Source organism: Schistocerca piceifrons, chromosome 2 (genome assembly GCF_021461385.2).
Source record: "Schistocerca piceifrons isolate TAMUIC-IGC-003096 chromosome 2, iqSchPice1.1, whole genome shotgun sequence".
Lineage (NCBI taxonomy): Eukaryota > Metazoa > Arthropoda > Insecta > Orthoptera > Acrididae > Schistocerca > Schistocerca piceifrons.
Genome location: NC_060139.1, coordinates 117,959,729 through 118,024,216, shown reverse-complemented (window position 1 = coordinate 118,024,216; position 64,488 = coordinate 117,959,729). Strand labels below are relative to the sequence as shown.

The 64,488-nt window shown below is 43.8% G+C and overlaps 1 non-coding gene across 1 annotated transcript; it reads right to left on the bottom strand.

Annotated features, from left to right (window-relative positions):
- Positions 1–39,791: 39,791 nt before the first annotated feature.
- On the bottom strand, positions 39,792–39,866 carry Trnat-ugu. The gene has a single exon. It is a non-coding gene; the product is annotated as a tRNA-Thr (tRNA).
- Positions 39,867–64,488: the final 24,622 nt, after the last annotated feature.

Genomic DNA, 64,488 nt, shown 5'->3' with positions numbered 1-64,488 from the left:
AATGATGGAACAATGCCTGCCAAGAAGCCACGGATTCTTGATGGGCATAAAAAAAAGAGATACTTTGGAAGTGTGCGATGCCATCCTTTCTGAAATAAAATTACGTTTTCAGTTCACTGGACACCTTATTGCGGTCAACTTATTTCATGTAAATCAGTTTGACAAATACATCACAGATTTTCCAGACATATATCTTGAAATTAAAGACACACATATATTTCTGGAAAAAAGAAAGTTGAAGGATGAGCTTCAAGTCATTTTGGAGCATTACATGCCTAGAGGGACCACAGTCACCAGTGCATCATACACAGATCTCCTAAAAAATCATCTGCGGCATGCAATCAAATCAAAGCGACATGGATTGCTGTCAGCAGGTGTCCTTTTGCAACATGACAATGCAAGGCCCCGCACTGCCCGTACAGCTGTTGCAACAATCACACACCTGCATTTTGAGCGTCTTCTTCATCCACCATGCTCACCAGACCTTGCCCCAAGTGATTTCCGTATGTTAGGACCACTCAGAGACGCAATGGGAGGAAAGAAGTTCCGTTCTGATGAAGAGGTACGCCACACGGTGTACGAATGGTTGCGCGGACTACCAAAATAATTTTTTTCTAAAGGAATTTATGCACTTTGTAAGCGCTGGAGGGCTTGCTTTGAGCGTGGGGGAGATTATGCTGAAAAGTGGTACAGCTTTGTACCACTTCTGCACAATAAATAATATTTAAAAAAATATTTAAGATTTTCATTTTAGTCACCCTCGTATTACACTGTACGAATAACGATGAAATTTGCCCCACAATATGCTTAGGTGACAAAAATCGAGGGATACCTCCTATCATCGTGTTGGACCTCTTTTTGCTCGGCGTAGTGCAGCAGCCCGATGTGGCATGGACTCAAGAAATCGCTGGAAGTCCCCTCTAAAAGTCCTGAGCTATGCTGCCTCTACAGTCGTCCATAACTGCGTAATTGTTGCCGCTGCAGAATTTTGTGCACGAACTGACCTATAGATTATGTCCCATAAATATTAGATGGAATTCATGTCGGGCGGTCTGAGTCGCCAAATCATTCGCTCGAGTTGTCCAGAATGTTCTACAAGCCAACTGCGAACAATGGTGGCCCAGTGACACGGCCAATCATCATCCATAAAAATGAATTAAATAAATGGCTGCAAATGGTCTCCAAATAGCGAATATAACCATTTCCAGTCAATAATCAGTTCAGTTGGACCAGAGGACCCAGTATATTCCACGTAAACACAGACCACACCATTAAGGAGCCACCACCATCTTGCACAGTGCTTTGTTGATTACTTGGGTCGATGACCTCGTCGGGTGTTTGCTACACTCAAACCCTACTATCAGCTCTTACCAACTGAAATCGGGACTCATCAGACCAGGCCACGGTTTTCCAGTCGTCTAGGGTCCAACCGATATGGTTACGAGCCCAGGAGAGGCGCTGCAGGCGATGTCGTGCTGTTAACAAAGGCACTCGCATCGGTCGTCTGCTGCCATAGCCCATTAACGCCAAATTTCGCTGGGCTATCCTAACAGATACGTCCGTCGTACGTCCCACATTGATTTCTGAGGTTATTTCACGCAGTGCTGCTTGTTTTTTAGCACTCACTGCTGAACGCAAATGCCGCTGCTCTCGGTCGCGAAGTGAAGGCCACTGCGTTGTCCATGATGACAGGTAATGCCTGAAATTTGATATTCTCGTCACTCTTGACAATGCGAATCACGGAATATTGAATTCTCTAACGATTTCCGAAATGTAGAATACCACACCGCATTCAAAGCCTATCAACTCCCGTCGTATGGCCATAATCTTGTGGAACACCTGTTCACTTGAATTACCTGAGTACAAATGACAACTCCGCTAAAATACCGCCGTTTTATACCGTGTTAAAGCGATACTACCGCCCTCCCAATATGTGCTTATCGCTATTCCATGACATTTGCCACCAATTAAAATATCACATTTCTGTTTGAATTGCTTTCCATTGATGGTGATATTTCTAATTCGCATATTTGCTACAGATAATAATATTTTGTTGTTGATATATACTGATCGTTACAGTAGCATTCTGAAACATATTTTAAGTTCTGTACTAATTAGTGAATATTAGGATGTTTATCCCCCCCCCCCCATGAACCATGGACCTTGCCATTGGTGGGGAGGCCTGCGTGCCTCAGCGATACAGATAGCCGTACCATAGGTGCAACCACAACGGAGGGGTATCTGCTGAGAGGTCAGACAAACGTGTGGTTCCTGAAGAGGGGCAGCAGCCTTTTCAGTAGTTGCAGGGGCAACAGTCTGGGTGATTGACTGATCTGGCTCTGTAACACTAACCAAAACGGCCTTGCTATTGTGGTACTGCGAACGGCTGGAAGCAAGGGGAAACTACAGCCGTAATTTTTCCCGAGGGCATGCAGCTTTACTGTATGATTAAATGATGATGGCGTCCTCTTGGGTAAAATATTCCGGAGGTAAAATAGTCCCCCATTCGAATCTCCGGGCGGGGACTACTCAGGAGGACGTCGTTATCAGGAGAAAGAAAACTGGCGTTCTACGGATCGGACCGTGGAATGTCAGATCCCTTATTCGGGCAGGTAGGTTAGAAAATTTAAAAAGGGAAATGGATAGGTTAAAGTTACATATAGTGGGTATAAGTGAAGTTCGGTGGCAGGAGGAACAAGACTTCTGGTCAGGTGAATACAGGGTTATAATACAAAATCAAATAGGGGTACTGCAGGAGTAGGTTTAATAATGAATAAAAAAATAGGAGTGCGGGTAAGCTACTACAAACAGTATAGTGAACGCATTATTGTGGCCAAGATAGACAAGAAGCCCACGCCTACTACAGTAGTACAAGTTTATATGCCAACTAGCTCTGCAGATGACGAAGAAATTGAAGAAATGTATGATGAAATAAAAGAAATTATTCAGATTGTGAAGGGAGACGAAAATTTAATAGTCATGGGTGACTGGAATTCGACAGTAGGAAAAAGAAGAGAGGGAAACATAGTAGGTGAATACGAATTGGGACTAAGAAATGAAAGAGGAAGCCGCCTGGTAGAATTTTCACAGAGCACAACTTAATCATAGGTAACACTTGGTTCAAGAATCATGAAAGAAGGTTGTATACATGGAAGAACCCTGGAGATACTAGAAGATTTCAGATAGATTATATAATGGTAAGACAGAGATTTAGGAACCAGGTTTTAAACTGTAAGACATTTCCAGGGGCAGATGTGGACTCTGACCACAATCTATTGGTTATGAACTGTAGATTAAAACTGAAGAAACTGCAAAAATGTGGGAATTTAAGGAGATGGGACCTGGATAAACTGACTAAACCAGAGGTTGTACAGAGTTTGAGGGAGAGCATAAGGGAACGATTGACAAGAATGGGGGAAAGGAATACAGTATTTAAAAAATGGGTAGCTTTGAGAGACGAAATAACGAAGGCAGCAGAGGATCAAGTAGGTAAAAAGACGAGGGCTAGTCGAAATCCTCGGGTAACAGAAGAGATACTGAATTTAATTGATGGAAGGAGAAAATAGAAAAATGCAGTAAGTGAAGCAGGCAAAAAGGAATACAAACGTCTCAAAAATGAGACCAACAGGAAGTGCAAAATGGCTAAGCACGGATGGCTAGAGGACAAATGTAAAGATATAGAGGCTTATCTCACTAGGGGTAAGATAGATACTGCCTACAGGAATATTAAAGAGACCTATGGAGAAAAGAGAACCACTTGTATGAATATCAAGAGCTGAGATGGAAACCCAGTTCTAACCAAAGAAGGGAAAGCAGAAAGGTGGAAGGAGTATATAAAGGGCCTATACAAGGGCGATGTACTTGAGGACAATATTACGGAAATGGAAGAGAATGTAGATGAAGATGAAATGGGAGATACGATACTGCGTGAAGAGTTTGACAGAGCACTGAAAGACCTAAGTCGAAACAAGGCCCCGGGAGCAGACAACATTCCATTAGAACTACTGACGGCCTTGGGAGAGCCAGTCCTGACAAAACTCTACCATCTGGTGAGCAAGATGTATGAGACAGGCGAAATACCCTCAGACTTCAAGAAGAATATAATAATTCCAATCCCAAAGAAAGCAGGTGTTGACAGATGTGAAAATTACCGAACTATCAGTTTAATAAGTCACAGCTGCAAAATACTAACGAGAATTCTTTACAGACGAATGGAAAAACTGGTAGAAGCCGACATCTGGGAAGATCAGTTTGGATTCCTTAGAAATGTTGGAACACCTGAGGCGATACTGACCCTACGACTTATCTCAGAAGAAAGATTAAGGAAAGGCAAACCTACGTTTCTAGCATTTGTAGACGTAGAGAAAGCTTTTGACAATACTGACTGGAATACTCTCTTTCAAATTCTGAAGGTGGCAGGGGTAAAATACTGGGAGCAAAAGGCTATTTACAATTTGTACAGAAATCAGATGGCAGTTATAAGAGTCGAGGGATATGAAAGGGAAGCAGTGGTTGGGAAGGGAATGAGACAGGGTTGTAGCCTCTCCTCGATGCTATTCAATCTGTATATTAAGCAAGCAGTAAAGGAAACAAAAGAAAAATTTGGAGTAGGTATTAAAATCCATGGAGAAGAAATAAAAACTTTAAGGTTCACCGATGACATTGTAATTCTCTCAGAGACTGCAAAGGACTTGGAAGAGCAGTTGAACGGAATGGACAGTGTCTTGAAAGGAGGATATAAGATGAACATCAAAAAAAGCAAAACGAGGATAATGGAATGTAGTCGACTTGAGTCGGGTGATGCTGAGGGAATTAGATTAGGAAATGAGACACTTGAAGTAGTAAAGGAGTTTAGCTATTTGGGGAGCAAAATAACTGATGATGGTCGAAGTAGAGAGGATATAAAATGTAGACGGGCAATGGCAAGGAAAGCGTTTCTGAAGAAGAGAAATTTGTTAACATCGAGTATTGATTTAAGTGTCAGGAAGTCGTTTCCGAAAGCATTTGTATGGAGTGTAGCCATGTATGGAAGTGAAACATCGACGATAAATAGTTTGGACAAGAAGAGAAAAGAAGCTTTCGAAATGAGGTGCTACAGAAGAATGCTGAAGATTAGATAGGTAGATCACATAACTAATGAGGAAGTATTGAATAGAATTGGGGAGAAGAGAAGTTTGTGGCACAACTTGACTAGAAGAAGGGATCGGTTGGTAGGACATGTTCTGAGGCATCAAGGGATCAACAATTAATACTGGAGGGCAGCACGGAGGGTAAAAATCGTAGAGGGAGACCAAGAGATGAATACAATAAACAGATTCAGAAGGATGTAGGGTGCAGTAGGTATTAGGAGATGAAGAAGCTTGCGCAGGATAGAGTAGCATGGAGAGCTGCATCAAACCAGTCTCTGGACTGAATACCACAACAACACAACAACAACAGGATGTTTATGTATTTAGCACAATGTATCAAAAAATGGTTCAAATGGCTCTGAGCACTATGGGGCTCAACTGCTGAGGTCATTAGTCCCCTAGAACTTAGAACTAGTTAAACCTTATTAACCTAAGGACATCACACACATCCATGCCCGAGGTAGGATTCGAACCTGCGACCGTAGCGGTCTCGCGGTTCCAGACTACAGCGCCTAGAACCGCACGGCCACTTCGGTCGGCCACAATGTATCCCTGACAGTGATATCTATAACGCAGTGATCGAGTATAGAGATCACTGATCCTTGGAGAAATTGCCACCTTTGTTTTATGACTAACGTATCTACGACAGTAACAACTTTTATGTAACATCCGGTTTGGCAGGGCTTGCGGCAGGTAAGAAGAAGGACTTACTGCGCCCTCACACAGGACGAGTTTTCTGACACTGACGTGGAGCTATGTGAGTTGTGACATCATTTCCTGTTATTTAACGTTGAGGAGTCATTGTCTCGTGTGAAACAAAAAATAAGTTCTGCAGTATATCGGCAACTTCCTGCGACAAGTCGAGCCGATAAAAGGGAAGAATGCTCTCTACGTCACAAGCAGAACTTGCGAGCTGCCATATTGTATTCGTCGTTTTCAGCTGAAGCCCACACTTGTTGAGATTCCAAACTGCATCAGGATCCACTCCAGGTACTATGACAGTTAGGCGGGAGGTGAGAAAACTTCCGTTTCATGGTCGAGTGCTGCTCACAAGCCACACATCACGCCAGTAAATGCCAAACGACGCCTCGCTTGGTGTAAGGAGCGTAAACATTAGACGATTGGACAGTGGGAAACGTTGTGTGGAGTGACGAATCACGATACACAATGTGGCGATCCTATGGCAGGGTGTAGGTATGGCAAATACCCGGTTCACGTCATCTGCCAGCGTGTGTAATACCAACAGTATAGATTCGGAAATGGTAGTGTTATGGTGTGCTCATGTTTTTCATGGAGAGGGCTTGTACCCCTTGTTTTGCGTGGCTCTATCACAGCACAGGCATACATTGATGTTTTAAGCACCTTCTTGCTTTCCAGTGCTCAAGAGCAATTTGGGGATGGCGATTGCATCTTTCAACACGATCCAGCACGTGTTCATAACGCACGGCCTGTGGCGGAGTGGTTACACAACAATAACATCCCTGTAATGGACTGACCTGCACACAGTCCTGACCTAAATCCTCTAGGACACGCCAGTGCGAGGCGTCACCAAACGACATCGATACCACTCCTCAGTGCAGCACTCCGTGAAGAATGTGCTGCCACTCCCCAAGAAACCTTTCAGCACCTGACTGAACGTATGCGTGCGAGAGTGGAAGCTGTCATCCAGGCTAAGGGTAGGCCAACACCATATTGAATTCCAGCATTACCGATGGAGGGCGCCACGGACTTGTAAGTCATTTTGATCCTGGTGTCCGTATACTTTTGATCACATAGTGTAAGTACTTAAAAATTTTTCTTATTTAGTTAGTTTGGCAACGGCCTTCCCACAGTGGATACGCCGATTTCCTTCAGATCACTGAAGCGCTGTTGGGTGTGGCTGGCACTTGGATGGGTGACTATCCAGGCCGCCACGTGCTGTTACCATTTTTCGGGGTGCACTCAGCCTCGTGATGCCAGTTGAAGAGCTACTCGACCGCTTAGTATCGGTTCTGTTTTTTAAAAAAAAAAAAAAAATCACAACGACCGGCAGAGCAGTGTGCTGGCTTACCACATGCCCCTCCTATCCGCATCCCCAGTTGAGGATGACACGGCGGTCGGATGGTCCCGATGGGTCACTTGTGGCCTGAAGACGGAGTGCTTAGTTAGTTTCATGTTGTCACTTACTTAATTTCATGTTATAACTCGCTTGTTATGAAAGTAAGACGTTTTAAAGTAATGGCAGATCGAAGATTCATTAAATACGCGTCGTAGGATCTATGATAATTAAATGTCAATTAATAACTGATTAGAGACTAAAGCCTTCAGATTATCGAAAGTAAAGTACTAGATCGTGTGATGGAGAAGTTCAGAGAAGCATAGTTGATAAGGGTGCTGAGTTATGGACCACTGTGTATCGGGTTCGCATTTTGCTGTATCCATGTTTTTTTAACCTTCTCGTTTTATAAAAAGTTGTGAGGCTTTCTTATTAAATTAATAGAAATATTTTCTGTAATATTCGTTGTTACGTAAATGAAACTGAAACAGATGGAAAAACTTATATAACATTTCTCCCACTGCGAGACGAGATGGTCAGTGCCTTCATGGAAAAATGTTTGCGGATGTCTCTCCAGACAGTTCAAGATTCGACTGTGCAAAACCCTGATCCAGCCTGTTGTTCTATATGGCTGTGACACATGGAGTATCCGGAAACAGGACTTCCATAAGCTCCTTGTTTTTGGAGAAAAGTGCTTCGGAAGATATTCGGTCCGGTCCTGGATGCAGATACAGAGGAATGGAGGATCAGATACAACCAAGAGCTTGAGGAACATACCAGCAGCCCAACATAGCAGGAACTGTTAAAGTCAAACGAATGCAGTGGGCCGGCCAAGTGGCCCGGATGGAGGATCACAGATGGCCTCGGAAGCTCCTGGATTTCACACCTACAGGAAAGAGACCGCCAGGGAGACCCAAGAAGCGTTGGAGGGATGGACTCCATGAGGATTTTAACCAAGTGTCAATAGATGTGGACGAATGGCGGATAGCAGCAATGGACAGAGTACAGCGGAGGAGGAAACTTGTAGATGCGTGCGGTCCACTGGGCCTGATCACGTAATAGTAGTAGTAGTAGTAGTAGTAGTAGGATGTCTACGGAACCATGATTGTACGAAGGCGTGCACCTCTTTGTGCGAAGAAAACCGACGGTCACGAATGCCTTTCTTCAGGGCTCCAAAATTATGGAAATTGCGTGGGCAGCGATCGGGATAGTATGGGGGATGTGTAAGGATTTCCTAGCGAAACTTCTGCACCGTAGTCGAAACAACCTCCGCAACATGTGAGCGGGCATTATCCTGCAACAGAATGATGCTGTCTGTCAACATTCCTCGGTGGTTGGATTTGACTGTGCGTTTGAAGTCCACCTCTACACATGCAAAAAGTGAAATGCGCTATCAAGTCCAAACGCCGAGAAATACTGAACGGCATCATTCTGTTACAGGATAAGGCTCATCCACATGTGAGCCACGGTTGTTTCGGCTGTGATACAGATGTTTCGCTCGGTAGCCCTGAAACATCCCCCATACAATCTCTATCTCTCCCCATGCGGTTTCCATGTTTTAGGAGCCCTGAAAAAGACATCTGTGGCCGTGGATCTGTTTCAGACGAAGAAGTCCATGCCAGTGTACAATCATCGTTCCGTAGGCAACCACAAATATTTATCCACGAAGGTATTGACCATCTTGTCTCACAGTGAGACTGGTGTATTAATAGTGATGATGGTTATTTTTGAAACAATAAACTATTATTTCCATTTTCTTATCTCATTTTCATTTGCGTTATCATTATATAAGTGTGCTTTCTCTCAGAGTGAATTTGTCGTATTTTGTTAAGTTCTATAAGCTGATGTCCTAGCTGACTGGACGATGAACTTTCCGCTTTCTCTTACATCATCTTCATATACATTAAAGCTTTTATTTATCTACACTACGGCAAAACAACACGACCAGCACATAGACAAGGGATCAAATATGTATTTTAATAGAACTAACGAGAGGATTTTACGCGTGTCCATTTTCCTAAACAGATTCTGTGGTTCTGGAGCCAGATACTGCCGACAGCTGATGTAGGAGAGCGTTAATGTCGCAAATCAAGTTGACTAGCACACTCCGTTTGGCGCGGACGCAGTGTCTCGTGAAACTGGGTTTCACATCCATGTCAACGTTAGCTGCCTCGTCCCGTGCGAGGATGTCTTTAGCTTAAGTGGGAATGTAATGGATTTTGGTCTAAGAAATCGATTTTTCAAAAATATTATTTTCTTGATATACACAGTTTAATCTATGTTGTGTGTGAATTTTATCGTGTTAGCAGCTTCAGAAATGCCTTCAAATTGTTAAACTGATTGACTCTGCGCTGGCAGCCACTCTCACCTTTTCCGACATTTGGGAAACTGCTTGCTTCAGCGGAATTTTCTTTCGATATCTTTGGCTGACATCTATATCTCTGGCTGAGATCTATATCTTTGCTTAAAACTTTCTTGCATGTAACTCGCAAACCTTTATGTGGAAGTCAAGATTTATACATAATGGGTGGTGGAAAAACTGTGTTTAGGAAACGGAGGTTTCATGGAAATCGGTTTACCAACAAAACAGAGGAAGCAGCTCGAAATGAAGAACATAAGCTCTCAGCTTCAGCATCGAAACTTGGGACGGGAGAATTGTACAGGTGCGTGAATGATGTTGATATGGATTCCACTGGATTCAGACTTATTGATTTAGAGCTTCTCTGCCAGGCTATAAAGTTTTCATGTTCATGTGTTAGCTGTAAAAATACAGAATGCATGATTGTTGTTGAAGAAATAAGTGTGGGAATAACTTGTGATTTTAAATTAATTTGTAATTCGTTTGGATATGAATTTTCATTTTCGTCCTCGAAAAAAACTGGCCCTGGTACCTGTGAAAGCAATTTTCGGTTAGCAGATGCTCTGAGATGCCTTGAACAGGGCAGGGAAGGAGATATTTTATTGTGTGGTTTTCTGAACATGCCTCCACCTTGTGCATGATTTGGAAAAATAAATAAAGAAATGTCTGATACTGCCAAAGTTCCTATGAAGAAAGCAGTGGAGGAATTGGTGAAAATAAACAAAAAAAAAAAAAATAGATCCTGGGGCAGATATTCATGACAGTGAATCTTCTACAAATGTTACTGACCTGTGTGTCTGTAGATGGGACCTGAATGAAAAGGGGACACATCTCTGTATGGAATTGCATCTGTTATTGGTACTGACTCAGGTGAAGGTTTCGATGTAGAAATTATGTCTAAATACTGCCAACAGTGTGCGACAAGAAAAATGTCCAACAATGAAGACAGTGAGAAACTGTGGCAAGAAAAACATGCAGTAGCATGCTGTAAAAATTATAGAGGCTCAACCGGGAGCATGTAATCTGGTGCAGTTGTGAGGATGTTCTTCGGATCTGACCAGTATGGTGTTAGATATACTAAATACCTTGATGATGGGGACTCCTTTTCGTTCAAAGCAGTAATAGATAAAAATCCGTACAATACAACAATAGAAAAGTTGGAATGTATTGGCTACATCCTAAAGAGACTTAGTGGTAGGCTTCGCACTCTCTGAAGGAGAATAAAGGTGAAGTACTTTATGATGGAAAACCACTAGGAGGAAAAGGCAGGCATACTATGAAAGAAATTGATTCTCTTCAGTTACTTTATGGGAGAACTATCAGGAAAAACACACATAATTTAGTGGCAATGAGGCGTGCTGTCTGGGCAATTTTTTCCACGAACTATCAACTGACCAAACCCCAATGCGCAATCTGTGTCCGAAAGACGATTGGTGTTAAGTTCAACAACAGAAATGAGACATATTCACATAAACACTCATTACTAGAACCTGTTATAAATGCAGTTAAGCTCACATTCAGATCTCTTGCAAACCCTGATTTATTGAGGAAGTGTCTTCACGGAAAGACACAAAATGCAAATGAAAGCCTCAATAAGTTTGTATTAGATGCTCAAAAAGGACATTCTGTGGCCTTGAAGTACTCAAAATAGGTGTCTATGATACAGTTCTATGTTACAGTAATGGAAATAATGGCAGAAATGAAGTGCCGAAGAGAATTATCCTAGTGTGTTTACAACAAGAGCATTTTACACCATCGACGAGAGCAGTATCTTATCTGCAAACACAGGCCAGGCAGATTCGAAGAGCAGAGAAGAGAAACCTGGAGGATGAGGAGTATCAGTTTGGAGGATTTTAAAATTAAGGTAAGCTTATTGTATGTAGAAGTATGAGAAGAAAAACTTTGAACCTCATTTTCTCTCTTTTACATTTTTTACTTTGTTAGAAGCCTTTTCTCAAAAAATAAATGCGCTAATGCTACGGAATTTTCAGGAACTGTTCGAAAGGTGATGCTGTCTCCCTGGAACTAAAAAATACGAGATCCTGCAATTACATTCTGATTTTTAGACGATTGTATTTAGAAAAAGAAACTGTAGTTCAGTGGTCTTACAAACTTCTCAGGACACTACAATAAAATTTTCAGATTAATCGCATGAGTAAAATTTGAGTTATGGCTTTTTATTAAAAAAAGACAATAAAAAATTAACCATTCAAATTTCTGGAAAAATAGTAATCCTGCATATTTCATTACCGTTTTCCGTTAAAACACAGCTCTTTTGCCTTACACATGCAAAATTTTATATTTGTACATTAATAAACATGGCTGTAATGATTACGGTATACTGATAATCTTTACTTATGGACCGTCTAACAGCAGCAGAAACCAAAACATTGCATTGAAACAAGCTTTCAGTTCATAGTGCTGTGGAATGTGGGAAAAAACCGCAAATTGGCATTCATAAGAAGAATAACAACACCAACAATGCAACAGGAGCGCAATATGTAAGAAATTGACCACGCAACCTGTCACTGATGATGCCTTGCAGAAAATAAAGGCGAAATGCGTATGGCACTAAAACTGTGTTTTATTCAATTGCTGTCAGACGGTCCATAAGTAAAAATTATCAATATACCGTAATATTACACGCAACTGAGGAAGACAGGACTAAAAAAGTTGAAGATGGCTGTAATGATTTTTTAAATATATGTTTACACTTTCCGTCACATCCCCCCTTATGGGTGGTGGGACTCATGCCAAGATCAGCTCTGGCGCTACGTCGATGTGAGCCCCTGCGCCAGGACATGGTCTGTTTACTGCAGCTACGGCCGCGATCGAAGCTGTCGGCGAGAAAGGCGGCGCCGTCGCTGTCGTAAAACGATATGTTCTCCCGGACCGAGCAGCAAGGCCACCAGCAGCGCCGTCCTTTCTATCTGCAGCTTAGACGCAAGCGACACAGAAATTTAAAATTACGAATTGCCTTATGAGGGCGTGCTGAAAAGCTTTAACAATGGATAATAAATGTTCTTTCCTCTAGTGTTGTCGATATGGACCTCTCTCTCCTCAAATCATGGTGGATTATTTCATTAGCAAAAATGCGAGGGAGTGCAGAAAAGTAGTGCCTCCGATTCTTTTATATGAAAACTGTTAAGCTTTTCACATAAAACAAACTTTGTTAACACTTTACATCTTTATTCTTCATGTTTAAATATTTACAACTGAGGTGACGAAAGTCATGGGATAGCGATACGCACATATACAGAGGGCGGTAGTATCGCGTACACAAGGTATAAAAAGTCAGTGCATTGGCGGAGCCGTCCCTTGTACTCAGTGATTCATGTGAAAAGGTTTCCGTCGTGATGATGGTCACACGACGGATATTAACAGCCTTGAGCGCGGAATCGTAGTTCCAGCTAGACACATGGGACATTCCATTTCGGAAATCGTTAGGGAACCCAACATTCCGAGATCCATAATGTCAAAAGTGTGACGATAATACCACATTTCACCATTACCACGGACAACGCAATAACTGACAGCCTCCACTTAACGACCGAGGACAGAGGCGTATGTGTAGATGTGTCAGTGCTAACATGCATGCGACACTGCGTGAAATAACAGGAATCGATGTGGGACGTACGAGGAATGTATCCGTTAGATCAGTGCGGCGAAATTTCGCGTTAATAGACTATGGTAGCAGACACGAGTGGCTTTGCTAACGGTACGACATCGTGTACAGCTACTCTCTTGGGTTCGTGATCGTATCGGTTGGATCCTAGACGACTAGAAAACCGTGGGCTGGTCAGGAGAGTCCCGATTTCAGTTGTTAAGAGCTGACGGTAGGGTTAGAACAGTGGTCGTCAAACTGTGGCCACGGGTCGCATGCGGTCCGAATCAAGTATTCGTGTGGCCCGCGATTCTCAGCTGTATTTTATAGCCGGCCGGGGTGGTCGAGCTGTTCTAGGCGCTACAGTCTGGAACCGCGCGACCGCTACGGTCGCAGGTTCGAAACCTGCCTCGGGCATGGCTGTGTGTGATGTGCTTAGGTTGGTTAGATTTAAGTAATTCTTAGTTCTAGGGGACTGATGACCACAGAAGTCAAGTCCCATAGTGCTCAGAGCCATTTGAACCATTTTTGTATTTTATAACAACATGCATCTGGCAACTAACAGCCGAATTCAAAACGTCAACTAACGTTAATAGCTGAAGTTTTCCTGCTTAATAACAAAAAAATACTTACACAGCCAGTACGATTTTACTCACTCACTCCGTCTTCAGGCCACGAGAGGCCCACCGGGACCGTCCGACCGCCGTGTCATCCTCGGTGGAGGATGCGGATAGGAGGGGCGTGGGGTTAGCACTCCGCTCTCCCGGTCGTAAGATGGTATTCTTGACCGAAGCCGCTACTATTCGGTCGAGTAGCTCCTCAATTGGCATCACGAGGCTGAGTGCACCCCGAAAAATGGCAACAACGCATGGTGGCCTCGATGGCCACCCATCCAAGTGCCGACCACGCCCGACAGCGCTTAACTTCGGTGGTCTCACGGGAACCGGTGTATCCACTGCGGCAAGGCCGTTGCAAAATGATTTTAAGATGTGCTTAATTTTAATCGATGTTGATGAATTCGTCCATGAGTTAAGTAAAGCTAGCCGCTTACCTCAGGACTATAGGGGTCAAGTAACGCGGCCACTGCTGTGTTACAGCGGTAAACTTATTGTTTTGTCTTCCAGTACCGACAACTCACGTGTGCGAGAGTCTCGTAGCGATCAGAGTCTACAGAGACGGTCATGTTCAAATGTGATATTTGCTTGCAGCAAGGAGCATTACATTAAAGATCTTATCATACGGTGCAATGAGTAGAGGAAAACTGACATTCAAATAATACGTCATAGTGTCTCGTATTGAATAATGCTTTAAAACATAAGTACAGTCATTTTTATTAACCAATTAACCATCCGTTCACACAGACAACACAAGACTTAGTTAAGCAAAGCTGTTCTACGAGTTTGGGGTCACTGAGGGTGCAACATTCTGAAATAGAGATCAGTTGACACGAAGTGGTCTGAATGGTGCCGATTTTTAACGATCACTACATGGGGGCCAGCTGCTAACTTATCGCGTCCTTATCACAACTAGTCTACTGGACGCTTGCAACTTACCGATTTGTACAGCTTACCAATTAATAATAAGATTGGTACATATGCGGCCCGAGGTGTCGTACCTCAGTGTTAATACTGGCTCTTGAGCAAAAAGCTTTGACGACCACTGGCACAGACCCCACAAAGCCATGAACCCTAATTTGTCAACAAGGCGCTGTGTAAGCTGGTGGTGCTCCATAATGGTGTGGGCTGTATTTACATGGAATGAACTGGGTCCTCTGGCTGTTCGGCTACTTGGAGACGATTAGCAACCAGTCACGGACGTCATGTTTCTACACAACGATGGAATTTTTATGGGTGACAATTAGCCATGTCACCAGGCCACAATTGTTCGCGATTGGTTTGAAGAACAATTCTAGCCAATGATTTGGTCACCCACATCACGCAACATGAATCCCATCAAACATTTATGGGACATATCGAGAGGTCAGTTGGTGCACAAAATCCTGCACCGGCAGCACTTTCGCAGTTATGGACGTCTGCAGAGGCAGCATGGCTCAGTATTACTGCAGAGGACTTCCAACAACTTCTTGAGCCCGCGGCACGTCGAGTTGCTGCAGTACACTGGGCAAACGGAGGTCCGATACGATATTAGGAGGTATGGTTCAAATGGCTCTGAGCACTATGGGACTTAACATCTGAGGTCATCAGTCCCCTAGAACTTAGAACTACTTAAGCCTAACTAACCTAAGCACATCACACACATCCAAGCCCGAGGCAGGATTCGAACCTGCGACCGTAGCAGTCACGCGGTTCCGGGCTGAAATAATTAGAACCACACGGCCACCGCGGCCGGCATTACGAGGTATTCCACACCTTTTGTCACATCAGTATATTTCTGGTGACGAACACATTCCTCCTACTGAGAGACCAGTTTGTTCATACAGTCACTGTGGAATGTTTGACTTTGTTGACGGGGTCACAGCCTCACCTCTGCTTGTACCGTTTCATCACTGTCAAGGCAAAGTCCTCGAAGGTGTTCTTTAAGTTTTGTAAACAGATGAAAATCGGACACGGCCCATTCGCGACTATATGGAGGATGATAGCGAACCCAAGGCGTCTGATTGTTCCAGAAGTCGCAGCGCTCGTGTGCGGTTTGGCATTATCATGTTGAAGGACGAACTTCTATGTCGAATTCTTCTGCGGCTAGAAATTGGAGTACAGCACGCTGTTTCTCACGCACCGACGCAGTTACATTACACACCGCCATCTTACACGCTACAATTCGGAGCTCTCTAGCGGCAGAGCGAGGCCGGAATGTCGACCGAGTAATATGCACGACTTGTAATACCTCAATCGATATTGAAAAGAGAATAAAAAATTCGCAAACGTTACTCTTCCTCTGCATGCCCTCGTACAATCATAAAACTATAGACTGATTATTTTTTATCGGCTTATTCGGATAGATTCATCAGTGGACAGCTGATATGAACTATAGTCAGCATTCACCTCCTAAACCCGACGTTCTCTCACATCAGACTGCCAGTGACACCTCATTTGACAAAATCGCCGAGACTTTTAAAATAATAGTTACAGAATTTCGTTAGTTTGAAGAAAATTCGACTTCACGAAAAGCCGATTTATTCCTTACCTCATCTCATCCAGACATACAAATTTTTTATTTCTTCCTGTCCCAAATGCGGATGCTTGGTATGTTGGAGCTTGGTAAAACCACTTTTAGACACTCGTTAATGAAGTATTGCAGGAAACGCATCCTAAAAAGAGGTCCAGAAAAATGTAGACACTCTTTGATAGTCTTATCTTTGGAACAAAACGACATACAGTTGCAATTTTGCGCGGTAGCGTAGTTTTCTCAACAGATGTTGCCGCGCGTTTTCCAGCAGATGACAGTGCAGCAATGAATGATGTAAGATTGTCGTTTGATCAACGCAGAGCCGTAATGAAGTGGTACTGGAAGTACGAAAACAAGATGGAGGTACAACGGCAATGGCGTAATGCATACGGAACTCAGCCACAACACGTACAATAATTTGTCGCATTCGGGATACATTTGAAGCCGGCGGTACTGTTCAGGATGTGCATAAGGAAAGGTCTGGCCGACTAAAAACATCAACAAGTCCATGTTTCAACGCTGCATTTTACTAGGTCACTAGGTCAGCTCAAAAATCTGTAAAGCAGGGGCACGATCAAAGGTAAGGTTTGAAGGCACGCTTCGCGAGGATGAACGGTAGTAGGACGAGGCGCTGTTCAAACTGAACGGTACGGTAAACCGCCAGAACTGGACGAAACGCGCCATTTTTTTCACAGGATATCTTGCGAACCATGGATGAAGGGAATCAGACGGATGCCATATTCCTTGACTTCCGGAAAGCGTTTGACTCGGTGCCCCACTGCAGACTCCTAACTAAGTTACGAGCATATGGGATTGGTTCCCAAATATGTGAGTGGCTCGAAGACTTCTTAAGTAATAGAATCCAGTACGTTGTCCTCGATGGTGAGTGTTCATCGGAGGTGAGGGTATCATCAGGAGTGCCCCAGGGAAGTGTGGTAGATCCGCTGTTTTTTTCTACCTACATAAATGATGTTTTGGATAGGGTGGATAGCAATGTGCGGTTGTTTGCTGATGATGCTGTGGTGTACGGGAAGGTGTCGTCGTTGAGTGACTATAGGAGGATACAAGATGTCTTGGACAGGATTTGTGATTGGTGTAAAGAATGGCAGCTAACTCTAGATATAGATAAATGTAAATTAATGCAGATTAATAGCAAAAAGAATCCCGTAATGTTTGAATACTCCATTAGTAGTGTAGCGCTTGACACAGTCACGTCTATTAAATATTTGGGCGTAACATTGCAGAGCGATATGAAGTGGGACAAGCACGTAATGGCAGTTGTGGGGATGGCGGATAGTCGTCTTCGGTTCATTGGTAGAATTCTGGGAAGATGTGGTTCATCTGTAAAGGAGACCGCTTATAAAACACTAATACGACCTATTCTTGAGTACTGCTCGAGCGTTTGGGATCCCTATCAGGTCAGATTGAGGGAGGACATAGAAGAAATTCAGAGGCGGGCTGCTAGATTTGTTACTGGTAGGTTTGATCATCACGCGAGTGTTACGAAAATGCTTCAGGAACTCGGATGGGAGTCTCCGGAGGAAAGGAGGCGTTCTTTTCGTGAATCGCTACTGAGGAAATTTAGAGAACCAGCATTTGAGGCTGACTGCAGTACAATTTTATTGCCGCCAACTTATATTTCGCGGAAAGACCACAAAGATAAGATAAGAGAGATTAGGGCTCGTACAGAGGCATATAGGCAATCATTTTTCCCTCGTTCTGTTTGGGAGTGGAACAGGGAGAGAAGATGCTAGTTGTGATACGAGATACCCTCCACCACGCACCGTATGGTGGATTGCGTAGTATGGATGTAGATGTAGAACTGTGTGTACTGGACTCCTAAAAATCGTCATGTTCACGTGCCGTACGAGAGGTGTTTAGAAAAAAAGATGTTACCTTCAACAAAATGGCGCTCTGCCTCAGTACCACGGAGATGTCCGAGCCTATTTGGATGAAAATCTACCTGGACGATGGACAGGTTGAAGAAGCTGTACCCACGACAATTTACAGAGATTACACCTCTTGACTTCTACCTATGGAGGACCTTTAGAAATGAAGTCTGTCAACACCCGCCAGCTACGCCTAACGAGCTACGAGAAACCAATGAGGCGTCCTGTGCGGCTATCGCACCCGCAGCACTGACGGTTGTCGTTCGGTCAAGAGTTCAGCGGCATCGACTTTGTTTGGCTGCCAATTGGGGTCACTTTGAACAGATAGAATAACCTTCCCCCCCCCCCTCCAACCTCCCCCCTCACCCCCCCGGCCCTCCGTACAAGAATTGTAACGGTATGTCATTTTGTTCCATTAACATGGACTATCAAAGAGTGTCTACATTTTTCTGGACCTCTCTGTATGTCTTAACATATGTAGAGTGTGACAGCTTACTGATTTATAGCAGCGTAGCAAGGCCACAGACCATTGTGCTTTAGCGAGAAATGTAAAAGTCGAATAAACAAATGCAGTTTTTAATTCGAATCCATTTTTATAACAATATTTTTGATTTAATAACTATACTACCACAAATTTAAAATAACTTGAAAAATTTGTCGACAGGCCGTTTATACCGATCACCGTAGCGCAATGCACAAAACTTTCGATACAGTTTGACAAGGGTAATGGAATGCAGTGTAGTGTTGTATGAAAGCGAAATATGTGAACCTGTGCATACAAGAGGTAAATGGAAGTTTCGAAACTCGATGTTACGGAAGAACGCCGATAATGAGTTGGACAGAAAGAGTAACTAATGAAGAGGTGCAGCATCAAATTGGGAAGAAAAGAACTTTCTTACAAAATTTGCCGAAAAGAAGGGGGTAGACTGATAAATTGCGTGTTGAGGCGCCAACGAATCGTAATTTTAGTAATGGAGAGAAGGGCGGAGGGTGAAAATTGTAAGCGAAGTCCAAGGCAGGTTTGACAATAGGAAATAGTGGATGCAGGCTGCAGTAGTTATCCGTAGATAAAGAGGCTTGCACAAGATAAAGTGGCATGTAGAGTTACATCAAACCAGTTTTCGAACTGAAGGCGCCAACAACACGACTTATGAGAAACGTATTCCATCCGTTTCCGCCTTGTAACTGATAGTCAAGCGATATGGTTTTCTTTAAGTTTTTATGCTCTTGTGGTGTTCAGTGAACTGTATTGAAGTCCCCACTTTTGATAATGATAATGGAACGGACGTTCTCACATGTGCTTCACTCTTTCTTCTGTTAAAAATTCTATTTCTTCTGTGATGCCTTTCACTGGGAAGTGAGTTAGTTTTGGCAGAACTAAGCTGTCAATGGTTGTTCTACATTAATTTTACTTGGTTAACTGTTTGCTACGTAAACGGTAAACAAACAACGCTTTCATTTTACGCTTGTTCCTCGTTTTTGTTTGTTTTTAATTAATGCTGTCGTTCAGACAATCTTTGTTGTGTTGCGGTTTCGTATCTATCATTCTATAGCACAGCCTACTGCTACATCTCAGTCGTTTTCCGCTATTGATTTTTTAAATCATTCAGTCCACAAATAAAATCCTATCTCATATTGTGCTTCAGGTACAGCATATTTCACGGGTGTAAGTGGATTTGTAATCGTTCTTTCCTACCTAGCTAGGAACAAACTCACGTTGAACACGTAGGTACAGCTTCCTCTGCTTTAGTTCATTAAATCTGCAAGCAACTTGAATCGTTGTTGTGGCTGTTAGATTGATCAAATGGCTCTCAGTGCTATGAGACTTAACATCTGAGGTCATCAGTCCCCTAGAATTTAGAGCTACTTAAAACTAACTAGCCTAAGGACAGCACACACATCCATGCCCAAGGCAGGATTCGAACCTGCGACCGTAGCGGCTGTTAGATTGATCCCACACTAAAGATCCTACCTGGACTTACGCCAAATTTTGCTTTCTTCCAGATTATTATAGCGAATACTGAAGCCGCGCTACAACCTGCTGTTGCAACAGATGCCCACAGCTCCCTGTAATCCGTAGGTAGACAACATTACGTCTCATAATGGCGTCACCAGCATCATATCGGTGAAGGCTGTTGTAAGACTACGGAATCAGGCGATATTACACTTTCTGCTAGGTCGTTTGGTTTGTTCGGCATCAGTAATTTCCTGGAAAGTTATCGCGTAGCTTATCGTCGTAATTTTGAATAGGGCATTCTCGAGCGCTTTCGACGGTGAGCAGTAATGTTTCGGCAGTATCGCGAGTCAGGTATGGATGCTTCTGCCTTTTACATCTGCATCTACATTTATACCCCGCAAGTCGCCTTAAGGGATGTGGCGGAGCGTACTTCGCGTACAAGTGTCACTTCCCCCTTTTCCTGTTCCAGTCTCGAAAGGTTTGAGGGAAGAACGCCGTCGGGTGTGGACTGGAACCTGTCTAATACTATGTTGATAAATTTTCGCGAGATATGCATAAGAGGAAGCAATTTATTGGCTCACTCTTCTATAGCTGAGTCGGCGTAAGCCGATCCTAGAAGCTGCAGTGGGCTAAGCCTGGTAGCTTCGCGGCCCTAACTCAACCCATAACATAACGCGATTGTGTAAACCGTTTTGACTCATTTCTAAATAAGCTTGAATATGTACTAAACAGGCTTCATCTACACAAAAAATCAATAGTGCTTTGTGCGGACTTCAACATTGATTTTCTTGAAACCAGCAAAAAAAAAAAAAAAATTATTGCTCAGCCTCGCAGGTACTTTCAACTTAAAACAAACTACGATCATGTGCGGTAGTTGGAGTAGCAGCTGTTTGAACTCCCGCAGCATGTCTCGTAGTTCTGCGGCCTCGGTGGTTACAGTGGTCGGAGGTGGTGGGTGGCCATCGGTGGGGGGAGGGGTTGGCGCTGTGGCGGCCTCCCTCCTCAGCGCCCACGTATCCGGCCGGCCGTGCTCCTCTCGCGGTGGTCGGGAACGCCTTCCGCTGCGCGGCTAGGCCGCTCCGCCTGCCGCGCCTGCTCTGCGTGTTGCTGTGCCGGCCTCGCAGGCGTTTCCCATGCGGCCACTGCCGCGGTCGCCGCTGCTGCTGCAGTAGCGTAATTTCTTCCCAGCTGAACCCTCCTCGCTGGTGCCTGCCGCCCTTTTGCGGCTGCTTTTTTGAAGGCTTTGCATCCGCGGAAGCTGGCGACGTGTTCTTCATTGCAGTTGCAGCACGTGGGTGTCTTCTCGATCGGGAACGGACATTCTCGGATCAGGTGCTCCCCAGCACACTTTACGCAGCGTGGGGACATTTTGTAGTATTTCGCCAGGTGGTCAATTGCCTGGCAGTTGAAACATTGAAGCGGGCCTCTCCGCCTCCTCGGTATTTCAACTGTGATGACCCCGCTGACACTTCCCACTCTCGTGTTTACGCTACGCAAATTCACGGAGCTTCGTACTCCGTGTAACCCCTCGGTTCAGTTTACAGTGATAAAAGCCATAGAAAGAATAATTTAAAATTAAGAATAGAATTTTTACAGGGGAAAATAGTGTAGAATCAGAGTTCGGTAATTGCTGATCAAAATTGTAGTACATCAGCAAGTAGTTTAACGTCTAAATGCAGCAAAGGCAAGGAAGCACCGTCATGGAGAAGGCAGTGACGTTAAACTCTTGTGATGAAAAACCTATAAAAAGGCCAGATCGTCATTATTGCCGCCTTTTTTCCTTGATTGTTTCGTTAAAGGGTGGGGAACCCGTGTCAGTCAGCGAGACAATGATTAGATTTGACTTTATCGTGTGAAGATTCACGATAAATTGTTAGAATATTATGGAGATTAAAAGGGATGTAGTGTACGATCTCTGACTGTTGGTAGCAACGGAGTATTAAGGAGATTTTAGGACTTTAGTGCTAGTTTGGAACTTTACGGGCATATAGACGACAGAAACTCAAATTATCTGCTGATACGAGTGAATTCAGAGGTACCTGTATTCAGATATTAACGTGTGGACTTTTGAAAGTGTCGTGTGCCGTTAGTTGCGAATCTGGACGTAGAGCGCGTGCATATCGGCATTTGCGGACTATTTAGATTCCTCCAGCCTAGGAACCTTTTAAGTAGACAATCATCCATCACCATCTTAATCCTTGAATACAGAATGAAAGTGAAATACAAGAGTGTTGTACTTATTTCATTTACCTAGTACTAATCAGTGGAGGTTTTACGGAACCAAAGCTATTCAGCAGTAAGTCAGCACCATCTAGCGGAAAGCGTAGACATTAACTAACACGCTAACTGAAGTGAACGTTTACGTGTTTTACGGACTGCTTAATATGAACTTTTGTGACCCTTTGACGTCCCAACTCCCTCGGAAAGGTGGCGCAGGCTGTCTTAATCATAAAAGGGGAGAGTTTTAGCCGGGAAAATTACTAAATAAAAGCGATATTTACAAAACTCGCTGTAATAGCAGAACACAAGGCCCGCACCTCATCGAAGAGTCGTCGCTGTCACGTCGCGAAGTTAAGCCGGAAAACCTATCGACGAAACGTATCTACGAGCAGACGTCGACGTGGAGTACTTAAAAAGGGAACCACAAGAGAGTTGGGGATGTTCCGCCTCCATGATTTCTACCTCACCCTTTATGGCCGTCCTATCCACCTCACTCCTACCCTCAAATACCTTGGCCTCACACTCGACCGCCACCTCACCTGGACTCCCCATCTCCTTACCATCCACCAGAAAGCTCACAACCGCCTCCGCTTCCTGAAACTCCTGTCGGGCCGGACGTGGGGTCTGCATCCTTCCACCATCCTTCATACCTACAAATCCTTGATCCGCCCCATCCTCTGTTCTGCCAGCGTAGCTTGGATTTCCGCCCATCCCCGGTTCTATAAAGCCCTCCAAATCCTCGAACGCCATGCGCTCTGCCTCGCCTACCGCATCCGCCTTCCACCCCCACGTGTATCCTCTACGACCTCATCCCCTTCGCCCACCTTCTCCTTTTCCTTGAACACATCCGCACACTATATATTGTCCGCCGCATTGATCCCCCTCGCCCCCTAGTGTATCCCTTCCTCTCCACCCCCAAACAGTTTCCACGCCTTTACCGTTGTGTCCCACCCTCTCTCCATCTCCACAGCCTCCATCTCCTTTCCCAACGCAACTTCCTCCATCTACCCCTCCTGGAAGATGAGCTTCGCCCTGACATCTACCCTTCCTACCAACTCTAACCCCATCTTCCTGCCTCCTCCTCAGGGCTCCCTCTCCTCCCCCTCCCTTCTCCTGAGTGGCTTCCCCCTCCCACTCCCCCCTCCCTCTCTTGTGATCCCTTTCAGTGTCTCTGCACTCCCTCCTGCCCTGTCTTCCCTCTTCATCTCCTGTCCCACGTGTCTCCTGCCTCTTAGTGTACCCGCTGACGCCCCTACTCTCATCATCCCGCCACTTCCCCTGCTGCTCCTTGCTCTCCGCTCCTTTTCCATCCTCTCTGACCTTTCCCTCGGCAGGTCCCATCTGGCAGTTTTATTCCTCGTTGTGTGTGCTCCAAGTGGGTTTTAAGTGTGTTGTTCCGGAGTGTGTTTAATACTGTGGCCGACTTTTAACTTGTGCATGCGCATTCAGTGTCTTCTCTGTGTTTTAAGAATCGCCAACTGTGTTTTTTATCTTTCTGGTGACTTTTTTAACTGTCCCCCATGAACGTCTCCATGTCGGTGTATTTTTACCTCCATTTTTCTCCTCTTACTCTGTTTAATGTTCCCCTATTTTATCATCTTATGTATGTATCATTTTATTCTTGTTTTAGTTGTCATGTCACTCGGCTGAAGAGCGGCGAATTGTGCCGCTGACAGCCCTCCCCTGCCCATATGGGGCAGGGGAACGAAATCACAATAAAGAAAAAAAATAGTTGCGGATGCTTCAGCTGGTGTGTGGTGGGGCGAGCGGATAACGCCTTTCCTACTTCTTCCCGGGTGTGTTCGAAGTTGTCCTCTCGTCGGAATCTTCCTCACGGTTGCGTTGCTTCTTTTAGTTCATCTGGCTCATGTTGCGACGTGCCTTCACTCCAGCAACAGATCTGGCCACCTTGTGGTCGGGCGCCAGTGCACTTGGTATCCCAAGTTGCGTACAAGGTCGTCCTCCGTGTCTGCCGGCCTCCTCGTCGCGTGGGCGAGGAAGGCGGAGGGAGCGGTCGGCAGTCTTCTGCGCCTGCTGCCCACGTTAGCGAGCAACTGCGGCTTTAAAACTTCGCTGCCACGGTAACTCGCCACGTGTGTGCCACCTCAGTTCGTACACTTGGGCGTGAGCGTCCTCGGTAGCGGACAGTTGCTGCTGGCATGGGCACCTGCGCGCTTCACACACGCCTCGGGGAAGGAGCAGTGACGAGCCACGCCGCCCATCACTTGGCAGTGGAAGCACTGCAGTATGCCCCTCTTCTGTTGAAGGTTTACCACGGTGTCCTTGGTGTTGGCCACCCGTCTCAGCTGGTAGAGCCGCCTGTTGTCCGGAGTGTCGGTGGCGATCACCAGCGGAGAAGGCGACTCCTTGTGAGTGAAGTGGGACTTGACGAGCGTCACGCTGCGCACGCGAAAGTCAAGGCGGGCCAGCTCGTCTTTTGAAGTTTTGGTTCTGCCACCTTGGGGAAGCCCTTGACGACAATCTTCAGCTACTTCTCTGGGACGGCGGTGAGAGTGTACCAGTGCATGCTCTGGTTCGAAGCGTCGCTCGTCTCCTTTATGTAATCTTCTGTATTGGCGACCTGCAGTCGCACAAGGTTGCCTGCTGCAACTCACACTGTGAAGTCTGCAGTCGTCCACCGCCTTACGAAATGCAAGAAAACTTTATACACTACTGGCCATTAAAATTGCTACACCACGAAGATGACGTGCTACAGACGCGAAATTTAACCGACAGGAAGAAGATGCTGTGATATACAAACGATTAACTTTTCAGAGCATTCACACAAGGTTGGCGCCGGTGGCGACACCTTAAACGTGCTGACATGAGGAAAGTTTCCAACCGATTTCTCATACGCAAACAGCAGTTGACCGGCGTTTCCTGGTGGAACGTTGTTGTGATGCCTCGTGTAAGGAGGAGAAATGCGAACCATCACGTTTCCGACTTTGATAAAGGTCAGATTATAGCCTATCCCGATTGCACTTTTTCGTATCGCGACATTGCTGCTCGCGTTGGTCGATATCCAATGACTGGTAACAGAATAATGGAATCGATGGTTTCAATTGGGTAATACGGAACGCCGTGCTGGATCCCAACGGCCTCGTATCACTAGCAGTCGAGATGACAGGCATCTTATCTGCATGGCTGAAACGGATCGTGCAGCCACGTCTCGGTCCCTGAGTCAACAGATGGGGACGTTTGCAAGACAACAACCATCTGCACGAACAGTTCATCGACGTTTGCAGCTCGGAGACCGTGGGTGCGGTTACCCTTGACGCTGCATCACAGATAGGAGCGCCTGCGATGGTGTACTCAACGACGAACCTGGGTACACGAATGGCAAAACGACATTTTTTCGGATGAATCCAGCTTGTGTTTACAGCATCATGATGGTCGCATCCGTGTTTGGCGACATCACGGTAAACGCACATTGGAAGCGTGTATTCTTCATCGCCATACTGGCGTATCACCCGGCGTGATGGTATGGGGTGCCACTGGTTACACGTCTCGGTCACCTCTTGTTCGCATTCACAGCACTTTGAACAGTGGACGTTACATTTCAGATGTGTTACGACCCGTGGCTCTACCGTTCATTCGATCCCTGCGAAAACCTACATTCTTGCACGACCGCATGTCGAAGGTCCTGTGCGAGCATTTCTGGATACAGAAAATGTTTGACTGCTGCCCTGGCGAGCACAATCTCCAGATCTCTCACCAATTGAAAACGTCTGGTCAATGGTGGCGGAGAAACTGGCTGGTCACAATACGCCAGTCACTACTCTTGATGAACTGTGGTATCGTGTTGAAGCTGCATGGGCAGCTGTACCTGTACACGCCATCCGAGCTCTGTTTGACCCAATTCCCAGGCGTATCAAGGCCGTTATTACGGCCAGAGGTGGTTGTTCTAGGTACTGATTTCTCAGCATCTATGCACCCAAATTGCGTGAAAATGTAATCACATGTCAGTTCTAGTGGTATATATTTGTCCATTGAATACCCGTTTTTCATCTGCCTTTCTTCTTGGTGTAGCAATTTTAATGGCCAGTAGTGTAGTATTTGGCCAGCTCAAAGAATATTGGTGGCGGCCGTCGCTGCGACCGTCCGGCGGTAGTGTCCGACCGGGAGGCGGCCGCACATTCTTCTTCCGAGCGGCGAGCGTGGGCAGCGCCCGTGGTCGCCGTCTGCTTGGGTCCTGTTGGCTGCTCCGACTTCTCTGGTAGCGCGCCGTAGCGATTAACAGTAGCTGTAGGCGCCGGGGAAGGCGTCGTCCTGGGTCTGGCCCCACGCCGAGACATGACAGCAGTGCAGGTAGCGCCTGCCACACTGTCGTCTGTAATGGCGCGTCTTCTGCCGCCGGTGGTAGAGACAGCAAGCTGCCTCTTCTTCTCGGGCACCTTTTCGGCGCCGGTTGGTGCGGCGGTAATTGGCCTTTTGCACCGCTCGACATCTAGGCGAGGCAGCATACTGGCCGTGCTCGCCATCCTCTCGGCAGCCGGGAAAGACACAGTGCGTGCATAATGCACTATTATCTCATCTTCAGCCGAATCGTCGTCCACATCGAAGTCCGCGAACAGAGGCGGGTCAGATGGGGCCGTCGGGTGCGCAAACTCCACCGGACGGCGGTCTGCCACATCAGCATCTGCAGCCATCGTAAGTGGGGGGCCGGATGGGGCCGTCACTCGAGCGATCCGCCACACCCTTCGCTCTACTCAGCGCTCCTCTGAACTCCAGGCGCGCCCACGACATCTCTGCTCGCTACCAGAATGGCGACTAGCCGAGAGGATCACTTGGAAGATGGAATGGCGCGCCGTGGTCTTCATAGATGAAAGTAGAATCTACTGCGGACTAGTGATGGCCACTTGCCCGTACGACGTAGATCTGGTGAGTGCTGTCTCGTAGAGTGCATTTGTCTGAGACACATTGCCTTATCGCCTGGGGTCCACATGCTACAACTCTCGTTCACCTTTGGTGTTCCTGGAGGTGACGTTAAACAGCGCTCGGTACGTTGAAAATGTCGTTAGGTCCGTTCTCGTGACAGGAAGGTGACGTGTTGTTCCAACAGGATAATGCTTGCCCACACACTGCCCCTGAAACTCAAAGTACCCTGCAAGACGTGCAGCAACTTCTCTGGCCAACACGATCTCCAAACTTGTCTCCCATCGAGCATGTGTGGGATATGATGGAACGAGAAGTAACTCGCGTGACTCGACTCGTCAGCTGACAATTCTTACAGAACTATGTGAGCAGGTCGAACAGGCATGGCGTAACATATCCCAGGAGAATATTCGCCATTTGTACGATCGACTGCATTGCCGCCCGTGGAGGCCACGCCACGCACTAATACTTGTATGTCAGTATGGCTCGATACCTGGTAGGTCAGGACCGCTTGTGGTATTGATCTGTAAATGCAGTCATATCATGTACTCTGTATGTACTGCTGCAACAATAAATTCTGAGGGAATTGGAAACATCTAAAACGATGTACAAAATTTTTTGTGCCAGTGTACTTTCTTACTCCATTTTTACATGATGGAATTCAGTTTTTATATGCTGCAACGTTTTTCCGAAATTTTAAAAATTAAACGAAAAAATTAAGGATTTTCCAAATGTGAAAACATGTGCCAAGGTCCACATGGCTGTGAACCTAGAAACAAGTATTCTATTGAAGTTTTAAAGCGTCTCAGTCGGGAAAATCTTCTCGGTACTGTATTTAGTTTTTTATTACCCTACTACTCTGTAAAATAATCAATAAATGGAATCAAATTAAGCAGAGGTATTATCAAAAACCAGTTATTATTTTAAATTTTGAACTGAAGCCATTGGAAACTAACACAAAAATTTTCTATACAGGTAAAATTGTGAATACATTAACGAAACTCAGTTAATTCACAAATATCACATGCTCCATGGTAAAAACCCTTGTTCTATTTCAAGGTACAAGATGCTGCACGACTAACAAAGTATGGCTTAACCGTCTACAAGTTAGATAACTAGTTTTGAGGAGCGGCTCGTAAGAGGAGGCAAGGGAGGCCGGGCCTTCTCACTTTTCCGTGATAGAAGTAGTAGCAATAATTATTAATATAATAAACCATTATGCACCTTTGTCAGCGAGCGCGAAAAGACGTTAGCTTGCGTCAGTCCTCCTAAGCTGCCAGCACTAGAGAGCAAGTCAAAATGGAAAATGTAGCCGTAACCTAAGGCAGACACAGGCGCGACACATAAGGTGAGGAGGCCAACACATGCCAGGTCGGCTGCGAACGCTCGGCTGCTATGGTATTCATGAAGTCACTTCCAGTAACAGAGGAGGAGGTACAGGCTCTCGTAGCCGGGTTGACGTACACTTCCAGGGCACTGGAGGCCAGCAGGTGTGGTTCTGCCACTCTTCGTTTCTCTTAACATTAGTTATCCTGTGCGCAGTGAATATGAACCATCAAAAAAAGTTTTGCATCACCTCGGTTCCAAGACTTCCGGACCCTGTACAGAAAATTGGAATAGAGATCAACATAAACATCATTTCCGCCCTTTTTATTGCTCATGAAAACCACACATTGCATGTTGTACCACCACACAGCGAGACCTTCAGAGGTGGTGGTCCAGATTGCTGTACACAGTAGCACGTCCTCTTGCATTGATGCATGTCTGTATTCGTCATGGAATACTATCCACAAGTTCATCAAGACACTGTTGGTCCAGATTGTCCCACCCCTCAACGGCGATTCGGCGTAGATCCCTCAGAATGGTTGGTGGGTCACGTCGTCCATAAACAGCCCTTTTCAATCTATCTCAGGCATGTTTCGATAGGGTTCATGTCTGGAGAACATGCTGGCCACTGTGGTCGAACGATGTCATTATCCTGAAGGAAGTCATTCACAAGCTGTGCACCATGGGGGTGGAATTGTCGTCCTTGAAGACGAATACCTCGCCAATATGCTGCCGATATGGTTGCACTATCAGTCGGAGGATGGCATTCACGTATTGTACACCCGTTACGGCGCCTTTCATGGCCACCAGCGGCGTACGTCGGTCCCACACAATGCCACTCCAAAACAGCTGGGAACCTCCACCTTGCTGCACTCACTGGACAGTGTGTGTAAGGCGTTCAGCCTGACCGGGTTGCCTCCAAACATGTCTCCCACGATTGTCTGGTTGAAAGCATATGCGACACTCATTGGTAAAGAGAACATGATGCCAATCCTGAGCGGTCCATTCGTCATGTTGTTGGACCCATCTGTACAGCGCTGCGTGGTGTCGTGATTGCAAAGATGAATCTCACCATGGACGTCAGGAGTCAAGTTGCGCATCATCCAGCCTATTGCGCACAGATTGAGTCGTAACATGATGTCCTGTGGCTGCACGAAAAGCGTTATTCAACATGGTGGCGTTGCTGTCAGGGTTCCTCCGAGCAATAATCCGTAGGTAGCGGTCATCCACTGCAGTGGTAGCCCTTGGGCGGCCTGAGCGCGGCATGTCATCGACAGTACTTATCTCTCTGTATCTCCACTATGTCCGAACAACATCGCTTTGGTTCACTTAGAGACGCCTGGACACTTCCGTTGTTGAGAGCCCTTCCAGGCACAAAGTAAAAATGCGTACGCGATGGAACCGCGGTATTGACCGTCTAGGCATGGTTGAACTACGGATAACACGAGCCGTGTACCTCCTTCCTGGTGGAATGACTAGAATTGATCGGCTTTTGGGCTCCCTCCGTCTAATAGGCGCTGCTCATGCATGGTTGTTTACGTCTTTGGCTGGGTTTAGTGCCATCTGTGAACAGTCAAAGGGACTGTGTTTGTGATACAATACCAACAGTCAACGTCTATCTTCAGGAGTTCTGGGAACCGGGGTGAAGCAAAACTTTTGTACGAGTACTGATGTAACGTTTTCGAGTGAGGATAATATTACTTCTTTTCAGAAGCTTTCATTTTCAAGGAGATGTGAAACTGAATGACATCAAATTTGGAAGAAAGGACCTCCAACACCGGCGTTACATTCAAAAAGTTAAGTTCGAAACACGTGCATTCTGTAGTTCGTGGTATGAGCAGCACAAGTAATTATGTGGTAGCCCTACAAACGGAAAATTATTCTGCTGCCTACGTTAGCTGTTAAGTACAAGGAAAAAAAAGAATGGAAATGAGCGTATGGCATCGTTGGCCGGGAGGCGCCTATTCGGGGAAGTTCGGCCCCCAAGTGCTAGTCTTATTTCATTCGACGCCACAGTGGGAGACTTGCGCGCCGGGATGGGGATGAAATGATGATGAGAACAACACAACACCCAGTCCCTGAGAAAATCTCCAAACCGGTCGGGAATCGAACCTGGCCACACTTGCATGGGAGGCGAGCACGTTACCGCCCACCTATGCAGGCGGACAACAAGAAAAACTGTATTGTCTGCAAAGGGTTCCGACGATCTGAACAATCTGTTTCGAGGTTTAACACGGCACGCTTTTTCTAAAGGTCATCTAAGTAGTTTTATTTCGCATAAAGAACTATCCAAACAAGAGTTTAATATTTTGGAAATACTTAATGAACATTACAAATACATGAAAATCAGGCACAACAATTAATTGAAAACTAACAAAGATATCCCGAAAATTCTAATTGACGGCACGAGTCTTGCGTAATCAGGAGCTAGTTTTCAGAGCTAGGGCGATGAGTCTGTGCTGAAAGAAATATACAATTTGACCGAAGGTTTCCAATTTTGACGATTTCTGCCGACTAAAGGACCACTAATAAATTTTTAGGAGGAAATAATCTTTGTCTCTTAATGTATAACATACTGTAGCTATCATATACAAGATTATATACATTTTTCTTTAATTTTTTATACATTTTATATAATTTGTAATTTATTTACTACAATTCAATATTTAAATTGTCTCTGGAATATTTTTCGTCCTTATAGTTCGTTGAAGTAATATTTTTCAGTAATGCTTCATTGTTATTAAACTTTTTAAAAGAACTATAGAAAAATTTCCCAAGTCTGCATAGAAAAAAATGCAGATAGAGGGGGGAGGGGCAGCTTTGGAACTATGCCAGGGGCGCAGAATCGCCATGGACACATTGTTGCCAACGGTAACGGAATTCCGTTACACGTAGCTGAGTTTTTGGACCTTCGCGGCCTAGCGGCGGAATTCTAAAATTGATAAAAACGTAGCGTAAATTAAGTGTAAAACCCGATTAAATTTCGCTTCCAAAGTACAAAAAATATTTAATTAAGTATTACGTTAATTTTTAAACGTGAGCTATTCACAGACGAATACAGATTTAATATGTACTGTGCATGTTGCGTACAGTTTAATCGGCACGCTTTCATATTCTTTAGGATATGAATGATCTGATGACATCTGAGACGATAACATTTAAATGATAACCGGAAGTATAAATTAATAACTGGTCGTTCACAGCCAAAGAAGAAATGCGAATAGAGGGGTGAGCACGAGCGAGTTGAGAAAAAATCCAGAAAATAATTATTGTCTAAAATATGATTAAATGAAGATATTTTTAAAAAGTGATAAGACTAGTTAGTGATGACAACAGGAAAGCGAAAAGAAAAGCGTGTGGTCGGAGCAAAACTAAGTGACTTAGCGAACCACATTGGAAGCCACACATACAAGACGAACAACAAATCTACGGATCATTCAAGAAGTATTTCTCACGTAAAAAATAGTTTTTTAATTCATACTAGTTAGACAATGCCAACTGGTATTATTACTAGTACACCACTCTTATTAAAGTTATATTTTATGGATTTTAACTTTAAAAGCTACAGTAACGAATTACTATGTAAGAACTCCCTCTGGAACACAAAGCATTTGTATTATTTACGTCAACATAGCAGGAGCCCACTGCTTTTTCTTTCGTTTTCACATAATTAAACCAGAGAAAGAGCAAAAGGAAGCTACAGTGGCTGACATAAAATTTCATTTGTCAGTTGCGGCTAGCAATATTATTTTCGATTCAGTGGAAAATGTTGTAGAGACACCCAAATTCAATTTGAAGGATTCAACAGTTGCAAAAATATCATTCCATAATTGCACAACATGCGCTATTAAGAACAGACTCTTCTCAAATATTACGGACAAGTTAAGTAGTGATCTAAGAAACAACGCATTTTCCATCCTCAGATATCAACAACATCATGTTAATGTGTATGTTAGTGAGATATATAGACAATGATGAAGTCGCAACAGAAGGCAAAGCTAGCGATCTGTACAACCTTTTCAAAAATTGTATAGAGAGGTCTGAGTTGTTGTTGTATTCTTCAGTCCTAAGATTGGTTTGAGGCAGGTCTCCATGCTACTCTATCCTGTGCAAGCTCCTTCATCTCCAAGTACCTACTGCAACCTGCATCCTTCTGAATCTGCTTAGTGTATCCATCTCTTGGTCTCCCTCTACGATTTTTTACCCCCATCCACTGCCCTGTAATACTAAATTGGTGACCCCCTGATGTCTCAGAACATGTCCTACCAACTGATCCCTACTTCTAGTCTAGTTGTGCCACATATTCCTCTTCTCCCCAATTCTGTTCAGTACCTCCACATTAGTTACCCATCTAATCTTCAACATTCTTCTGTAGCACCACATTTCGAAAGCTTCATTCTCTTCTTGTCTGAACTATTTATCGTCCATGTTTCACTTTCATACATGGCTACACTCCATACTAATACTTTCAGAAACGACTTCCTGACACTTAAATCTATACTCGATGTTAACAAACTTCTCTTCTTCAGGAACGCTTTCCTTGCCATTGCCAGTCTACATTTTACATCCTCTCTGCTTCGACCATTATCAGTTATTTTGCTCCTCAAATAGCAAAGCTCATCTACAACTTTAAGTGTCTCATTTCCTAACCTAATTGCCTCAACATCACCCGACTTAATTCGACTACATTCCATTATCCTTGTTTTGCTTTTGTTGGTGTTCATCTTACATCCTCCTTTCAAGACACTGTCCATTCCGTTCAAGTGCTCTTCCAGGTCCTTTGCTGTCTCTGGCAGAATTATAATGTCATCGGCAAACCGCAAAGTTTTTATTTCTTCCCCATGAATTTCAATTCCTACTCCAAATTTTTCTTCTATTTCCTTTACTGCTTGCTCAATATACAGATTGAATAACATCGGCAAAAGGCTGTCTCACTCCCTTCCCATCCACTGCTACACTTCTCGTGCCCCTCGACTCTTATAACTGCTATTTGGTTTCTATACAAATTGCAAATAGCCTTTCACTCCCTGTATTTGACCTCTGCCACCTTCAAAATTTGGAAGGGAGTATTCCAGTCAAGATTGTCAAAAGCTGTCTCTAAGTCTACAAATGCCAGAAACGTAGGTTTACCTTTCCTTAATCTATCTTCTAAACCGATCTTCCACAAGGTGGGCATCTACCAGTTTTTCCATTCGTCAGTAAAGAATTCGTGTTAGTATTTTGCAGCCGTGGCTTATTAAACTGATAGTTCGGTAGCTGTCACATCTGTCAACTGTTGCTTTCTTTGGGATTGGAATTATTATATTCTTCTTGACGTCCGAGGGTATTTCGCCTGTCTCATACATCTTGCTCTCTAGATGGTAGTGTTTTGTTAGGCCTGGCTCTCCCAAAGCTGTCAGTGGTTCTAATGGAATGTTATCTACTCCCGGGGCCTTGTTTCGACTTAGGTCTTTCAGTGCTCTGTCAAACTCTTCGCGCAGTATCACATCTTCTATTTCATCTTCATCTACATCCTCTTCCATTTCTACAATATTGTCCTCAAGAACATCGCCCTTGTATAGACCCTCTATATACTCCTTCCACCTTTCTGCTTTCCCTTCTTTGCTTAGAACTGGGTTTCCATCTGAGCTCTTGATATTCATGCAGGTGGTTCTCTTTTCTCCAAAGGTCTCTTTAATTTTCCCATAGGCAGTATCTATCTTACCCGTAGTGATATATGCCTCTACATCCTTACATTTATCCTCTAGCCATCCCTGCTTAGCCATTTTGCAGTTCCTGTTGATCTCGTTTTTGAGGCGTTTGTATTCCCTTTTGCCTGCTTCATTTACTGCATTTTTATATTTCCTCCTATTATCCATTAAATCCAGTATCTCTTCTGTTACCCAGGGATTTCTACTAGCCCTCGTCTTTTTACCTACTTGATCCTCTGCTGCCTTCAGTATTTCATCTCTCAAAGCTACTCATTCTTTTTCTACTGTGTTTCTTTCCTCCGTTCTTGTCAATCGTTCCCTACTGCTCTCTCTGAAACTATCTACAATCTCTGGTTCTTTCAGTTTATCCAGGTCACATTTCCTTAAATTCCTACCTTTCTGCAGTTTCTTCAGTTTCAGTCTACATTTGATAACCAATAAATTGTGGTCAGAGTCCACATCTCCCCCTGGAAATGTCTTACAAATTAAAACCTTGTTCCTAAAGCTGTGTCTTACCATTACATAATCTATCATCTGAAACCTTCCAGTGTCTCCAGGCCACTTCCACGTATACAACCTTCTTTCATGATTCTTCAACCAAGTGTTAACTATAATTAAGCTAAGCTGTATGCGAAATTCTACCATGCGGCTTCCTCTTTCATTCCTTACCCCCATTCCATATTCATCTACTACTTTTCCTTCTCTTCCTTTTCCTACTACCGAATTCCAGTCCCCCATTACTATTATATTTTCGTCTCCCTTCACTGTCTGAATAATTTCTTTTGTCTCATCATACATTTCTTCAATTTCTTCGTCATCTGCGGAGCTAGTTGGCATATGCACTTGTACTACTGTGGTAGGTGTGGGCTTCGTGTCATTCTTGGCTACAATAATGCGTTCACTATGCTGTTCCTAGAACCTTACCCGTGCTCTTGCCGACCGGGGTGGCCGAGCGGTTCTAGGCGCTACAGTCCGGAACCGCGCGACCGCTACGGTCGCAGGTTCGAATCCTGCCTCGGGCATGGATGTTTGTGATGTCCTTAGGTTAGTTAGGTTTAAGTAGTTTTAAGTTCTAGGGGACTAATGACCTCAGAAGTTAAGTCCCGTAGTGCTCAGAGCCATTTGAACCATTTGAACCCGTGCTCCTATTTTTATTCATTATTAAACCTGCTCCTGCATTACCCATATTTGATTTTGTATTTATAACCCTGTATTCACCTGACCAGAAGGCTTGTTCCTCCTGGCACCGAACTTCACTAAATCCCACTATATCTACCTTTAATCTATCCATTTCACTTTGTAAATTTTCTGACCTACCTGCCTGAGTAAGGTATCTGACATTCCACGCATCCGATCCGTTGAACGCCAGTTTTGTTTCTCCTGGTAACGACGTCCTCCTGAGTAGTCTCCACCCGGAGATCCGAATGGGGGACTATTTTACCTCTGAGTTACCTGTTGATAATGTAGCTGGTTTTTGCGCTGACAATGTCCACGATATGGTAGGTAAGAATAAATCATTCAAGACCCATATCTTCAGTGAAAACTCCAGAAAATTGTGAACGTTTTTGTAATTGCCGTAGTTAGTTCACAAGACATCCCTAGCTATGCCAATCTTTGATACCTAGAACTGAATTCATCTACCACAAGGTAACCAAAATATTGCTGTATTTACGAGTACATGTTCTTATATTTCACTGCCTGTCTAAGAAACACTGAAGCTAACAAAAGCCCCTTTGAATGAATTCCTTATATTAATAACTTGAATACAAAGTATTAATGTTCCACAATATACCTTATACCTTCGCACGTTAAAATCCCATACAAAGAGGAAAGCGCCTGTTACGTCAAACTACTATTATTATGTTAACAATGACCTTGTGAATAATGCAAGATCTTCAAATTTCGTACTCTCGTCCGTGGGGTCGCTGATCGTCAAATGGGCTGGCTAGAAAGATATGGAACATACTTGTATATAGTTTAAGTTCTTTATTTAGCCTATATATCGTCAGTAATTTGTCCTGCCTATATTATAAATTATATTTGATATTGTAGCGTAAATTTTAGCACGCTCGTAGCGGAAATATGTTATTTTTGCCTAGCAACACTGCTCGGAACGGTTCTGCGTTGGAGATGAGAATGCGTATAATTAAGTGAATGTGTGGTTACGAGACATTTGAATGTTGAATGCCAGCGACGAACGAAAGACATTAGGCCCGACGAATGAACCGATTGGCTGCTCGTCCTTGGACCCTACACGTGTAAAACAAACTATAGTGCAGGGTTTCCCAAAGTGAATAAGTGCCCCGCGAAACACCGTTTTTCCGACGTTTTTACAATACTATTACGATTTCTGTCTAAGTTATGATTTAAAATTGAAGTAATCACTGAGTAAAACAAGTTTTCTCTCATTTTCTAAAATTTTATTAATCTCCTAAATAAACAAGATGTTCCATCTATGTACCAGGACTCTCAAAATGCCCTGTCAGATTAAAAGTTTGAGAACCCCTGCTATAGTGTATAAAGTGATTTGTTCGCGTTGCTCACTGCACAGCACGCTTGCTCGCGACGCAGCAAGGTGAGGCAGATATGAATCTGTACCTCAGATTAACGATTATCGATGTATGTTCAATGCTACTTTTATAAATATATCTTAGTCTAATTTCCACCTTGACGAGCCTACACACTAATAGGTAAAACACATGTAGGACAAGAATGTACATATGTACGTACAGCGGAGTAAACACTGTTTTTAACTTTCCTGGCATATTACATACTTGTATATGTGTCGGACCGATCGGAACGTTGCCTTTCACGGAAAACATTCTTACCGGCCCACCCTCACAGATTCAACTCTGTCGATACTTCTCTCATACTTTCTTATCTTGACTGAAGTTCTCCTAGAAGAAAGGATATTACGGAGAAACGACTTCGCAACAGACTCGGAAACTGTTTCCCGGACGTCTCTGTTTTGTAACTCCCTGGCAGAATAAAACTGTCATTAACATGGCACAAAGTTTACGCTGTTCACGATCAGATGATACATATGGCTCTTCATCCCTAAGATAACGTGTTTATGGTGAAACTAAGAACATTCGGCCACAGAATTAAAACTACTGCAATTTCCAGACGTGGTCTACCATTAATGAACCCAGTACCAGACGGGTCAAGCGCCGAAGTATCTAATGAATTAGGCAACCATTTCTGTTTCTCACTCCACTGCGCATTGCAACTGTCTCTTAACGAGTGTGTACTGAACAAACTGGGTGATAATTATTGAACTACACGGAAAAAAACGTAAATTAGTTATAAGCTACGGTGTGCACATACTTTATTCAACATGTAAACGTCACTACAGAAGATATTCGGATTTAGGTTGTGCTATGTTTGATATACCTGCCATCATTGACGATGATGTGGCGCAGACGAATAGTGAAATTTTGCATGACCCGCCGAAGTTTCGGAATATCGATGTTGTCGATGACCTGAATTTCAGCTGAGCGATGGTTTTGGGGTTATTGCTGTACACCTTGTTTTTAATATAGCCTTACAAAAAGGGGTGGCATGTGTTCAGATCAGGAGAATATGGCGGGCAATAGACGCCCATGCCAGTGGCCTATTGGGTATCCCAGAGCCAGAATGCGGTTCCCAAAGTGCTGCCGGCCGTTGTGGCCGAGCGGTTCTAGGCGCTTCAGTCTGGAACTGCGCGACCGCTACGGTCGCAGGTTCGAATCCTGCCTCGGGTGTGGATGTTTGTGATGTCCTTAGGTTAGTTAGGTTTAAGTAGTTCTAAGTTCTAGAAGACTGATGACCTCAGATGTTAAGTCCCATAGTGCTCAGAGCCATTTGAGCCCAAAGTGCTCCTCCAAAATGTCAAACACTCTCCTGCTTCGATGGGGTCGAGCACCGCCTTGCATGAACCACATCTTGTCGAAATCAGTGTCACTTCGGATAATGCGGATGAAATCATCTTCCAAAACCTTCACGTACCGTTCGATAGTCACCGTGCCATGAAGGAATATCGCACCGATTATTCCGTGACTGGACATTGCACATCACTCAGTCACCTGTTAAGGGTGAAGAGACTTCTCAATCGCGAAATGCCGATTCTGAGTCCTCCAAATGCGCCAGTTTTGCTTATTGACGAACGTATCCAAATGAAAGTGGTCTTCGCTAAACCAACAACAAGGCGCATGCGCATACTAATTCCCATTATGGCCCGCGGCCAACTGTGCAAATCGTTCAAATGGCTCTGAGCACTATGGTACTTAACTTCTGAGGTCATCAGTCCCCTAGAACTTAGAACTACTTAAACCTAACTAACCTAAGGACATCACACACATCCATGCCCAAGGCTGGATTCGAACCTGCGACCGTAGCGTTCGCGCGGTTCCAGACTGTAGCGCCTAGAACCGCTCGGCCACTTCGGCCGGCCCAACCGTGCAGTTTGAAAGTCCTTACGCAAACCGTACAGAAGTTATGACGATTTTATTTCATGGAGTTCAACAATTGTCACCCTGTAGCTACGAACTGTTGATCTGGCAAATCGAAATAACATTTCCATTTGGTCCTATTTACGTCTAGGAGATGTTCTGATTCATCCGTTCTATCAATGTTCGTATTGGCGTAGCATTCGCGTTGTCGGTTTGTGGGAAGTATACGCCTCAGAATTGCCAGCAATTTAAGCAACTTTTAACTGTTTTTGAGATGAAACTTGGGTTGTCGACTGTGGTTACACCTTTGGGACAGTGATTTCACACGCGGTACAGAATCTTTCAGTACGGTAAGGATGATACCACTCCGGACGAGCGGATAACGCAGCTCACAACTCAACATTTCGATGCCGTTATCGTAACAATAATGTAAAATGAGCGCGTTCACTGCGTTACTGGTTTCACTTGCTTACTGGCATCCTTTCATGCTTTATTTACGTGCAACATTACCTGAAATATGTAACACATATTGGTTGTCGACAAGGGACGCCACCGTCTTTTTTAAATCCTCTGCACTCTAAACTCATACCGCTGGTGCTTCGCGATTAGTCAACCGGGGGCAGCTGCACACGGATATTTCATTGCCATAAACACATCGTCAGTTACAATTCGGTATCAGCCAGGTTCTGAATCCACCTTTTGCGCGTTTATAATTTCTCTGCTTCGCAGATGCGACTAACACGTTAGCAACCTCTAGGCTTTCCACACACGAAGCGCCTCAAAAGCAACCCACTGCCGACGTGAGTTAGTAAAGGAGCGCCAGCTACGGAAATCATTTCCCGTGTAGTTAAATAAAGCTCCGCAGAAGACGCGATTGCAGAGTAACTCCCCAGTCAATAGTTTGCAACGGCGTTACCAACCAGTTGCTAGCGAGTCGGCGCCCGTGCTGCTGAGTTATCTGAGTTGCGACGTGTCCTCTGACAGCTCAGTAGTGTATATATACTAAGATGGTAACTGTACTTTCGGACATGTCCGAAAGAACAGATACCATCGGTGACCATGCAGCTCGTTAGAATGAAATTACAATGAAATGAACACCCTTAGCTGCTTACAGGCGTTGACATACGTCAACGGGGACCGATGAAAATGTGTGCCCCGACCGGGACTCGAACCCGGGATCTCCTGCTTACATGGCAGACGCTCTATCCATCTGAGCCACCGAGTACACAGAGGATATCGCGACTGCAGGAATTTATCTCTGGCACGCCTCCCGCGAAACCGACATTCTCAGCGTATTGTCCCGCACTACATTCGTAGTGCCCCCGCCCATTATACTCATTACTCGCAGCGCGTTGCCGATTCCCGTAAGAGTTCGGGCACTGTTTGTGCATTCGCAAGAAGAAGAAGATGGTCAAGTGGCCGGTGAGCCTTAACTATATATATATATATATATATATATATATATATATATATATATATATATATATATATATATACTAAGATGGTATCTGTTCTTTCGGACATGTGGGATTCGCGGGAGGCGTGCCAGAGATAAATCCCTGCAGTCGCGCTATCCCCTGTGTCCTCGGTGGCTCAGATGGATGCCGGCACGGTAGCTCAGCGTGTTCGGTCAGAGGGTTTCGCTACCCTCTGTAATAAAAAAAACTGAGTAAACGGGTCAACGAACAACCTGAACGAGTGTCTTCGCACGTCCGCCACGAACAAATTCAACGACCAATATAGAGCAAAAATGAGAATTAAAAAAAAAAAAAAGATGGATAGAGCGTCTGCCGTGCAAGCAGGAGATCACGGGTTCGAGTTCCGCTCGGGGCACACATTTTCATCTGTCCCCGTTGATGTATGTCAACGCCTGTACGCAGCTAAGGGTGTTCATTTCATTGTAAGCTCAGTAGTGAACATGAACGAGCAGATTGGCTTTGGACGCGAAGTCGAAAGACATACAATTTTATTCAGCTACAAGCTCCCAGGCTACGGCAGGAGAGATTTGACACAGAAAGTGGGGTGTGAAGAGGGAAAAGAATGTTATATGAAATATGTAATGCCTGTACATACATTGTTTAGAATAAAATTACCGGTACATCAACTGAAGCAAACGTACAAAAAATTGTAAATAATTCTGTGTGACTAGCAGACTGGGAGAAAATGCTGAGATTCAGAATACCAAAGATTACTATAAATCTTGTGAAATTGACACTGAAAGGCCTGAAAGGGGTAGTGAAAATGGATGGAGAATATTCCAAGGCGTTTGATATAAAAACAGGAATGAGGCAAGGAGATGGATTATCACCACTCTTGTTCAACATTCCAATACAGGAAGAGCTGGGTGGAGCAATGAAGCGGAAGAGGGAATTAAAACAGGAACAAAAATTAATGTACTTGCCTTTGCAGATGATCGCTGAAAATCCAGATGACTTTAAAATATTTGCAAAAAGACTCTTTCAAAAAGCAAAGGAAGCTGGATTATAAGTAAATGATGAGAAAACAAAAAATTCATGAGGGTAGAAAGAAATTACAGAGCAGAAAGACGGGAAGCTCTGCAAATCGATAACACATGTTTGAAGAAGTAGATGAGCTTAAATATCTGGGGGTAGTAGTAAACAACAAAAACTATGAGAAGCAAGAAATAGAGGCGAGGATGGAAGCCGCATCTAGAGCATCGAACTCGCTCTTCAAAGTGTTGTCATCTAAAATTTTCTCAAGAGGAACCAAAGTAAGAATATATAAAACCATCACCAGGCGAGTATTACTATATGGGGCACGAATATGGAGAATAGATCAATACACGGAGAGAAAGATAAAAGTTTTTGAAAATAAAGTCCTGGGAAATATATTTGGATCTATCTATGAAGGAGAAGAATGGCGAAGAAGGAAGAACAGGGAGCTATACAATGAACCAGACGAAGTTGTGGAAGCCAAGACAAGAAGACTAAGATGCAGCCACATCTATAGAAGATAGCAGGGATCTTTACTGAGAGAAGCCTCAGAGAATAAACCGGAAGACCAAGACCTCTAGGCAGACCGAAAATGAGATGGAGAGACCAGATTGCCAAGGATCTCCAGGTACAGGGAACAAGGAAAGGAGATGCCGAAGACAGAGTACCGTGGAAGAGGTTTCTTGACGAGGCCAAAAACCGACTGCGGTTTGTGGGGCCAGGAGAGTAAGAGTAAGCGTAAGAGTTTGTGTGACTAGCAGCCTTTGCCGTTCTGTAAAATTACACGTCAGATGGAAATGAACAGCAGAAAGCCTCAAATCTCCGATACGTGTAAATCCAAACGTATTCACAAACAAATGATTTAACGAGCACAAATCGCCGTCAACTAGTTTCCATGTAATTAAATCTCAAGATATGTGGGTTTTCAAAATAAAAGTGACAATGTGTTACGGCGGAAGAAATCATCAGCGCCAAATCACTGTTGCATCGTTTTCTCGTTCTGTAAGAAGCTACGAATTTCGAATCCGTCTGTTACAGTTCCTTGGTTGCCTACAGTTTATATTTCTTTCGATGTACGGATGAACCCACAATCTTATTCGCGTTTTAATAATAATAGAGAACCGCACCTTCTTCTGAGCTTGAATCCGTGCTCGCCAAGCCGAGTGTAACGAGACGACGCTCGGGTCCAGCAAACAGTAATCCCTCTCCTTCGCACTCCCATGCGGCAGCTGCCGTTTCTCGTTTTGAGCTGCACCTTGAGCGGAACTGCGTTATCAGCACTTAGTAGCTTTTTGGGGTCGCTATCCATTCTAATAGTAGACTATATCCCAAGTCAACCGGGATCAAAATATCGACTCTATGGAACAGCAACTCTTCATACGTACTGAAAGCCCAAATTTATATAGGAAAGGAGGGCGCCATAAATAAATTTGGTAGTTGCTGACCTTACTTCCGAGTTGCGAGGTCATCATACCTTTTACGTCATACAATTTGGGACAGGTGGTCCTGAAAAGGGGATTAACGAGATTGGTAGCAATACGGAAAAATAACCCAGAGATTCCACAAAATAAGTCGTACAAAGACGTTCACAGCTCTTCATTTTACTTCGTAAATAACTCTACGATATTCACTTACATTCCTAAGAGAAAAAAGAACATGGTGTTACTGAGCACACTCTACATCTACATATATACTCCGCTAGCCACCAAGCGGTGTGTGGCGGAGGGCACAATTCGCGCCAAAGTCATATCCAAACCCCCCCCCCCCCCCCCCCCCCCCCCCGCCGCCCCTCTGTTCCACTCGCGGATCGCGTGAGAGAAAAACGACTGTCTGAACGCCTCAGTACGAGCTCTTATTTCCTTTATCTTTGAATGACGATCATTACGCGATTTGGAAGTTGGTGGTGATAATATATGCTATACATCCTCGGTGAAGATTGGATTTCGGAATTTAGCGAGCAGCCCCTTCTGTTTAGCGCGTCGTCTATCTGCAAGTGTGTCCCACTTCAAGCTTTCTATGAGATTTGTAACGCTCTCGCGATGGCTAAATGTACGTCACGAATCTTGCCGCTCTTCTTTGGACCTTCTCAATCTCTTGAATCAGACCCAACTGAAAAGGGTCCCATACAGACGAACAATACTCTAAGACTGGACGAAATAACGTATTGTAAGCTGTTTCCTTTGTTGAAGGACTGCATCGCTTCAGGATTCTACCAATAAACCGCAATCTAGAGTTCGCCTTACCCGTTACTTGTGTAATCTGATCATTCCATTTGGGATCATTTCGAATAGTCGCACCCAGATACTTGAGTGATGTTACTGCTTCCAAAGATTGATCATTTATTTTGTACTCATACATCAATGGGGATTTTCGCTTTGTTATACGCAGTAGGTTACACTTACTAATATTGAGAGATAACTGCCAGTCATTACACCACGCATTTATTTTCTGCAAATCCTCACTGATTTGTTCACAACTTTCGTGTGATAATCCTTTCCTGTAGACTACAGCATCATCGGCAAACAGTCTAATGCCGCTGTCAGTACCATCAACCAGATAGTTTATGTAAACCGTAAAAAGCAGCGGACCTATTACGCTGTCCTGGGGCACACCTGAAGTTACGCTTGTTTCTGTTGAAGTCACCCCGTTTAGGACGACATACTGCTCCCTGTCTGTTAGAAAACTTTCTATCCAATCGCATATGTCATTGGATAGACCGTAAGCGAGCACTTTTTGTAGCAAGCGACAGTGTGCAACTGAGTCGAACGCCTTTCGAAAGTCGAGAAATATGGCAACAACCTGGGAGCCGGTATCTAGAGCCTGTCGTAAATCATGCACAAAGAGGGCCAGCTGTGTCTCGCAGGACTACTGTTTCCTAAAACTGTGCTGATTTCTGCAGATGAGCTTCTCAGAGTCTAGAAAGGTCGTTATGTAAAATATGTTCCATGATCCTACAACAAATCGATGTCAGTGAAATTGGTCAGTAATTATGTGCATCCGATTTTCTACCCTTTTTACAGATTGCTATGACGTGGGCCTTTTTCCAGTCCCGTGGAACTTTCCGCCGTTCCAATGACAAGGTTGATAAGAAACCAAAAATGATTGTGGACTGCAGTGCATGAAAGAGCTGCACACACACACACTTGACCAACTAACTGATACATACACATGCAAACGAAAACTCAATAGGTGGTCGATGACTGTTTTTCCATACTATTTTTGATGTTTCTGGTTATAATGCGCATGTCTTGTAGATTCTGACTGACCATTGCTGGAATGCAAGAAAATGTGACAGATGGAGGTTATTCTTGGAGGAACTTGTAAAGTCACTGGAAACAGAAAACATTCCTTCAAGGACGCATTTCCCAAGAACAAAAGATTATCTGAAGGCCGTCAAGAGCATACAAACCCTGAAAGTGTAGTAAATATGTCAGAATCAGCAGCAATAATAAAATCTCCTAGACGCGTTCTGTTCAGCGAGCAATGACAATAAAACAAACATATTGTGTGAAAAATATAACAAAAATCTTTGCAAAACGCATGTCACCTACTTGTGTCCAAGCTACCGGAGTAAACATAAAAATCAGAGAAAAATGTTTTGCTCTCGAAAAATATTGTCTGTATTGAAGAATGTTATCAAATTCACGATTTTCTCCATATTTATGTCACTTCTTGTGTCCAAACTGCAATCAGCACAAAAAAACAAGGATGAGAAAAGAAAAATAACGCAATGAGTGCTAAGTAGAATGCGTAAGTGAAAACAGTCTGTTAGTCCGAACTTACCCAGATCACGAGGGCCATTCGATACTACACTTCGCCTCTGACAAGTGAGGTAATGTTTATGGCTGCTGTGACGTCACCGTTTGGTGCGTATTCGCAGTTTGTTAGAAGTCATGGTTGTGGTGACTGATCTGTAGCTTAGCCGGGGTTCTATGGTAGGCTGGTAGCTGGGAGTGTGGTTTAGATTTAACGAAGCCAACGAATGTGGAAAAAAAAGCAAAGAAACATCTTAAAGTAGTCACAGACTGATCAGTACCTTAACCAAAGGTCTAGGTTAGAACGGAAGATGACAGTTTGGCTGTGAGTTGTAGAAACCACAAAATCTGGTTGTGGTGACATATTGACCTCTAGCTTAGCCAGCTTGAAAGAATCACCACGGCTCTCAATTTATAGTCGCCATTCTGTGTACGACTATCGTCACGTTTCCTTGTCCGTCACTGGTCAAAACCAACGACTAATATCGAATATATCTAGTATTAGTTGAAAACAGGAATGGTTGCAATTTTAGTTTTTTTATTTATCAACTGCTCGTTTCACCTTATTTAGGCATCTTCAGGCTGATCTTAATTTGGTATTTCTTAGGACGATCCTTCAGACAGTGTAGCTAAAGGGCATCGTCGAGTACATCAGGCCAACATCGTCTTCGTTAACCTCAGTAAATACTTTCTAGATGGACGTGAGTGACTCCACGACCTGCATAACGCGTGAACGTTCACAGCAGCAAATTCTAGAATAAGATGGGGCTTTAGTAGTTAGCATAATGCTAACTAATATCTCTTTATCCATTTTCCCGACATTAATGTTAAACTAATAAAGTTTTTTTAATAGAGTTCTGTGTAGATCTATTATTATTATATTATTATCGTTACATCGCGGAAATGCCATATAGAAAAGCCGGGCGCAGAATCGTGTTTTTTTGTGGGGGGGGGGGGGGGGTGACTTTGTGCCCTGTTCCTATTTGGTCCAATAACCAGTGGCCATTTGCGAGGGTGTCCACAAATTCTGCATATATAGGGAATTTTAATAAATTATAATAAATATTCCATACTATATAAATATTAATAAATAGATAGCAATAAAATAACCTCGTAATTCTAATACATTTTGGTTTTTCCAGATTGACTGATGGCTCTGTCTAAAGAAGAACGAGTGGAGTTGGCAGTCTAAGTGGACGCGAAGGATGGTCATATCGCAAAATTGCGGAAGAATTTAACATTCGACCACCTCATCGCCAAACTATTTGTTTCACTGCCGTCGGGAAATTAATCACCAAGTTAAAGAAACAGACAGTTTGTTGGACAAATCCCTTCCAGACGACCAAAGATTTCAGACGAGACGAAAGAGGCTGTCTTGGTCAAGGTTTATGCTAGCCCATTGAAATCGCTTCGACAGAAATCCACGGGGTTGGGAGTTCCAAGGTCAATCATCCAGGTAATTCTGGAAGAGGAGAGGTTTCACCTGTACAAGTTACAGATACCGCCGCACTTAAATGAAGATGACCCTGGTAGACACATGCAGATGTGTGAATAGTTTGCAGATAAAATGGATGAAAATATAAATTTTACTAAAGAATGTGTGTTGTTCAGTGATGAAGCAGTGTTTCATGTCAATGGGGAACAGACAAAATCTTCGATACTGGTCATTAGATGAGTCCATACAAACAGCAGGGCTGCCAAAAGGTGATGGTGTGGAGTGGTTTGTGGAAAGGTCATGTGCTAGGACCTTTCTTCTTTGATGAACATGTAATAGGTGAGACTTGTCTGAACATGCTGAGAGGCAAATTGATGCCTCAAATTGGGCGTCTGGGTGAGCCACTTCCAAACCGGTTTCAGCAGGGCGGAGTCCCTGCCCATTTTGCTGCAGCTGTTAGAGATTGGTTGAATGACTATTTTCCTTACCGAATTGAAAGAAGAGGTCTTGTGGATTGGTCACCATGTTCGCCGCACTTTCTCCCCTTGATTTCTTCTTCTGTGGTATGCTGAAAGAGATAGTTTACTCGATGACGATTACAAATTTAAACCACCTGACAGAACGCACTACCAGTCAGTGTGCTGAAATCGTCGGAAATTCAGACCTATTCCATCGAGTTCATCTTAATCTTGCAAAGTGCATTACATTATGCATTGAAAAGGAAGGATATCATCTATAAAATACTATTTATTAACATTAACATTATTCATTAGCGTGTATTAGACTTCCCTATATACCCACACTTTATATACATCGTGTACAACCATTCGAACATGCCCTACTGTAGCTATGTTACAGTATAATAAGCAAGATTTGAACGGTGAACCGGAGCTGGAGCAAAGGTAGATACTGGGCATGGATTAATTCCTTACCAAAAGATTTTAAATGAGTTGAAATTAACGTTCAGCTACTGATACAATTTGTATGTGCACCATTAAGATTTTATGTGCAGAAACTATCTACATCTATACTCTACAAACCACCGCAAAGTGCACGGCATCTACATCTACAACTATACTCTGCAAACCATCATGAGGTGCATGGCAGAGGGTACGTCCCATTGTACCAGTTATTAGATTTTCATCCCGTTCCATTCACTTACGAAGTGTGGGAGGGTACGTCCCAGTGTACCAGTTGTTAGGGTTTTTCCCGTTCCATTCCAGTATGGAGCTTGGGAAGAATGATTGTTTGAAAGCCTCTGTGCGAGCTGCACTTATTCTAATCTTGACCTGACAATACTTGTGTGAGCAATACGTAGGGTGTAGTGTACTACTAGAGTCATCATTTAAAGCCGGTTCTAGAAACTTTGTTAGTAGATTTTCTAGGGATCGTTTACGTCTACCGTCAAGAGTCTGCCAGTTCAGTTTCTTCTGCGTTCCTGTAACACTCTCCCACGGGATTTGAACGGTGAACCGGAGCTGGAGCAAAGGTAGATACTGGGCATGGATTAATTCCTTTCCAAAAGATTTTAAATGAGTTGAAATTAACGTTCAGCTACTGATACAATTTGTATGTGCACCATTAAGATTTTATGTGCAGAAACTATCTACATCTATACTCTACAAACCACCGCAAAGTGCACGGCATCTACATCTACAACTATACTCTGCAAACCATCATGAGGTGCATGGCAGAGGGTACGTCCCATTGTACCAGTTATTAGATTTTCATCCCGTTCCATTCACTTACGAAGTGTGGGAGGGTACGTCCCAGTGTACCAGTTGTTAGGGTTTTTCCCGTTCCATTCCAGTATGGAGCTTGGGAAGAATGATTGTTTGAAAGCCTCTGTGCGAACTGCACTTATTCTAATCTTGACCTGACAATACTTGTGTGAGCAATACGTAGGGTGTAGTGTACTACTAGAGTCATCATTTAAAGCCGGTTCTAGAAACTTTGTTAGTAGATTTTCTAGGGATCGTTTACGTCTACCGTCAAGAGTCTGCCAGTTCAGTTTCTTCTGCGTTCCTGTAACACTCTCCCACGGGTCAAACAAACCTTAACCATTCGTGCTATTCTTCTCTGTATACGTTCAATATCCCCTGTTAGTCCTATTTGGTACGAGCCCCACACACTTGAGCTACATTACAGAATGGATCGCACGAGTGATCTGTGAGCTATTTCCTTTTTTTTAGAATGACTGCACTTCCCAGTATTCTGCCAACAAACCGACGTCTACCACATAATTTACCTACAACTGAGTCTATGTAATCATCCCATTTCATATCCCTACGAAGTGTTACACCCAGGTATTCCAACCGCGACTTACTGATGTTATAGTCATAAGACACTAAATTCTTCATTTTGTGACGTGCACGATTTTATGTTTGTGAACATTTAAGTCAGGTTGCCAAACTTCGCACTCTGAAATGTTAACAAGATCTGACTAAGTATTTACGCAGCTTCTTTCAAATATTACTTCATTAACATAACTACATCACCTGTAAAAAGTCTGAGATTACTTCTAATAATGTCCGTTAGGTCATTAACGTACAACATGAACAGCAAGGGCCCGACACACTTCCCTGGCGCACACCCGAAGTTTCCTCTACGCCTGACAATGACTCTCCATCCAAGATAACACGCTGTGGCCTCCCTCCCAAAAAGTTCTCAGTCCAGTCACAAGTTTCACTTGATACCACATACGGCCGAACTTAGACAGTAAGCGTGGGTGTGGTACTGAAGCAAATCCTTTTTGGAAATCAAGAAATATTGCATCTAGCTGATTGGTTTGATCCAAAGCTTTCAGTGTCTCATGTGAGAAAAGCGCAATTTAGGTTTCACACGATCGAAGTTTTCGGAATCCGTGCTGGTTGGCATGGAGGAGGTCATCCTGTCCAACATACCTCATTATTTTTGAGCTGAAGATATGTTCTAAGATTCTTAACAAATCATCTCAACGATACTGGACGGTTGGTTTGTTGACCATTTGTACTACCCTTCCTGTAGGTGGGTGTTGTCTGAGCTTTCGTCCAACTACTGGGCATCGTTTCTTGTTCGAGGGATGTACGAGAGATTATAGTTAGAGAAGAGGCTAACTCAGCTGCAAATTACATATAGAATCTGACGTGGATTCTATCAGGCTCTGGAACTTTGTTCAGTTTTAACGATTTCAGTTGTTTCCCAAAACCACTGGCACTAATCTTATTTCACTCATATTTTCAGTGGTATAAGGATTAAATTGGGGCAATTCTCCTGGGTTTTCCTTTGTAAAACAACATTTTAAAACAAAGTTAAAGGTTTGAGTTTTTTCTTTCCTAACGTCAGTTTCAGTTCCTGTCTCATGGGCACTAACTTTGCTGAATCTGACAGCCTTTATATACGATCAGAATTTCTTTGGGTTTGGTGCAAGATCATTTGACAGTATTCTGCTACGGTGGTACCTGAAGGCTTCACGCATTTCCCTCTTGGAGCCTAAAGGGTTTAATTCAATACCTCTCTATCTATAGTCCAATGCATTGTTTTACACCATCTGTGAAGTAATCTCTGTTTCTTTAGAAGTTTCTTTACAGTAGCTGTATACCACCGAGGTTCCCTCCCATTATGAACTGTTCTACTGGGAACATATCTATCCACTGCACGTCAGTTCTTCTTTTAAACTTGAGCCATAATTTCTCTACATGCCCCTGTCCTGTGTGGAAACTTTCAAGTTCACCGTTGAGATATGACGCTACTGATTTTTTATGTTGTTTACTGAATATATATCGACCTTTCTGTTTGTTTTAGCTGCTTTTCGTAATCATTATTGCTACAACCGCATTATGATCACTGATAGCAGTTTCGACGTGGACATCCTCAAAACGGTCAGGTCTATTTCTTGCCATTAGATCCAATATATTTCCCTCATGAGTGGGATTCCGAATTATCTGTTCTAGGTAGTTTACAGAGTAGGCTTTTCGTAATGTTTCTCAGAATGACTTGTCACGCCCACCACTAACATAGCTGTAATTTTCCTAATTGAATGTTGGATCATTAAATTACCTACCGACGATTACAGTATGATTAGGGAACTTACGCACAAATGAATTGAGGTTTTCTCTAAAGTTTTAGGTTACATCAAGAGTGATTCTGGTGGGCAATAGGAGGATCCAATTACTATTTTATGCCCATCCTTGATACTTAGTATTGCCAAAGAACGTCACGTGCAGTTTAAATTTCTATCTCTGAGGATTTGAGTTTCCTGTCTCAATCGACCACTTACATTTCCCATTAGCCTATCTTTTCGACATACACTTAAATGTTCCCCAAAAATCTCACTGCTATCAATTTCAGGTTTCTTCTGTACCTAGTATTAAGTGAGCTTCGCTGATTCTCAAGAGCGCTTCGAACTCTGGCAATTTGTTGCAAATGCTTCGGCACTTAACCACCAGGATTTTAATACTCTTATCTTTGGCAAACATTTCTTTCAATCTTACACAGACACTTCTCGCTCTCCTACAGCTGTCAATATCCGGATTGGATGGAGAGTCGCCTAATCTAAGAAACTTTTGTTTGTACCCCACACACAATCAGCTCTGACATGTAGTGTACTATCGCCCTAGTTCGGATTTTCTGTGCAAAACCAGTCACCCCTAAGTAACTCCGGACTCGATCGAGACTGATGGTTCAAATCTCGTCCACCGGTGTATCGAACCTTGGTCTAAGATATCGTTTAAACCGTTTGAAAAAAAAAAAAAATCCTTCGTTTGAATTTTACGTACAAAAAAACCCGTTTTCTGGGACGTTTTTGAAGCATACCACTTCTGTACTTTTAAACTTGTACGAATCGGATCAAACTTAACACGAAAGCAGATAAATGCACAAAGTAAAATAATAATAATAAAAAAATCCAGTAATATTTAGCCGTTTCGAGAAACGATGGTTTAAATTTGCGAGTGTAGCATATAAAATTTGCTCCTAAGTGATCTGAATACGTGGGAACGGTTTAAAGTGAATTAAATAAATGAAAATGCACACTTACACAATAAAATTGGAAACTCGGTTCCAAAAATCTAACTACATTCGGATTTTACGTGCAAAAAACACGTGTATTGTGATTTTTCTTACGTGCGTCACTTCCATGTTTCAAACTTCAAAATTTTGTAAGAAGATACACAAATACATGTAATTAATGGGATCCTGTTTTTTTGTGAAACTTTACCCGCTTCCACGAAATAAAAGTCTAAATATGCACATAAAATGCACTTAAAATTCGTTGTTCACCAGTCTGCAGCGACGTGGTTACGTTCGTAAATTTCCTGCTCCTACTTGCGAAACTCGTTGCAGCAGATGGCCGGTAGCAAAGCCGAGCAGAACTGCAACTCGCATCAGGCTGCGTACGACGTAACTATTCTAAGAACCGGGAAAAGGTCTTAAGTTTGAATGAAAGGTGGAAATACTGGCAAAAAGTCGGTATATGCTGAACCTTGAGATATAAACGTTCACTACCAAGCCCCTACTAATCTTAACACAATCATGCACAAACCCTTTCATTCCCTTCAGCAACTTCATGGTAACGTATTTCCTGAAATCTGAACAGCTACTAAGCACGGATTGTTCTAAAATGAAAATGCTCGCCATGCTATTAAGTTTATCGGTGTCTAATGCACTGAAGTTTTTAGTCACCAATCAGCTCAATACGCCACACGGAATTACTGTCTTTCCTCAAACACAAAATTACTTTAAAAAATCCGTACTTTTTGAAAACAACACACCGGAATAAATATGCCTTCACTTTAAAACAATTTTCAAACATGTAGCACAACTAAACTGGCAAATTATAACTTTCTTCGGTGCTCGTACTACATACGACCATACGATTGAAAGGCTGGGCTCCGACTCCCTTAGACTGCTGTAAGCATTCTACACTATGTGATCAAAAGTATCCGGACACCTGGCCGAAAATGACTTACAAGTTCGTGGCGCACTACATCGGTAATGCTGGAATTCTGTATGGTGTTGGCCCACCCTTAGCCTTGATAACAGCTTTCACTCTCGCATGCAAATGTTCAGTCTGGTGCTGGAAGGTTTCTTGAGGAATGGCAGCCATTCTTCACGGAGTACTGCACTGAGGAGAGGTATCTACGTCGGCCGGGAGGCCTGGCAAGAAGTCGGCGTTCCAAAACGTCCCAAAGGTGTTCTATAGAATTCAGGTCATGACTCTGTGCTGGCCTGTCCATTACACGGATGTTATTGTCGCGTAACCACTCTCCCAAAGGCCGTGCATTATGAATAGGTGCTCCATCGTGTTGAAAGATACAATCGCCATCCTCGAATTGTTCTTCAACAATGTGAAGCAAGAAGGTGCTTAAAACATCAATGTAGGCCTGTGCTGTGAGAGTGCCACGCAAAACAACAAGGAGTGCAAGTCCCCTCCAAGAAAAACACGACCACACCATAACACCGCCTCCGAATTTTACTGTTGGCACTATACACACTAGCAGATGACGTTCGCCGGGCATTTGCCATACCCACACCCTACCATCGGATCGCCACATTGTGTACCGTGATTCGACACTCAACATAACGTTTTTCGACTGTTCAATCGTTCAATGTTTATGCTCTTTACACCAAGCGAGGTGTCATTTGGCATTTACCGGCGTGATGTGTGGCTTATGAGCAGCCGCTTGACATGTGAAATATTACTGCATCTCATTGCTACCTATCAGAACCCCTCGGAGAGCATTAGAGATAAACACCAGTCCTAATTGCCTGATTGTAAAGTGACCTGTTTTCAAATTACATACAAAAATAACCACCATTTCAGTATGCATATAATTCGAAAATGATGCTTTGCTGATTAACATTGTTCTTATGTGAAAAACACAACATAAATGTGAAATTAATACTGTAAGTAATCGAAAGAAATAGAGCACATGGTCAGGATGTACCAGTAAACCTATCATTATAAAATTACTACAGCAAATTAAATAGAACATATAAATAAAGCATGTTAATTGAATCTCCGATATATGTTAGCACTAAAATTCAGGCACTAGTTGATTTGATATAAACAAATTTAGAAATGTAATTGTTACCTGTAACATAATTAGTCAGAAAATGTTATATTAACTCGTAACTAAGTTGAAAATAGGTTCACCTTGTTCAGCACTGAGATTGCAAATTTTTAGCAATGTGCATCTCATATTCGGTTTAACTTTTAATTGTGATTTTATATAAAATTGTAATTTTCATTGTAGGTAATTGTTAACAAAAGTATAAATAGAGGTCACACAGGCGCCTTGGGGCACTCGTTTTTTGGCTAGGGTTGCGAGCAAATGTATTGTAGGCTCACTCGTTTGTTGATTGTTGTCAACTCTGTGTCGATTGATGTCAACTTTGGGTACATGTGATGTAACCGGTACAGTTCACCAGGCTCCGACACCAGAGTCCTGGAAATATATTGGTGTTAAACCTGCACTGTACTTTGGAATTTATTTGGGAGTCTTCCGCAATCCTTTTCATAGGCTGCACAGCGACGAGATGAATCCAGGAATTTTACAACACCCCGAGAACTAAACAACTCTCACTGTTGGTAGAATTGACGTGAAAACAACTGCACATCGACTGGGCATTTCACTCACAAGTCAAAAAATTTGCAACGCGGAGGTGGGAAAATATAAACATCTCACATGAAATGCAAGTTTTCTCACCTCCCGCCTGTCACAGTACTTGCAGTGGATCCTGCTGCAGTTTGGAATTCCTGTGTGATGGTATGGATAGATGTCTGCCTATTACACATTACTACCCTCTTCAACTGTCGGCGGTCACTGTCAGTCAACAGACGAAATCGACATGTACGCTTTTGTGCTGTACGTGTCCCTTAACGTTTCCACTTCACTATCACGTGGGGAACAGTGGACCTAGGGATGTTTAGGAGTGTGGAAATCTCGCACACAGACGTATGACACATGTGACACCCAATCACTTGACCACGTTCGAAGTCCGTGAGTTCCGCGGAGCGCTTCATTCTGCTCTCTCACGCTGTCTAATGACTACTGAGGTCGTTGATATGGAGTACCCGGCAGTAGGTGGCAGCACAATGCACCTAACATGAAAAACGTATGTTTTTGGGGATGTCCAGATACTTTTTATCGCCGGCCGCGGTGGTCTAGCGGTTCTAGGCGCTCAGTCCGAAACCGCGCGACTGCTACGGTCGCAGGTTCGAATCCTGCCTCGGGCATGGATGTGTGTGATGTCCTTAGGTTAGTTAGGTTTAAGTAGTTCTAAGTTCTAGGGGACTCATGACCACAGATGTTAAGTCCCATAGCGCTCCGAGCCATTTGAACCATACTTTTGATCACATAGTGTATATCTCCGAGAGAAAAGACGCGCGAAGAATACTCCGTTATGATTGGTCAGTTTTCTTTACGGCCATTAGCAAAACATTATTCTCCCTCGTTAGTCCGCGCTTTCCATGACTAACCAATCAACAAATAACACACTTTCGAACTGTTCTTTTTCCCGAATTAAATATTTAACATTCTGACATTTTGTTTATACTTTACGTTTTTAACTATTTTCATTTGCACTCGACATAGCTTTCCATTTACCATAAACTTACTTAACATATTATGATACAAAATTTCCCGTCGTCTGCATTCACACTGTCTTAAAACTTTCTCACACTAGTCCGTGTTCACACTGTCTTAAAACTTTCTCACACTAGTCCGTAGAGCGTTCATCAGTAGAACAATGATCTACATATTTGCTTTAGACCACATTCACGCAACATTCATACTACTAAAAGCATATACAAAACTGCACAAACATAAACAAAAAAAAGCCTTCAAGAAATAAACAAAACAATCCACAAAAACATATCTTGACCTGTTTCTTGAATGTCTCTGTGTACTACGGGACTCTGGTGGTCAAAATTCTTAACTACAGCATAGTTCTTTCTGTTTAGTCCTGTCCGCTACTGTCCTCTAGCAGACGAAAATTAAAACTACCGTACGTACTCAACTGAACCCGCTTCAGACCATCTGTCACTGTCAGTCATTTTCCCGATGCACAGGCTCTTTGTAGACAGGAGCGATGTAAGGCCACGCCTGAAGTAGCAAGTGCTTAGACGGTTTAAAGTGATACAGATGATAAGAAAAAACATTCTTACGATAATTATCAGAAGCATTTGCAAAAATCTTTCATTTTTGGGGTTACGTGCAGAAACCCACGCGTTTGCACATGAAACTATTTCGTAGAAATGTATTGAATTTTAACATAATTAAAAAAAACTGGTCATTACAGTTAATTATCGTTTCGTAGTTTATCCGTTAAAGATTTTATTCACCGTTGGCTTAAAATCATCGTAAAATCTTTGGGCGTGCAAAATAACGCATGTACTAGACCCGAATTATGCCTAGCATTTAAAGCTTTACAATGGCCATGTAGAAAATTAAACTAACCCGAAAACTGTTATAAAAATAATTTTAAAAAAAGTTCACCTTATTTCTAACCAACGGAAAATGTTTTACTGTGTTTTATTTAAAAACTTACATGCTATCTTGTAGAAATATTTTGGGACTAAACAAGTTAAGTTTGTCATTTTCTGTACAAGACTGAAACGTTGATAGAATTTTGCAGTGCATACACTGTTTTGCAGTTCACACTCGTATATAATTCGGATTTGTTGTCCCAACGTTTCGGCCCACAATTATTCACGTGAGGCTTTCTAGCGGACGTTTCTTAATTATCAGCTTTTATTATTGCATACTTTAAAAATCAATGACAAGAATTTTAAGATAAAAGATAATAACTGACGTATGCTTTTCAAAAGTTTATTATTTGTTGCGCGAATCGTTCGGCTTCCGACATAGCAAGCTTTCAAGTAAGGTTATATATGCAACATGGTCGCATCGTAAATTTATCTACGTAATATAAACTATTTACATAAATTACTGTCATAAACTTCGCCAAATATTTAATATTTCGTTCTATGTTGTATTTATGTTTGCTGTTCTTTTATGCACTGTATTTAGTATCTGTGGTTATTTTTTTATGTTTGCGTATACATTCTCATGCGTATATGAATACAATTGGTCTAACAATAAAAGCAAATTTTAAAAATAAAAAATTTTAAAAATAATAAAAATATAAAATACGAAAAATTTAGAAGGTAAATGGAACAGAAAACTTTCCGCAGGCATTTGACCTTGACCTGATAGTGAGGCTTCTGTGCTCCACGGATATCGAGCCGTACTAGGTAGGTAGCCATAGACGTGCCAGATCAACAATTCCTGACTCCAACAACATGATTCGAAAACAATATACAAAATTATACCGTATCAATCATCGCCTGAGTCAAAAAAAAAAAAAAAATCTACATCGGTTGTCAAGCTATGGCGGCGTAATGTTAGAATTGCGTTAGAGTAAAAGTTGGAAGGCAGAATGAAAAATGCTTATATCAAAACACAAAAAGGCGAGTATGTGCTTGGCAGAGCTAGGAATGTAATAAAAGGGAACTAGCTCCTTTTTTTACCAGTTTATCCAACTTCCCTAGCGCAGTAAACTCTCATAGCTGGAAGGTGTTGGCATAGCTGCATTTCGCAACTTACAGGCTAAAGTCCCTGACCCTACGCCAAAAATCCAGAAGATTCGCAGGCACAGATATAATATCGCCTGGCTGAAGAGCTTACGTGTACAAGTTAAACAAGTTTTTCCGGGGGGGGGGATCTGGTGGTGGATTTGTTCCTGGGGAACTCTAGAACTATTTTTTTTTACGTCGGGGCGGGGGATTGATTTTTTCCCCGTGGCGACTATTTCTCCCCCAAACCCAACCCCTGTTACAAGAATGGTAAAGGTGTAAGAACGAACAGATACAAATTTATGTGCTTCTAGACAGTGGGATGCGTCTGTACTAGAAAGTATCCTAGAGTGGGGGTGCATCCCCGGAGTGGGGTTGCATGCATCCTAAACGCTAATGACACGTTGTATCCTATAATGCACGACATGACAAATGCCATGTTGGACCACACGATAGCATGTGTCAAGTTACACGACATGATATCACGTATGTCACGATGCAGTGTACTATATGGTATGGGTTCTAACACTAACAAGTAAAAAGGCTCGTATACGTCAAAATGTTCTAATTTAAATGTCTTTGAAGCTGCCAGATAAGTCGAGGAGCTAGTTCCCTTCTTTTAGACCTCCAACCCTGCCCACGACGTATTCGCCTTTTTTGTGCTATGAAAGGAGCATTTTTCGTTCTAGTTTTATTATTATTAACAGATTTTTTAATAAAATTCTGGGTACTGGTATTATTATTATTATTATTATTTTCATCAACACATTGGAATGTAACAATGTCAACAACTGTACGAAAATATATGTTAGAAGTTTTTTGAACTATTTTAATGTCCGGTCGTATTGACCAGAACAGTACATTTCTGTAGTAACGTGAACAGATCAGCAGGGCTTAAAGAGTTCCTCGAAAATCGGCTTACAACTGCACAAAACTATACTACTGCGTAATATTGTAGTAGTTGTTTGGATAACTCAGCTGCCACAAACAATCCGGTCGTAAGCATCGACATACCATATAAGATCAGTGACTTCATTATGCGTACAACTGCATATAAAACCCGAAAATAGAAACTGCGTAGTGTGCACCTACCTCTGTATTCGACGCCGCAACAGAGATGCTTTACGACGGCAGGCGCCAGAAAGTCTACTGCCGGTACGCGCAGACTCCAGCCACCGAGCCTGCGATGACGTCATGCCCCTACAGCGAACTACTTTTCCTTCTGTGCGCAGTGAACGGACCTTTTCTCCCTTCATTCTTCAGGAAAATTGTGTCGCAAAGCAGATCGAGAGCGCTGGCTTCTAAAGTGATGCAATAACTATACTGTAGGATGCTGTCACTTCAGAGGGGAATTTTCATACAACTAATTATTTCTCGAGCTGCTAGATCAGAAAAAAACATTCCTGCTGGCAAGAAGTTTCTTTCCTGAGATTGACAACTAGGACGGAACATCGTTTGTGCGATAGATTCGAACCACGCGTTTCGTTTTTCTTATGAGACAGGAGGGAATTGAGCCCCACTTCTTGCCCCGGGAACAACTAAATTGCGTGAACAACGCATCTACAAAAGATGAAATTGTACTATTTTTAAAAGTTCGTGGTACCTAGTACGGTATTAAAGGTTGACCTGACAAGTCCAGACATTAACTGCAGAGACAGAGACCGTTTCCGTAGTCGAATGGTTTGCGCCGATGCTTGCGTTGTGGAAGGAGTGACATGATGTCGCCTAATTCTTTTTATGAAGGAGGGAATCCGGTACGGGATCTACACCTACATCTACATCCATACTCCGCAAGCCACCTGACGGTGTGTGGCGGAGAGTACCTTGAGTACCTCTATCGGTTCTCCCTTCTATTCCAGTCTCGTATTATTCGTCGAAAGAAAGATTGTCGGTATGCCTCTGTGTGGGCCCTAATCTCTCTGATTTTATCCTCGTGGTCTCTTCGTGAGATATACATAGGAGGGAGCAATATACTGCTTGACTCCTCGGTGAAGGCATGTTTTCGAAACTCCAACAAAAGCCCGTACCGAGCGTCTGAGCGTCTCTCTTGCAGAGTCTTCCACTGGTGTCTATTACCTCCATAACGCTTTCGCGATTACTAAATGATCCTGTAACGAAGCGCTCTGCTCTCCGTTGGATCTTCTCTATCTGGTACGAATCCCATACCAGTGAGCAGTATTCAAGCAGTGGTCGAACAAGTGTACTGTAACCTACTTCCTCTGTTTTCGGACTGCGTTTCCTTAGAATTCTTCCAATGAATCTCAGTCTGGCATCCGCTTTACCGACGATTAATTTTATATGGTCATTCTATTTTAAATCACTCCTAATGCCTACTCTCAGATAATTTATGGAATTAACTACTTCCAGTTGCTGACCTGCTATATTGTAGCTAAATGATAAAGGATCTTTCTTACTATGTATTCGCAGCACACTACACTTGTCTACATTGAGATTCAATTTCCATTCACTGTACCATGCGTCAATTCGTTGCAGATCCTCCTGCATTTCAGTACAATTATCCATTGTTACAGCCTCTCGATATACTACAGTATCATCCGTAAAAAGCCTCAATGAACTTCCCATGTTATCCACAAGGTCATTTTATATATTGTGAATAGCAACGGTCCTACGACACTCCCCTGCGGCACACCTGAAATCACTCTTACTTCGGAAGACTTCTCTCCATTGAGAATGACATGCTGCGTTCTGTTATCTAGGAACTCTTCAATCCAATCACACAATTGGTCTGATAGTCCATATGCTCTTACTTTGTTCATTAAACGACTGCGGGGAACTGTATCAAACGCCTTGTGGAAGTCAAGAATCACGGCATCTACCTGGGAACCCATGTCTATGGCCCTCTGAGTCTCGTGGACGAATAGCGCGAGCTGGGATTCACACGATCGTCTTTTTCGAAACCCATGCTGATTCCTACAGAGTAGATTTCTAGTCTTCAGAAAAGTCATTATACTCGAATATAATACGTGTTCCAAAATTCTACAACTGATCGACGTTAGAGATATAGGTCTATAGTTCTGCACATCTGCTCGACGTCCCTTCTTGAAAACGGGAATGACCTGTGGCCTTTTCCGGTCTTTTGGAACGCTACGCTCTTCTAGAGACCTATGGTACAACGCTGCAAGAAGGGGGGGAAGTTCCTTCGCGTACTCTGTGTAAAATCGAACTAATATCCCATAAGGTCCTGCAGCCTTTCCTCTTTTAAGCGATTTTAATTGTCTTTCAATCCCTCTATCATTTGTTTCGATATCTACCATTTTGTCATCTTTGCGACAATCTAGAGAAGGAACTACAGAGCAGTCTTCCTCTGTGAAACAGCTTTGGAAAAAGGCATTTAGTATTTCGGCCTTTAGTCTGGTACCATTTTGGTCACAGAGTGTCTGGACATTTTGTTTTGATCCACCTACCGCTTTGACATAAGACCAAAATTTCTTAGGATTTTCTGCCAAGTCAGTACATAGAACTTCACTTTCGAATTCATTGAACGCCTCTCGCATAGTCCTCCTCACACTACATTTCGCTTCGTGTAATTTTTGTTTGTCTGCAAGGCTTTGGCTATGTTTATGTTTGCTGTGAAGTTCTCTTTGCTTCCGTAGCAGTTTTCTAACTCGGTTGTTGTACCACGGTGGCTCTTTTCCATCTCTTACGATCTTGCTCCGCACATGCTCATCTAATGCATATTGTATTCACTCAGACACTATGAGGCGAAATGAAGAGCTGCTTGAACAAAGAAGCAGCGGCATCATAAGAATTCATCTGCTGTCAGTAACTGTTGGAGGGAAAGGCGACATGCTGATCACACGTCATACGCTCATAGGTCTCTTCCTGTACTGGCTACTGCGTGAGACGTGTTTACGTTTACTTAACTGACATGTAATTTTAAAACACTGACAGAGGATATCCGGTCACATACATTTTGCATGTGACTGAATCTCCTATCCTGCCTCCTTGGCTGTTCGCCCTTCCCGCCTCTGCCCCCCCCCCCCCCCACCCCTCTCCACACCCCACCCCCAAAGACAAACTACCTTTCTGCAGTTTTTCTAAAATGATTTAGGAAATTTTATAATCTGTAGCAGAAGAGAGTGTAGTATCGATAGCTGGACCGACACTGTGAAGTGGATTGCTGAAAAAGAAAGCTTAACTAACGCGGTAGCCGATAGTGCACGGCATACAGCAATAAGCATACGGGCGTGAAGTCTGGAACATGAGAACTTATTAATGAATAAGAAGAAAAGTATGTAGATGCTTTGTACTTATCTTTTATTTCTCTTGAATACTCGTAAGCTATAGACACTGATACAAATGGCTCCTTGCTAGTTCGTAGCCATTAACTTCTGATGGCTATTCTGTCTCTCGGCTAATGAGAGAGAAAGGCTTCATACAACTGGGCGATAGCTAGGTTCGCGTACAACTGGTCGGTAGCTTGGTTCTCGTACAACTGGGGCCGAGTCCACTCTCGTAACACGAGACCTGCCTTGGTGGTGGCGCTAGGTCTGCGATCACAGTGACGACACGCGGGTCCGACATGTACTACATGGACCGCGGCCGATTTAAACTACCACCTAGCAAGTGTGGTGTCTGGCGGTGACACCACATTCCTCCCCCGCAAATCGGCGAACGGTCGTGTAATAAGGCTTCCGCCCGCCGTGGGGAGGACCACATGTTGACGTATGCGATGAGGTGGGGAGCCTAACAACAGGCGAGGCTGTGCCACCCGCACCCGGCCATCCGGTCCGAGGGGAGCTAGGAAACGCCTGCAAAACTAGTCCAGGGTGCACGTCAACATGCGGTGTATTCGCCCGTGAGAAGACATTAGGGACCGAAGGGTCTATGTCCATGGCGTCGGGGTAGCCGACGCGCGATGACGTCATGTGGTCCGGAGCGGGCTGGAGTGCCATGGCGGAGGACAGCTGGTCACGGGAAGCGATCGGCGGCGCGTGACCCTGGGAGGCGCCTGGCGGCTGCAACGAAGCGTCGAAGGCGGTCGGCGCCGGCGGCGGCTGCTGCTGCTGCTGCTGCTGCTGCGGCGGCGGCGGCGCGTCGCCATGGGGCAAAATGGAAGGCATCGTCGGTAACACCTGGGGATGAGGCGAGCCAGTAGATGGGTCCCCAGGGCGCTGACCGGACGGCACCGTCGCTGAAAGCAGACGGGGAGCGGCAGAACCCGAGCGACGACAAAGGCGCAGCTGATTGAGATGCCGACGCACCTCACCAGAGGCCCCCAAAACCAAATACATCGCGCGGCCGAGGCAGCGAAGAATGCGCCCTGCGAGCCAACGCCGTGAACCGCGATAGTTGCGATAAAATACAACGTCGCCTGGAGCAAAAGCAGGAGTCTGCCGCTGCGCAGGAACCTGATGCGGCGGATGCAGCAAAGACATCAAGGTGCGATGAGGACGACCGTGGAGCAACTCAGCCGGCGAGCGACCATCTCGGGGCTGAGAGCGATACGAAGACAAAAAGAGCAACAATGCGTCCTCCCGAGAATGCGACTCTTTCAATTTCAACATCTGTGACTTGAAAGTCCGGACCAATCGTTCAGCGGCACCGTTGGACTGAGGCGAAAACGGCGCGGATGTCAGATGTTGAATACCATTGGCCTGGCAGAAAGACTGGAATTCTGCGGACATGAATTGTGGGCCATTGTCGGAAACAATAGTCTGCGGAAGACCTTCAATGCAAAAGATAGCAGACAACGCTTGGATGGTGGCGGAGGACGTCGTGGAAGACATCCGGACAACAAAAGGAAAATTACTGAAGGCGTCGACCAGAACCAACCATCGAGCATTCCAGAATGGACCAGCAAAATCAATGTGCAAGCGTTGCCAAGGGGAAGTGGCTTTTGGCCACGCAAAGACTTTCCGCGGCGGTGCGGACTGTTGTTCGGCACACGCCGGGCACGACGAACACATATTCGTAATCGCAGCATCGATTCCGAACCAAGTACAGTGCTGACGAGCAAGTTGTTTCGTTCGCACTATACCCCAATGTCCTTTATGAAGAAGCCGTAAAACAGAGGACTGTAACGAACGTGGGACCACGACTCTGGACTGATCATTATCAGAACGCAACAACAAAACACCACGTCGAACAAAAAGTCTCTCCTTGTGAGCAAAAAATCGGCGAACCAACGGATCCTCGATCCGAGACTTTGACAAAGGCCATTGCGTAGCAACAAAACGTAAAACAGTAGCAAGGACAGGGTCAGCAGCTGTGGCTGTAGCGACACGACGAAAATCAATCGGAAACGATTCGACCACTTCATCGGTTTCCGAATCAATGAACATGCAAGCAAGTTCGGAAGAATCGAATGCTTTATCCTCAGCAACAGGCAAACGGGACAACGCATCGGCGTTTCCGTGCTTAGCAGTGGACCGATACAAGATATCGTAGCGGTACTGCGAGAGGAAAATAGACCAGCGAATGAATTTCTGCGCTGTACGTGGAGGTACAGGCTTGGTCGGATGAAAAAGCGATGTCAAAGGTTTGTGGTCTGTGATGATGGTAAAGTGACGACCATACAAGAAATCATGGAACTTAGTAACACCAAACACGAGGGCCAAAGCTTCTTTCTCTATCTGTGAATAATTTCTTTGCGCAGACGAGAGCAATTTGGACGCAAAGGCAATAGGGCGATCATGTGAGCCAACTTTGTGCGCAAGCACAGCACCGATCCCGAAATCCGATGCATCTACCATCAACAAAAGGGGTTTCTGGGGATCGAAAGGCGTAAGGCAAGTATTAGAAAGCAACGCCGATTTCAACTGGCGAAAGGCGCGTTCGCATTCCGTCGTCCAGAGAAACGGAACACCTGTACGGCGTAAGCGATGAAGCGGAGCTGAAATGAAAGAGGCATTGCGCACATTCACTCACACCTTGTGATTCTACCTCGTTCAATGTTCTTGCGACCTCCTGACGCAATGCGTGGGGAACATTGCGCGCTCTGAAAAATTTCGGTTGCGCGTTGACCTTCAGTTCTAAATGTGCTTCATAGTTTTTAGCGCAACCTAAGCCCGGTGCAAAAATGTCTGCAAATTCGTCACACAGCCGAGAAACACTGTCTGTAGGCACAGTCTGATTCACTGATAGGACCTGATTTACAATAGACATGTTAAACAACTTAAATAAATCGAGACCAAACAAGTTCACTGCAGAAGAAGAACGAAGAACGTAAAATGACACAAGTTTTGTTTGTCCCTTGAATGTTGCAAGAAGGCTGCACTGTCCTAACACAGGAATTTTCTGTCCGGAATATGTAGTTAGCTTAACATTTGCGGCACGCAACGGAGGTGCGCCCAGTTGTTTGTATGTGTCGTGATTGAGCAATGAAACTGCAGCTCCGGTATCGAGCTGGAATGGTATCACTTTGCCTTCAAAGTCTAAGTCCACAAAAAGTTTATTGTCCTGCTGACGACAAGAGCGACTGTTTTGTGCAATTGGAACAGACACTGGTACAGAATCACTTGCTAATTGACGTGATTTCCGGCGACGTCGACGCACAGTTTCGGTGGGACGATCACTGTTACTGTTAGCGAAAGTGTCACTGGACGAAGTGGAATTAACGACATGAATGTCCATAGGCGAAGGTCCACGAGCCTGAGTGTCCTTGGTTCGATTCCGGCGCGAAGC